The sequence below is a fragment of the Pyrgilauda ruficollis genome, unplaced genomic scaffold (assembly GCF_017590135.1).
Source record: "Pyrgilauda ruficollis isolate IOZ18807 unplaced genomic scaffold, ASM1759013v1 scaffold1, whole genome shotgun sequence".
NCBI lineage: Eukaryota > Metazoa > Chordata > Aves > Passeriformes > Passeridae > Pyrgilauda > Pyrgilauda ruficollis.
In genome coordinates, this window is record NW_024508100.1 from 11,390,454 (window position 1) to 11,462,542 (window position 72,089).

Sequence of the window (72,089 nt, forward strand, 5' to 3'; positions counted from 1 at the left end):
TTTAGTTTTAGTATATGCATAGTTCAATTTTCTATCCCCATCCCTCTCATGTACACTCTTCCAGAGAAAAGTATCTTTTATGTTGACCTATTGTGTGTCAATAAACAGTCCTAGAAGGTTTTATATCACACCCAGACAGGGTGTCAGTTGAACAACATTTAAGCTTGATTTGCTATAACTGTCTTGGAAAACAAAGACACTTCAATTAGGTCACATAATTCTTAGACAGCCCTTTGCTTGCTGGTGGGTGCTTTTCTTTCTTGTTGTTTCTTTAAAGCAAACAAAACCTTTCACCCATCTGATTCAAGTCAAGCAAGTCAAATAGAATAAGCTCAAGGGTTACAGAGGAGCAGGGCTGTACTTATGGTCTGACAGGGTGGAGATCAGTGTTTATAGCTAGAAAGATTGGGAAAATCCTGTGACAGCTACCTTGAACATATCAGCCTGAGGAATGATAGACATTGCTTAGGAGTTATTTTCTTCTTATTTTTCCATATTTTTATGGAGTTGAGCCAGTTTCTAATTAAGATTCTTAGTCATATATCTCCATCCAATAATTTATAAGTTCCTTCTTGACAATAACAATGTGTGTTATTTATCTAACTGTACATCACTGCACATATTGCAGATGATATGAATTTTTAAGATTACTTTATCTAAGAAGAATTAAAAAGCAATTTATTCTTAATGTTCACCAGTCTACAAGTACATATAAAGCAAACAATGTTTTTATGCATACTCTGTAATTTGTTACATTCCTTTTCTTTCATTATTGCAGTACCTACTATTATTTATTCAACAGCACTTTTCCATTATATTTCAGAAATTTGTTCTGAAGTGCCAAAGAAAGCTAATAGTAGTTATTTTAAGCTTTGATGACATTTTTACCATTCATTTTTATTTTACTTTATTATTTTCTTGGTGCCATGAAAGAGCCATGGCATGAGCACATACAGAAGAAGGGTGGCCAGGGAAGCAGTGCTCTTATTCAGACCAGGATGCAGATTTAGACTCACACGTGTTAGCTGGAAGCTTGCAAATATTTCTCACTGTTTCTTGGCTTAACTGGTGGGAAATCTCTGGAGATTAGTGTTTCCTATGAAGTGACTGCCAGTTTGGGCTGAAATCCTGTTAGTATGATTCTTCTCACATGATTACTGTCACGTTCAAAGTAGTGAAGGGAAGCACAGATCCTTTCCAGTCATAGCCATGGAGATACATTAGTTCAACAACTCCTTGCTGACATTTGGAACAGTTGTGGGGGAGGTTCCATTTGCCCAACCTCTAATTTAGGCTAAAAGAAATCAATTGGAAATATACTTGATCTCTAGAAATAGGGAAATTGATATGCTATACATTTTTTCCTCCTACCCCATTATGTGTGGAAAAAGAAAGAAAGAATAACTCTTAGTAATTTTAGATGGTAAAGGCAATATTCTATTTGCTACCTTTTGGGACAATTAGACATCACTCGTCTTTCTGAGCAAATGGTGGCTGCCTAAGTGCAAAATGTGATTGCCATATTGCAGACTGCACAGCTGGGAACAGAATGGGCAGAAAGATTAATGAGATTTAGAGCTTGTTTATACTACATAACTACTCCAACTCACATTCTATAATAAAATAAAGAGGTGTTGAAAGACTAAAGCTAGTTCTTTCTGCCTGAAGTGTCCTGAGGTTCATATAGCACTTCAGTTGAGAACAAAACCAAATGTTACTAAACAGAATCAGAGGCTGTTGACAATGCCTGTATTTTTCTATTCTACATATATTTTATCATTTATATTTCCCCCCATTCTGTTACAAATTTTCAATTCCCTTTTACTGTAAGTAAATTAGAGAGGTGATTTCTCTTTCACAGCCCATGACACTATAACAGCTGCTTCAGTTTTATAGGTCCATGTCCCTGAAGAGACTTGAGCTTTATGTGACTTTAACAGTAGTGTTGGGATAGCATGAGACAACACTCTATCACTAGGATCACACTGACTTTTCCTTTAGGAAATATAACCAAAGACCTGTCTGGTGTACTTATAGTTGCCTTATTATATATATATATATATTTTTTTTTTTAATGAGATGACTAACCTTATAGTTTAAACTTCAACTGAATTGTTTAAAATTATTTAGGCCTTTGTTTTCTTTTCACAAATAATATTTGTATATTATATATATAAGTATTAAAATCCTTTTAAAGCAAAAAATATTCTTTAACAGCTCTTATGAGGTATTTTAAAATATGCACTTTCAAAAATCTCCTCTTACTTTAAGAAGCTCTTATTTTTAAGTACAAGTGTAAGGAAGTCTTGACTCCTGATTAAATATTTACATGTGTCTGGCCAGACAGTAATATTTTATAATAGCTTTTAAGTGTTGCTTATTAAATTGCAATTCAGCAATCAAAGATTTTTGCACTAGACCTGTAGGTATTAATGGAAACAAATCATAAATTCATAATAAATGAAATCTATTGTATATACATGGCACTTTCAAGTAGACTAGAGAGAGGTAGAGGGTCTCATAGGAGAGAGTCTTGGACTTTGACTTATTTATGTTTCAAGTCCAAACTGAAATGCAAAATGAAGCAAATATTCTCGACTCTGTGCAGATCCTTCAGAGTGGGTAATTGCATCAGCAAAGCATATAAATCTTAGCACAAGAGTTAGACATAGGAAAAATTACTTACTGCAGCTAGCACAATTTTTATCTCTTTTAGCAATATATTTTTAGTTTAGAATTGAAAAAGCACATCAACAGTTTTTCCTCAGTGAATTCATGTTGTGATAAGTATGAAATAATCACAGTGTCTCTCCTTTTCCTTAGAGATAATCATATGGCATCAGCTCAGAGCTAAAAGCATTTATCTTTAAATCTATAAAAGGTTCAGAAACAATACATTTAATGTATGCATTAGCTCTCAAGTCTGCATCATCCCTTAGTGGGAACTTGCTTTCCAATGACTTAATGTTATTTCTTAATTCCCTTCTGAGTGAATGTAAATTGCAGAAACCAAGCACTCAGGGCACTTTCCACTGCACCTTGCAATGACCAGGTCCCTAAAGAACCATTGCCATAGCACTAAACTGAGGATGACACTGGTGAAAATTCTTGCACATTCCTGGCATTCACTCTTTGGGTGCCATGACAGATTGCTCAGGGGAACACTGCTTTAGAATGAGCCATCAATCAGTGTGACTGCTTCTCAGTCTCTCATTTTATTGGTGAGTTAAGGAAGTATATGGTGCAATGACAGATGTATTATTGTGTATATTTCTTTTTCATGACAATCAGTTAATGTATATGACAAACAAGGCCCTTTGGAAACTATTGAACCAAGAGTTGTCAGAAGAGCTATTGTTGAACTTTAGTGGTGTACACATATGTGCATATATACATACCTGCAGAAATAACATCTTTTTCCTCTTAAAAATTGTTGATCCGTGGGGCTGTTGCATAGGTATATTCAGAGTTGTGTTTATCTAATGGAATATGAGTTTTCAGTGTTCCTTGCCTATGACCCAGGATTTTTTTTCCTTGCTGATGTATCAGCAGGAGTATCGTCCCAGTTTTATCCATGAGTAAGACAGCTGTCATGTATGTGGCTGAACATTAAATGTGAGAGAAAAAAACAGCTTGACCTTTATAATCACATAGAGTTTGTTTGGTCAAGTAATCAAAGAAAGTATGAAAATGTCCATGTAAACAGAAACAAGGCACTACAGGGTTTTTTTTGTTTTTTTACATTCATAAGAAATTTTATACTTTTAAATAGTGTAATTGAATATGTTATACATTTGTTTGTAGTTGTATTTATTGTTGAAAAAATGGTGAATGTTTATGTAAAACAACTTCAATTATTAAAGTTGTTATGGATATTCTCTAATGCTTTTATCACTGAAATAAAAAATTAAACATTTATTGCAGTGAAACTTAACTGGAAAGAAATAAAGTAATTCCTTCTAGGAATAGCATTCCATTCCTTGAATTCCTGTAGTGATTAGTATTGTTTAAACAGTTGATCAAGCACAGAGACAAATGGGATTAAAATGCCCAACACATAACCAGGAACGTGTATTGCTTATTTTAAAATACAAAGTTCAGGGATGATGACTTACGTGAAGTTCCTAATAGCTCAATACTGCAATTCTCAAAACAGGTTTTATCAAGAGGAAGGGTTAAGAGAGTTGCATGCTCCAATGAGCCATCTTGATGTATACTTTACCTGCATCATTATTTTTTCTACAAATGACTGACTGAGAGAGTCCTACAAAAAGCCTTCACTGTTAATGATGAGAAAAAGTCTAAACTCTCTCCCAATACCTAAATATGTTCTTAAACTGTTATTCAGTGGTGATAATAATGAGACAATGTTACTTTAGGGAATGACAGCTTATTTTCATGTCTTCTTAAATGTATGTAAGTGATAACAAGACAACACCATCCCCAGGAACTTTGACTGAGAAAATGATTTGGTTTTGTGCTTTCCTGTTTCTTTTTTCCCTACTTGGTTGCTTTCTCATTCTTTCATGTAGAATGGTGTGATGATTCTGTGACTGGAAGTGATGTCAGAAGGTTGCTTTGGTTCAACCTCTAGCTCAAAGCAGGGTCAATTATGAGATCAAACAGAAGTTGATCCATCTGGTTCACGAGAACTCTCAAGGGTCAAGATGACACAAACTCTGGGAAACCTTCTCTGCTGGACTGTCCTTATGGGGAAAATGCTTTCACTGATACTGAGTCAGAACTTCTTGTTACAGCTTGTTATCCTGCTCCTGCCAGACACACCATGAAGTTTCTGGCTAGGTCTTTTAAGTAATCTCCTCAAAGGTATTTAAAGGCAGCTATTAGACCCCCATTAAGGTTTCCAAGACAAAAAAAGAGAAGGAAAATGTGATCTTCATAATCTGTTGATTTTATGCTCAATCCATAATTAAAATAACACAGCTATATAAAATTCATGGAAAGTAAAATTTTCTTTAGCCATTTGATTAATGATTTCATTCATCGCTGCTATGACAAGAGGAAACATTCTGAACATACTTCACATTCTTATTTTTGCTAAGATTACTTAAGAGGGACTCCAACAATCATGTAGGAATACTGGAGAGCATAAGAATTAGACATTAAAAAGAACTGTTTAGGGTAGCCCAGTGGGTCACAACTGAGAGTGCTGTGATGCAGTATACAAAGGAAAAATTTAGGCTGACAATTAGTCAACTTCTTGAATAATTTAAATCTAGTCCAGATACATCAGACAAAAGCATCCTGTAGGCCTACAGGAAAAAGAGCATGACTGAATAAAGGGTTTTGAATCTCTTTTTTATAATTTTACTACCATCCCGAGATATATGGACATATTCAGTTGTGGTGAAGTTATCAAAATACAAGTGTTAAAAAAGTAGTTCGCAACAGAAGAAATAGTTAAATGTCCTAAATATCCTTTGTACCATGGAGGCTTTCTTAAGTACTGAAAAATTGATCTGGAGAATTCTGAAATCTTGTGTAGGCTAGTTACTTGTACAGACTCTTGACAGTGTTTTTTTCAATTTGCCTCTGGCAGTAAAAACTTGTCACTTGGGTAAATTTGCATAGTGTTTAATCAAATTCATTATTTCAGTAAGTAGAGTGGATAAAATATATTTTAAAAATAGAAGGGGAAACCAAATACTATTATTTCAGAAAAAGCTATTTTTTGTTTGAAGATACTTCAAACATTAGTGTTGAAGTAAAACAATATGTTATTACTTACAAGCTTACTGTTTGCAGGCTGTGGGTTTTTATCATTCAGTTCCTGGGTGCATTGCCAAATACAGGTGAACGCTTGTATTTTTTTTTCCCCCACACTGGGACCTGAATTTTGTTAAGTTGACATGAATTCTGTAGATCTGAATAGCTTTTAGACCAAGCCCTAGAAAATCTAAGAAATAGATCTTGATATTGTGGGATTTCTTTTCTATTTAGGTATTAGAATAGATAGCCACTAAAACATTTTTTCTCTATGGCGTACCTAAAAAAGGCAATGATTCAGTCATTGGTGTTTTACTGATAATGGAAACTATCCTATATGATTATGTATTATTCATATGTATTATGAATTTTGTGTTGATTTTAAAAAGAACAGAGAAAAAGCAAAGGGTACCAACATTTATAGTATATTGGAAATTTTAATGGGATAAATCTACAGTGTTGAAAGAAAACATATTTATTATAAGCACAAGAGAATCTATTCTTTCGTTAATTGAATAATTATCTACTTTCACATAAACATGTAAGAAATCAATTTAATAAATTAATACAAGTACTAGTAATGCTTACTCAAAAGGTCTTCACTCTTCACAATACATGTGATTAGCTCCTTCTTGGGAAAGCTTTCTTTTCTAGACTGATCAATGCACTCTACAGGTATAGGTCCATCTAGGTCCTTCTGCATGCAAAGCCTTTTATACTACACTTTGGTTGTTGAGAAACTGAGAAAAGTGTATCTCATGTCACTTGACAACAGTGCACCCTTTCACTTTCTGGCCAGTTTGGGGAGTCAAGTGAGTGAAAGAATTTTTGTGAGAAGAGAAAAAATATGCTAAAGGATACAAGAGGTTGGAAAAGAAGTGGTGGAAAGATAAAAATGGAAATACTTTTTTCTATTATATTCTTACCTCCTCAAAATATTCTGAGATTCTTTGCTGTTATTAAACCTTATCCTTGGTGAGTAACAATTTCTTCATGTTTGTGAAGTCACGTCCATGTTAACACCCTCCATCACCTTTTTCTAAGGTCATCACTGAGAAAGACAGAAAGAGAAGCTTGAGAAACAAACATGTTTTATATAAAAACAATGTTCTGGAGGGCTAATGCAGAGAAAGGGAAGATATCATTTGTGCAAGTCTTTTTGCAAAATGGAATTTTAGGATTCATTAGGGATACCAGGAAGAAATGCCATTTTGTTACTCCAACAAATCTTTCTCTCATCAGATTTCACCAACTTTCTATTTTGCTTTATATCTTCTGGAATGTATAATATAATAATATATTTTTAAAAGAATATATTATTATATTCTGAAGTTCTCTTTTACACTTAAAATTCTTTCTGTGCTTATTGGACATAGTTTGAAAAATCAGTCTACAGCATTCCAAACAGTAATTCCAAGCATTACAAAGAAAAAAGGTTATTTCAGAGGTTCTTTTAATTATGCTCTTTAGTCAACCCATATATTTAATGCAGTGTTTGTTGTTTCATTTTTTGGACTTGCTTTAAGGATGATTTCTAAACAAAATAAATTAAAGGACATATAATGTCAGAGCAAGTGTGTTCATGCAATCCACAGAATTTAGAAATTAAAGCTGTCTTTCATTTCTCCTGTATAAAAGGATAACAATATACATTTAGTATAGTCATATTTCTCCAATGTTTTATTTAGTTCTGGTGTTCAGACTTCAAAAGGCTGTTGCAGATTTGGAAATACTTCAGAAAATCCTTAAAGAAAATCTTTTGTCTTCTCTGAAGATGTCTAACATTAAAACCCAGAAATTGATAAAAGTACCTTTTACCCCAAAATGATTGATGAGAGATATTGATATAGAGAATATTCTGTGCTAATTTACTTCAGTCCATCTACAAGGTCATAGTATGGTTTAAATTGTATAGTTGCTATTTTTTCCCCTCAGAATCGTCTGACTCATTGTGCAGGCTAAGTAGTGCTCACTGCACATACACAGGAAAATTTTGCTTTATCCATATTGCGGCTTTGCAATATGATTATTACACATACTGTTCAAATTCTGTACTCAGAGTTTAATTAACAGCCATTAATGGCTAACAGCTACTTCTGTTTAACTCATCACAACAATGTATGAGTACTTGACAAAGTTACTTGAATTTTACAACCCTGTAAAATCAGAGTTGGATGGTACAACCCCCTTTTCAATACATGAATGAAGCTCCAAATATATATTAGGATTCAAGTTAACCAGTGACATGTTTCAAGATGTTAGTATTCACATATAACATCATATGTTCAAATTACTACTCTTACTGTCTTTGACTGTGCTGGAAAATATTGAGCATTTCTTCATTTGGGTGACAGAGTTTCAGAAAATGAGGAGAGTACAATTAACAAGAATTTCTGAAACAATTCCTCCCTTGGAGATATCGAAAACTCAGCTGGACGTGGTTCTGAGTAAGTTGCTCTAGATGACCTCAGTTAAGAAGGACAGATAGATTAGAGGATCTCCAGAGATTCCTGCCAATCCCCATATTTTGTGATTCTATAATTCATCTAGTCATTAGTCTCTCCTTTCAACTCTCAGACCCTTACCTCATCTAGTGATACACCATAATCCAGCAAACTCTTACAGTGTGAAGCAAGCAGCCAGAATTTTTACCAAGTGAAACATCATTAATTTTCTTACAGTCTTTTTCAGGAAAGCCTTGAATTTTCCTTAAAATTTTGATCTAAAGTCAAACATAGGTTAGGCAAAAGGGGTAACTTTTGGCAAGGACAGAAGTAAACATAAGCAGGCTCTTATGAGTGAAAAAGATAATGTTGCCTTAAAGGTACCAGAGTTCCAGCACTCTGCATAAAAATAAGGTTTGAGAGCATTTATATGAGGACAAAATTTCTGTCCATAGAGACCCTTTAATGAAGAAGCACAGTGAGATCCAGTAGAGAGAAACTGGAAGATGAAAAAAGCCCAGGGTGGAGATAAAGTGGACATTTCAGTAAATGTAACTTTTAAAAGATATGTTTGCATTTTCTTATATTTAAAGTCAAGTTTAGATGTTTAAATACATATGCTCTAAACTGACCAGAGACTTCATGAAGTGAAAGTAGTGGCCTGAGCTATGTATGTGATCAGATTAAATTACTGTCATGGTATTGCCTGGCCTTAAATTCTATGATTATGGAGATGTCTCTCCAGAGAATTTCCAAGTCATGACTTAAACCTGCAATTAATACCACTTAAAGGAAAACTGTTAGATTAAGTTTGATTTCCTTAACACTCATGAGAAATAAGAGGTTAAACACTGACAGCAGCACCCCTCTTAAGAAAAAGTCCCAGGCATGACCTCAGGTTCTTGGACAACCTCCAAATACCACTCAGAGAAGATAACCCTGACTATTGCTGTTTGTTTCAACTTTCTGAAGTTCTACTCAGTTTATATTAGCTAGAAGTTTAGTCTTGTTATAGATAATTCAGGATGATGAGTTAAATATTGGTATGATGGGATAACATTTGTCACCAGTGTAGTTTTTTCCCATCCTGAGTATCTGTAATTTCTTCTAAAATAAAATAAATGAAAAAGGCAGTTTTAGGTGAAAAAGGCTGGGATTTTGTGTTGCATCAGCATAGATGCTGTTTGCCAGGGTAAGTATCTACTTAGTGATTTGTTTTTGTTCCTTGATTTTCCTTTTGCTGTGATATTATTGTCCACAAACCAATGATTAAGTAAACTAATTCTGAGTGTACTCTTACTCTACCTTTACTGTACATCTGAAGAATATTTATTTTGAATAAAATTGTCTGCACTTAGTTTCTCTTTAGGAGAGACAAAACCCAGGAAGGCAAATCAATCACAGAAACACTTTTCATCCTAGTGAGGAACACTATCCAAACTTTGTCATCAGAAGGGCAGGGACTGGACTAGGATGTACAGGTAATCTGCTGCAGCCCAGTTGCATCCCAGCCCCAATAAGCATGCTGTACACACTTGAACAAGAGCAAGTCTTTCTGTATTAGCTAAATTTGAGTGTTATCCAGAAAGATCCATAGATTTTCTTAGTGGCAAGGACATCCTGATCAATCACCATGATGGATGGACATGTCATGCACATGCCATTGCCTTAGGGTGGAATCCTTTACATCCATTAGTCCTCTCATGTTTGTTACAACTATCTGATAATTTTTAAACATGGATACTATTATTAAAAGACTTAATAAGGATGTTAGAAATAAGAGAATGAAGGACAGAATGAAAGTCTCATCCAGCAGTTCCATAAACTTGCTGTTCTTGGTTTTAGTTGAAATAAAATTGACTTGCATTTTGATATTCAAGATGCTATTATTATTTTTGTTAATATCCAAACTAATTTTTATGACTAGCAGGTTAAGATATATTTAAATTTGTTTGATTTTTTTTATTCTTGGTTCATGGAGGTTCTTATTAGTCTTATTTCAATTCTTGTCTAGTGTCTGAAGGTCTGAATCCTGTTTCTGGTGATTTATGACAAACTGTGATCTTTGTAGACACTCCTTTAAGAAAAAAAAGTACTAAATAAAAGGGGGAAGAAAACATGTTCCTGGATGAGTGGTATTTCTGAAGGTGTTAGGAATATCTGACTGCAAATCCTAACTGTTCCTCAATATGAAAGAACAGACTCCAGCTATTTATGTTGTTATGTCAGTTTGTTCCATATATATAGTCATAATTTGATGCATGTACTATGGAGTCATATAAATGACTAGATCTTAAGTTAAAACCACTAATATTGAGCACATTTTGGGGACTGTGTTTTCAGATCAATTCATGTGCCTCACATGAACATTTAACAAGTGCTTTTTCATTTCCTCAAGTTTCATCACACTTGCCATCCTCTGCATTCCTCAGATCGCTCCTCTGCAAGATTTCTTATTGGTTACACCATCATTTACTATATTAAAATTTCATTTTCAGTAAACTCCTTGAAGAGCATATGTACATATTCCTTTGTTCTAGAAACAGGACATGCTGGAAATGCAGACTCCATAATCTGGGATGATATGTGCAGAAAAAATTACCAGGAAAAAGGTATTTTAGTGCTGAAGAGGAGAACTGCTAAGAGTGCAATTTTTTTTGGGCACATATTTCTCAAGTGGATAACAGACTAAGCACCATTAAACTTGCAGAAATTTTAGGCATTCACACTATTTTTTATTTTTGATATTCTACCCCATAGGCAAGACCATTTAATATTTTTTTCATCTGCTGTCTTGCAGGACAGTTCTGCAGGACACCTACATTCACATTTAGGTCCAAATATTAGACATGTTTATTTACTATTAGCCACATTTTCTTCCCACTATATTATGTCTTTATAGATCCTTGTTGTTTTTCTGAGACAGTTTCCATGAAAGAATCAGATTTGTCTTTCCTTTCATTGCAATAACTTTAAAACATAATTTTTATATATAGCCACAGTTTTTCAGATACTTAGTGTACTAGATGGATCACAGTCTTTGTTGTCTACTTGATAAACAAATAGTAAGAATAAACTCAGCTAGCTTTGCAAGAAATACGACTCTGCTGGGCAGCATAAGAGAGTTGGATCCCATGGGTCTAAAAAGACCAAAGCTGGCCAACATTATTACCTTGGCCAAGATAGTCAACCTGATAATTTTAGTGAAATCTGTGCATTCATCATCATCATCATTTGTGCATCATCAAGAGAATATTTTTCCAAGAAACATGGACAATTTTTTTTTAAAATCATAACCAAGCTCTATGCAATATGTGGATAAATGGCCTTTTTGACATATTTTTCTCTAAATATTTTTATTGGTTTATAATTTAAATTTCAAGGCAGAGTTGAAGAGAGATAAGGGAACGTGAAATTTAAAGCTAAATAGAAAGTGTGAAAATCTAGACTAGCATTCCCAGAATCTAAGCATTAGTTAAAAAACTAGTAAAGTAGGACAATTGTTTTAATTTAGCACAAAAGCTGATCACTGAGTACATCAGAGATCTTTTAAAAAGCTTTTAATTTTCTACTGCTGTTCATCACTGAAATTTCCTCATTATGTACCCCGTGTTCTTAGACTGAAATTTCTGATTTTGTCCTCCACTGCTACTTTCTGAGTTATTTTCTTTCACTTCCTGTTTCTTCTCATTATGTTCCATGGTCTTTAATTAATTTCTATATCTGATATTATACAGCTGCAGGGTATTCCTCTCTTTTATGCTTTTAGTTGCATTTAATACAATATTAATCTGCATCATCCATATCTTACTCTATCTTTGTTGCTTGGTAGCTTGTTTACCCCTGAGAATATATTAACTAATCTGACAACTATTTCCTTCTGACATTAGGCATGCTGATGTATTTTTCCCTTTTCAATCTCAATTTATTTTTAATTATAAACCTTAATTAGATCATGGTTCCTACCGCTTAGGTACTTTTTCATTTGCTGCATCTCTAATTGCATTCTGTTTTAGTGAAATTGAGTGATTTTTTTTACTCTTTTGGCTTCTTTAAAAAATATTACCTCATAAAGCTCAGAATAGTCTCAAAAGAGAGACTAGTAAATCATGGTTTTGCTGATTAGGTATTTTGTTTTAGCCTCAAAATGTATTATATTAAAATATATGTGTCTCAAGAATAACCTGATCACAGCTCTTCATCCAAACGCTCTGCCAGCTCTGATGTGGAATAAGGCATTTGGACGTTGCTCTTGCCACAAGAATCAGATGTGGGATTGTATGCTTGTTAAATTAGAAATAGAGCAGATGAGAAAAGGAACTTCAGCATCTCTTTATTTGTTGGCTCCCTCTTGGCTAAATAATGCATGCTATTATGAGGTGCTGTAGCATGTCCAAAGAAGGCCAATGAAGCTGGCCAAGACTCTGGAGCATATCTGATAAGGAACAGCTGAGGGACGTGGGATTGTTTAGCCTGGAATAAAGGAGGCTCAGAGGAGGCCTTTCCACTCCACTGCTGCACGAAAGGAGGTTGCAGCCAGGCATAGGTCAGCCTCTTCTCCCAGGTAACTTGTAACAGGACAGTAGGAAACGGTCTCAAGTTGCTCCAGGAGAGGTTTAGATTGGATGTTAGAAAACAATTCTTCAATAAAAGGGTCGTGAAACACTGGAAAATGGCTGCCCAGGGAAATTGTTGAACTGCCAAGGTAGGAATATGTGGTATTCACATGCCCTCTGAACAGAGAGAAATTGTGAGACAAGCAGAGAAGAAGGAAAAACATAATTCTTATCTCGCTTGCTGTGCTAAAGTAGAATGCAATGTTGAGATTGTTTACCCGAAGTGAGGATGTTTTGTTCTCTCGGCCTATCAGGGCTAAGAGTGTGTCTGTGTCGGGACTGTCTGCAGACAGTCACGGGACAGTCATGAGAGGGAGCCAGAGGACGAGTGCAGTTCTGTGAAGTTGTGAGCAATAATAAAGAATACTTTATTATTCTGTACTATGTACGTTGCAAGGCAGATTCACTTTAGATGCAATGTACATAGTATAGAATAATAAAGTAATTCTTTAGCCTTCTGATGAGATGGAGTCCTCCTCGTCATTCTCTCCCCTTCGTCGGGGATCACCCGTGCAGTAATAGAATACAGCTAGAAAGCCAAGCTGGGAGCCCTGTCCAGCTGATGACAGCAGTGGATATGTTAGCATTAGTAGGCTGCAAGCCTTGGCAGCAGAAAGCAGAACCTTGAAGAAGGAATGCAGAAGTTAGCGATGTGCTTGGCGCGATGTGCTTGGTAAGCAGAACTTATGTAAGATAACACATCCCTGCGCTAGCCTGTACAAGGCTTTGGATTAGCCAGTGTTACATAAATGTTATAGTTCTATTTTTAGTAGCTGCTGAAAAGCTCTATAAGCTTGGCTTTGTGAATTGACAAACTCCTTCATGTGTGCAAATCATGGAGTCCACGCCTCCTTCATCAGTCACTGTCACACCATCTCTGGAGGCATATAACAATATGTAGATGTGGCACTGAAGGACATAGTATAGTGGTGGATTTGGCAGTGCTAGGTTAATGGTTGGACCAGATCTTCCAGGTCTTTTCTAATCTACACTATTCTATGATTCTTTGATTCATTTCTTCATCATGGCTAGTGTCCAAAGCTGTGCAGGCTGTGTGATTGCAGTGGTAAGGGACCATACTTGGCTTGTGTTGGCTATAGGTCACGTCCAGCTGCTGAAACCAGAGCAGAGAACGGCAGAGGTCTCTGTGAAGAGACACAGACAGTTCCAGCTGGCTCCAACCACCTACAACAGATCCATCACAGGGCACGCCTCGCCTCATCAGCCAGCCCAGTGGTGCCTCTGGGGTAACATGTTTAAGAAAATCCAACAAAGCATGGCAGGGAGGAGTGAGGAACACGGTGTGAGGAACAACCCTATGAGCAGAGGTCAGAAGGAGGAGGAGAGGAACAGAGATTGTTCTGCAGCCCACAAAAATATGGAGCAGGTTTCCCCACTGCAGTCCAAGACCCTATGCTAGAGCAGGAGGATATTTCCTGAGGGACTGTGTCTCATGGGAGACACCCCATGATAGAGCAGGGAAAAAGAGCAAGGAGGAGGACCAGTAGAAAGAAAAAAAATTACAGGCTAACTGATGCCTTCCATTTCCATCTTCCTTGTGCTGTTTGGGGCAGGAAGGGAGGTGGAATCAGGCGTGTATTTGAGTCTTGGCAATGGAATGAGTGACGGAAATGCATTTTAGGTTTTCTCTTGTTTCCCACTACCAAATCTATTTGAATTAGCAATAAATTAAAATAATTTTCCCAGGTTGAGTCTGTTTTACTTGTGACTATAATATATGAGTGAGCTCTTTATCCTGTTCCATGAGCTTTTCCACCTTGTGTTCTCCCCCTGTCCTTTTGAGGAGTGGGGCTGAGAGAGCAGCTAGGTGGGTATCTGCCAAGGCCAGCCCATTTCTGCATATCTGTTCTCACCTAGAGACTGAAGATCATTGTATTTGCGTTAAAGTATATACTGGAAAATAGGAATCAAACCCATAATAAATGTTTCTGATCCATTCCTGTCATTACCCTCAGTTTAATCCTTTGCGTATGTATTGAAAGGACCAATCTTTGTATAATACCCTTTATTAGTGAGAATCACAACTCTACTGGGTTTAATTTTACTGAAACCATTTTGTATAGTAAAACTTAGCTTATACGAATAAATAATAACAATAAAATTACACATCACCATCACATCTGGGAAAACAGAGTTTTAATTCAGAGTTCTTCAGGCAGAAAAATAGAGACAGTTTACAGAGACACATTGAAAAATGACTTTCTGAAAATACATGGTTGAGACTATGGTCTATGGTATTTGAGAAAATAGGGTTTATATGAAGTAATTAAAAATATTTTAATAGGGTAAGTGTAGAGAAATACATTTCTCAATACATTGAGAAATGCACAGCCCAGCATTTTCAGACTTTGTGATATAAATTCTTACCACTGCCCTCCAGTTTAAAATACATTTTCCTTGGGGCTGCAATGGTGGAAAGGAATGAATACACAGTTTGCTAATCTTGTAGAATATTTTGAACATCTTCTGGAGATTTAAAGTGTTCAAGATATTCCATCTTTTCCATCATCTCTGTTTTCTTCAGTTCTTTATTGAAAGAATAAGTGCTAGAAGGTGCTGTACAATATTCTTCACCTGAATATCTCATTCTGTTTCGTCTCTTTCTGTTTTTTCTCATTCTGTTTTGACTGTTTTCTTTCTCTGTTTTATTTTCTGATTTTTTTAACAAGTATTTTACAATTTTAACAAAAAGGTTTATATTTGAAGATTGCTCTATTTGATTATTGTACTTTACAGTGATGCAGTTGATGGCTTGAAGCATTTGTGATGAAACAAATTTGCACACTTGAGACTGTAGAAACAACACAAGGAGATTAGTCCTCTGAATAACAGTACTAAAATTATTTTAGAAGGGTTATGAGTATCACCCAGCTAAAACCAATCTTACCTTCCCTGTTTTTTTTTAGCTGTTACCTCAGGCTACACAATAGATAAAATCTTGTTAGTACATGGATGAGCCTATTATAAAGCTATACTGTGTTGAGTCACCTATTATAAAATGTATGTACATAAAACTATTTGACAGATTGAAAATGCTTTTATGAAAAAAATAATGGTAAGAAAACAGTCTGATATTTTATTACTGAAATAAAATTGGCCAGAAGGATTTCAACAATTAAAACATTAATGTCTGAAGTAATTCTGTTAAGCAGATCAGAAGAATGGATTCATGATCCCTTTTAATTAGTGGTTTCTTATTGCAAGTTGTATAGGCTTTTGTTCAAGTAATTTTAAATTCATATCTCTCTCTTTGTTCTTGCAGATTTGTTTTAAAAAGACTATGTAATAGGGACTTTGGATTTCTGCACTATTCAGATACTTGTGACAATTTTGTCTTAGGAAAGGGTAGCTCATTATACGAGTACAAAATCTGCCTCTGCCAGGCTATTTTCAAAGAAAAGGAAATCCTGAATGGCTCCCTGAAACAGATTTGGAGGAGTGGGTCACTGTCCATGAAATGAGTGTTCCAAGTCTGAACATCTGGCAGGACTGTGGTTGGATTACCCTCTTGCTTTAGGGAAAGGAACTAATGGTCAATTACAAGAATACACGTTAAGATAAAATCCTCTTAGTAACCAGTGTCACTGAAAGTAATTGTCTGACTTGTAAACCATTCTTTGCTGGCTTAGAGTTATGAACTCAGATTTTCCTGTTAAATGAATTTAAATCAGCACAGCCAGACAGGTCACAACTAGTCTAAAGTGTAAAAAAGAGGCTGACATAGTCCCCTGAGTCCAGCCTGTGAGTCATGACAATGGACACATATTTTAAAGTCCTTATATAGCCTGTGGTCCTCCTATTTCAAAATAGTGTCGTTTTGTAAATCACATTTTATCTGAGAATGCAAAAAACACAAAGCTTGGCCACAACATACATTCAGATCACTCTCGTAGTTCTACTGAGTCAGTTGTACTGGACATACAGAAGTCCAAGTTTACATGGAAATACAATGGCAAAACTTAAATCGACAGCTGATCTCCTAAATTTTTGCATCTCATTCTTTCCTTGAGTTATGCTTTCTTATCTCCCACCAGATGCATGCTTATCAGACAAAACTGTTCTGCACCATATCATGGAACTTCCATTTTAATTTACTCTGACTTAGGCAATGCACCAACAAAGGTATTAAAGTAAGCAGTCTGTGCTAATGGAAATCTTACTTCAGCATGTAACATCACTGAATGGTGATGGAACAAAAAGAAGAAAACAAACATATTTTGGAAAACCTGCAGGTGTTTTAAGCCTGTCTTTAAAATTCTCTCCCTTGAGCCTGTATATGTTTGAAAGCTGACTGCTCTGTATGGGAATTATTCCAGTGTTTTCATGTCTCAATATTTTAGTGGTTTAACACTATCAATTGACATGATATGATAGATTGTTAGATTCTATTAAGTACTTAATATATACTTTCAAATTGCCTCAGTACTGCTGTAATGACTCCTCCCACTTAAAAACCTGAAAGGGAATTAAGTGACTGTAATGATATTGAAGTAAATGCTAGGATGTGAGTTCCTGTCGAGTAAAAACACAAAAAGAAGAAAGAAAACCCCAGAAGTTTTGAACTAAAACTGAAGTGCTGCAATACTTGTTAGAGGTAGACTTTTTTGGCTATTATAGTAGAAACTGCAGAACTGACAATAGACAGCAGATGTTCATCCTTCGGTTATCCTGGCCTCAATTTTGTAGGTTAAGTAGATATGTTTCTTTATTTTATTAAATGTGTTTTCTATTTTTTCAAGAAAAGATGCCTTTTACAAGCAACCATGTCTTCACTAAGTCCAATTCATATCATTCTACTAATGTTTAAATAAACCAAACTCCAGTGTTTGTAAATGTGCCCATTAGTGGAGACAATGTAAAGGAGAATTGGTTATGGTTTATAGAATCTATGTAATTTAACTCTGTATTTGCACATGAAAGTCTTGCTATAGTAATTAATGCAGTCATATCACAAACAATGTGTTTACAGGGTGATGATTAAAGTCATCCTATTAAATAATGTTTCTAGAAAATGCACAAGTTTGGACTATTTTGGAGAAGAAGCAATAATAATATATTTTAAATTCTACAAAGCTTAGGATGACAGAATATTGCTTGTTACAAATGAAATTATAGTAAAGGGTTATATTTTGAATAACTGTATAATCTGCCTAGCAGTGTAATCTGTATAAAACAGAATTTTTCCTCTATCATAAATCCATATGGTTCCCCCATTTTAATCTGAAATATGGATATTAGCACCAGCTGAGAATCTGAAAGATTTAATATTAGAAAGCAAGGGTTGTTAGAAAATATGTGATTATTTCTGCACTAGGAACTTGGGGTTTATCTTTTCTGAATTCCTTTCTATCTTGCTAGCAAGTTACTGATTCTCAACACTGCAATGTCTGATAGTTACATTTTGTGAATTTTGTGTTTCATACACAAATTTTCCTGTGTCTGAATACATCCATGAGCAGCATTAGGAATTCTGTCAGGGGGTAATTTTGTTTTTTGTGCTGTGAAGTTAGAACTGAAATAGAATGATTTTTACCCAAAATGGCTACAGATTTATATATTCTTATGTTGTGGTTTAAAACTAGCTGGAAATTAAGCTTAAAACAGCTGCTCCCCTTCTTCCTGGTCACTCTGGTAAGACAGGGACAAAAAGGCAGAGATAAGGGTTGAGATAACAATTTACTGTAAAAAACAGCACTAAGGGAAACATACAGTGACAGCAAAAGTGGTAATGGCAACAGTGCATAAAAGAGGGTTATTACATGCAAAAAAAAAAAAAAAAAGAAAGAAAGAAAGAAAGAAAGAAAAAGGAAAGTTGAACATGGGTCAGCAGTACCCTGGCAGCCAGGAGGGCCAGCCCTGTCCTGGGGGCATCAGGCACAGCATGGCCAGCGGGGCAAGGGAGGGGATTGTCCTGCTCTGCTCTGAGCTGGGGCAGCCTCACCTCCAGTGCTGGGGCAGTTTTGGGCAGCACAATACAAAGAAAAAAAGCTAGTAGAGAGTATCCAAAAGAGGACAAGCATGGAGGGCAAGAATTATGAGGAGCAGCTAAAGTCACTTGGTTTGTTCAGCCTGGAGAAGAGAAGGCTGGGGGTGCCTTCATCACAGCTCACAGCTTTCTCAAGTGGTCAGTGCAGGGGCAGGCACTGATCTCCTCTTTCTGGCAACCAGTGACAGGACATGAGAAAATAAAATGAAGTTATGTCAGGGGAGGTTCATCTTTGTCATTAGGAAAGAGCTCTTCATTGAGAGGATGGTCAATCCTTGGAATGAGAACCGCAGAGACATGGACACAGCGCCAGTCTGGGTTCAGGGAATGTCAGGGTGACACTCCTTGTCATTTGGTTTAGTTTTAGGTGCTCCCGTGAGGAGCAGAGATTTGAACTCGGTGATCTTTATGGACCCCTTCCAGTTTGAGATATCTTATGATTTTTTATGGTAATTATTTTGAAAAAAATGTGAGAGACTTCCTCTCCCTTTCCCTTGGTTTAAGACACTGCTGTATTAGATATCTCTGACACTACTGAACTTTCAGGTAGATGAATTGTGTACTAGAAGGCCATGGTAATTATACATATTATAACCCTACTTATAACTGGAACTCAAGGCAGCAGCTTTGTGACATCTAGTCTAACCCAGTCATTATGAGTCTAAAAGAAAATTAATCAGGTTCTTAAGGACTGGACAGCATTTAAAACAAGATAAAAGAAATTAGTGAAAAATAACTTTAATTCTTTTGCCAAGTTAAATCAGATTCCTTAAGAGAAAATTTCAGTGCAGTAATCATATCTGAGCTGCTAGGAACTTGCATGATCACTCAACTTGCATGGTTTTGTCTCTAAAAGAAAAATACATGTACGGTTTAAGTAGGTGTATTTTGGTCATGTTGGCAAAAATTTTCCTTCTTTGAAAATGTGTTACTTTGCAGAAAAATAAATGACAATGGGAAAGCCTCAGGATTTTCGTTATTCTTTGTGTTTAGTTGTTTTCTGCTCACAAGAATGCTGAAAGAAAAGGTTTAAGCTGTTACTACTGTAAAATCCATAGAGTTAGAGGGAGAGACTCCTAATTTGCCATATAGTAAGAACAGAATCAGCAAGCATCATGACCATGTTAGATTTTTGCTCATATGAGTCACAGTTTTTTATAACCCTTCTTTCCAATGGATAATTTGTCACATTTTTTCTGACTTTGTATCTTTGCCACTTCTCCAAAATCCATTATCCATAAAATAGCATTCTCTAGACCACTGCCATAAATAACTAAATGCAGGCACATGAGGGTACCTTTAAAAAGCATGAAAGAGAAAAAAAGCACCTTTCTTTTTTGTTAAATCATTATTTCTAATTTCTATTGTGATCTCATTCAGGGATGTCCAATCAGGAAACCATCTGAACAAATAATAGAATGATAATACCTTTACTATAAACTCAGATCTGAGCTGGATATTTTTACAGCCATGTAGAAAAAAGCTGAATCTCTCTTATACCCAGCGTGCCTGCAATTGCTTTTCGGCCTGTTTCTTGGATTGTCAGAAACACATGAATGTGTCAGCCACTGATTGAGGTGACAGTTCTGTGGACAGATGGGGAAGGAACTGTCCAAGGCTTGGTTTTGTTTCTTTTATACCATGTATAAACACAAACCCATTTGGAGTACAACACAGAGGAAGATGTATTAGAGTTGGTCAGTGGTCTTTCTGTTACAACAAAATGTAAAAAAAAGAAAAAAAAATCCTCATTTTCTAATTCCTAGTGAAAATTTTTAAGCCTAAGAGATACAAGAGGTTTTCTAGTTCCTGTAAAATCATGAAACTTCCTATGGAGGTCCCCAATGACATGAGTCAGATTATTTTTTGCATGAGTTCAGGTCATGAATAAATGCCATTTCACTCAACAGATTAATTAGAAGAAATTGGTGGCTGAGACAGAACAAAATATACAGAAATATGATTACTTTGTTTTTCATATTTTGTTTTGGTTTTTTTGTACTTTCTTCCTGTCTAATTTCACTGTGGCAATAGTGATTTTCCTGCTTCTTAAGAGGATCTCAAGTGATACTTTCATGTCAGATGACACGGAGTTTTTGAATTCCCTGAGTACAATAAGCTTAACAAGAAAGAAATTGTACTTGTATTACTCATCTGCCTACCTGAAACACAGGATTTTATTTATGTCACTCTTATAAAAGTGAACAGTTATTTAAAAAATAGACTGTGTTTACAGCTTTCAGCAAATATGAAAATAAAAATAAATAAAAGAATTACCAAATGTTAGGATGACACATGTATATATATAATAGACACACATTTAAATGAGTAGAAATATTTGCAGCGTAAATATCTTTGAGAGGCACTGCTGGAAAATCATAAGAATTATTGGAAACATATTATGTCCAAGCTAACTTTCAAATTCCATATAGGAAACTTTAGAAGAAAGAGGTAGTGAAGAAACAGTTGCTACATTGTTTATCAGAAGCAAATTAACATGTATTTTTCAGTCATCAGGTTTGTAGAAGCTGCTTCTGCTGATAGGACATCAGTTATAATGTGCTACTACAGAAAACCTTGATCTATTCTGTGCAGTCTGATCATCTTATTCCACAGACTGAAATTAATTATATTCTTTCCATGAGAATACATCTACTGGCAAAATGACCTCCACTTCCTGAAACCTGCCTTGGCAACATGAATTTCTTTCTCCTGGTAAATAGGAATGTGGACATAAAATGTGAATGGTATTTCTGTATTACTGATTTTGTCTGTGCTTTGGTTCTCAACTCCAATTGGCATGACAGTTAAAATTAACAGGACAAGGGCAACTGTCAAGGATGAGGCTGGCTGTAAGCAGAGGGGCTTCTGTGGCTTTGTTTGCCTGTCATTTCAGCTGCTATGTCAGCTTAAATACCATCAGTTAAAAAACACAGAGCATAGCTTAAGGAGTAATGGGGTGGGGGGCACATTTGAGCAATGATCAAACAAGAATAAAATCCAGAGAGACCACACTCTCGGGACACTGTGGCACAAGAGTCTTTCACAAAATGTCACTGCAGGCTGATTAAACAAATGCTGCTTTCAAGGCAAAGCTGATCACCCTACAGTTTATTGGAAAAGTTCACATGCACTCATGTTGTCATTCTGAAGTACTATGGATAAGTGAAAAATATTACAGTGTTGTGGTAAAATGGAATATTGCATGAAGGTTAAAAATTTTCTGTACCTAGTATACCAGTATTTCACATTTTGCTAGATTTGCATTCTGTTGACATGATTTAAAAGCCTTTCAAAATGGCTCTTTGCCCAGACACAGCTTGAAAGTCCAAATTCTCCCACAAAAGCAGGTGAAATTCATTTTTCCACATGTACAGTTCCATTCATAAATCTTTGTTCAGTATAGTTCAATTTTTTCCATTAATAATTGTCTTTGCCTAAAAAGTTATATGATACTCATTTACCAAAGTTTTTTTTTTTCTATAATTCTAACTCACCTTTTTTCTTTCTAATTTATTTTATATTTATACATTCTTATAACAAAATAAAAAAAATAAAACACAGTAAAAATAATTGTAAAAGAAACTGGAGTAAGAATAGTGTAACCTTTTTTCTGGAAATAGAGAAGCTTCATGGGCACTATTGTACATTATAGATCCTAAGTTCACACTCCTTAATCAAGTGACTGTCCGGAAAGTAATTGATTAAGGGTTGCAGAAATTGGCTGAAGTCCCTTGATTTCAGTTATGAAGAGAACAAAGGTCCATTTGTATCTGAGGGAAAGGAGTGGGACAAGGAGTGTAACCAGGAAAAAAGAGGGTAGGGTTGAGCTTTTCAAATAGCTGCAGAAGTCAAGACAGGTGCAAAAGCAAGCTGTATGCCAAAGAGAGGAATGAATGGTTAATGATTAAGGGGTTAAATCAGATAAATCCCAAACTGAAAGGTATGAAATGTATTAGTACTTAGTTATGCAGAAAAACACCCATATAGGGAAGGCATGGAAAGACAGAGGCTATAAGCAGCCAGTAAAAAACTCCTGAACATCCCACTAACAATAACCCCAGACACAGGTGACAATCAAAACAGAAACATGATCAAATACAGAAAGAACTCTTAAAGCCATCTTTCTCTCCTGTGAAAATGACATAATGACAGTGCAGGGGAGTAATCCTCTGTTTCTGGGCCAATGAATCTTAGCAGATCCTAAATAGGATGTGTAAAGACAGGTCGTGCAGATATTTTTGGGGGGGAAATGACAGCAATGGGAGTGGGGTTGACATTCTTATAATCTTTTCCCCTCCTAAATAACGAAAAGAAGTTATTGTAATGAAACTATTCAGCTGAATCGAAGTCCAAGAAGGGATTAAAAATTTGAGCTAGATAGGGCATGGATTGCATAACCAAAGAGAGATCTGAACCCACCACAGCTGCAGAAGGAGAGCTGGAATAGCAATTGATTTAGTGAATTGCCCATTTAACTCATCTGCATGCCCAGTGCAGCCCATCCCTGCCACAAGGGCATGGCTGGAAATGCTGTCCTCTGGTGTCTGGTACCACTTCCCTGGATGTCTTACATAACTTCTACATGCATAGTTCTGAATTACTTACTAAGCCTATTTTGTGGGGCTTGGACTAGACAGCTCAGATTTTCAGTTCCTGGAATTCAGATTGTGGCTGTAAACCTTGTCAGGCTGAAGACATTTTAATGTAAATTACTGCATTCAACAGGAATGCATTAGCCACGGAATGATTATATTAAATGAGATTGCAACAATGCCACAGCTGTGATTTTAAACAAAAGCTGAAGTAATTGTGGTTGTTTTGTCCAGACCTTAATGAAATTAGCAGGTTATAGAAGTGCTTTTCACGTGCCTGGGCTGAAAAGCATTATATTTATCTTTTAAGGTAAGAAAGAAAAACAGAGCTACATATTTTCAGATCCTCAAGGAAGTACTAGTGTAAACAGTGTCTTTATGAGATTTTCTCAGCTGTGGGGTCTTATAGGATGTATTCTGCCTCTTTTAAAGATAAGAGAAAATTAGAAGTGGGGAAAGGAGGTGAAGCCTATTTTACTTAGGAACAACAATGTATATTCTGGAGTATAACAATTCATTAGTTGGTGTTCATTGTGTTAGACATTTTTAATCACTTTACCTCATTCTCACATTTCAAAAGAAAAAGCAAAACTATCTAGTGCCCCTTCTGAATTTGTAGTTACAGTATCCTTTCCCATGTGGTAGGTCAACAGGACTATATTGCCTTGTTTTGCGTGTCAGGGTCCCATTAACCTAATGTAATAGTTGGCACAGATTTCTGAGCAAGTTTCGTCTATGAAGTCAGGAGGAGAATCTGAGTGGAATATAATACTCTGCTAAAACAATAATACTCTCATAATCTAACCCTCATTAACTTGTCAAGCCCAGTGACAGTCTTTAATAGCATTCATTCTTTTTATGTTTTATTCTAAGTGATTTCTTTGTAGCCATTTGAAAACCTAAAATAAGATTGTTACTCTATCTGCATTTAATAGGGAACCATTCTACCCTTTTTTTTTCTTTTTTTTTCTTCTTCTTCTTCTTTTTTTTTTTTTTTTTTTGAAACTGGAAAGCACTTATGTTTATTTGCAAGGCAGCTTGCCACCGATCTCTTTAAGAAATGGATGGAAGTACATACATTTCATTTATGTTTATTTTTTATCTTGAGTAAATGTTAAAATGCTACAAAGGGTGTTACAGGAATACTGTTAGAAATTTTTTTCCATTGTCTTATGCTTTTGTCACCAAAAGGCATTTTGGGAATTGAGGGAAAGGATTGGATTTCCATGGCATGGCTGGGCCACCTGACATTGTCAGTTAGCAGAATTTATTAGAGAGAAGAAAAATATAGATATGGGGGGGGACTTTGTGCCGTCCTGTGTTCCTTGTCCCCTTCCCCTTGTCACAATGTGCACCCCCTGCTCTCTGGCCTGGTGTGGCTCATGCTAAGGCAGCTCTCATCCCCCAGAGCAGGGCTGGATCCAGCACAACGCCCTTCCCTGAGTTCAGCCAGTACTTGTAGCTCACCATGACTTCAGAGTAGGTTGGGAAGATCAACATCTGACAAGAGTAAGCTCTGAATTCCTCATAGAACTCTCCCGTGTCAGGTTCCCTGAGGGCTGATATCCATAGCACGATGAGAATTTAATTCACCTTCTGACTGATTCACCACACATCAAGTGTTCATACCTTTGTTCGTACCTTTAAAATCTGGAATGAAGACTTGTCAACGATTCTAAAAAGAAAAAAAGGTATCAAAAAAGGTTGTAACTTCACTTGGAAAGAAATTAGGAGCATCAAACATTCTACAGCTTAGCTACTGTTTCAGTTTTGAAAATGGTGTGAAAATACCACAATTTTGTTCCTTAAACTTGATTCTTTTGTACATTTAGTTGCATACCTCAAAACATAAATGCTTTTCCAAACTGATATTGCATTAGTTTCTTTTTCATTAGGTCTCTGTAAACACTTTCTACCCATGTGGGTCCCCCAAAACATAGCAATGAAAAAGTAATATACAATTCCTAATGATTTTCTGAAATACTGCACAGGTGCAAGCTGCAGCTGTTATGAGTAAACTAGATTTTGCTAAACTAATTCAAATCCCATTGGGGAAATAGAAGAACCACTGCATTCCCATAAAAAGAAAAATGTTTTCATTGTAGGATAATGAAGTTTCCATGTACATTCTACCTAGTCAAAAGGTGCTTTACAAAGAAAATTAAAGTTATCTTATAAAAGCTGATGAAATATATAATCTCTTAGATTCCCACTTTGTTAAAAGTAAAATGGTATTAGTTATCCTCTTTAAAAATCCTCACTAGCTTTTCCAAGATTGAATGAAATGGCTAAGATTATGTTACAGATACTCTAATAGGTCTGAATAGATCTGAAATGAAAACAATAAGGCATTATCTGGACATATTTAAAATATACAACTTTTCATATGAACAGGTAAATTACAGTGAAAATTGCATTTCTCTGCACATTTCTAAATGTGTGTTTACATCTGTTCATATGCTATATGCACTATTTTGTGTTACCAGGCTATTCAATAAGGAAATTGTCTGAAAGATTAGGGTGTTGTTTTTATTTTAAAACCCATATTGTGTACAATGATAGAGATTTCATGGAAGAAACATACACACCTTCATCTCCAGATCAACTGGCTAGTGGTGGATGGAGTTCAAGGAGTGGGTTTCTCATTTTTGCCTCTCAGCACCTTCCCAGGCTCGAGGTAGCACTGACCCATGTGAGGTATGGAGCCCTCAGCTGAGGTGTGGATGTGTAACTGAGAGAGGATTTGTGTTCTCTGTGTTGATTGGCACAAGATTAATTTCGAATCTCAAAGTGCATTTGCAGAGAAGTGAAAAGGTCTGAATAAGTTTCTGTACTAACATGTAAAATACAAATCTCAGAATAACAAAACATTTTTCACTAGAAAAGAAGCTGTTTTGAGGCAAAACTTTCCTTCTCAAATTAAAATGTTAAGCTGGTCTGAAAATCTGGGATTCCTGAAGCACAGTTTAGGTCTGGGACCACTGCTAAAAATCACTATCAGTGCTTGGGCACTGGTAACAGGATACACCCTCAATAAACATCTGCAGGGCTGCCTTGATTGACATCAGCCAAGGAACTGGGGGCTGCAGTATAAATCCTGTTGTGCAAACTGGGAACCTGGCAGCAGATTCCTGGTTTGTACACTGCCATGCTGCTGCTCCTGAGCCTTTCCACAGACATCTTGTTATGGGAGAGAACATCTTGGAAAGAACATCTCAGAAACCATTTCATTGCTAGCCTTAGGGAGAGCCCATTCAAAGCAGAGCAAATTACTCTAATAATCTATTAGCTTACTGGTTGTTAAGGGCTTATTTATACATTCCATAGGGAAATTTCAGCTTCCTATTTTGTACGTATATCTTTTAAAAACTAAGAATCATTGCAGACTTTGGATTTGCACTAGGAAGAAAGCCTAAATTAATATTTTAGTTTCCTAATGATGCTTGCAGGAATTAAGAACTCCCCCTTTTTTTGGTGTTTTTTTTTTTTTTTTCCAGCTAATATCCAGGATCAGAAGTGGATTACTTATCTGATTTTGTCTTGATACTGCTTTACACTCTTTATGCTTATTTTTAAACTCAGTGAATTAATTTATTAATTTAAAATCAGAGTTTCCTCTGTTAGGACAGATTGATTTTTGTAGAAACATGAATGAACTGCTATTAGAGATTTTAAAAGTAGGATGTAAACTACCAAGCCATGTATAACACTTACCTATTTTGCTGTTGTAATATTTCCATTGCAAAATCTGATTAGGATCTGATTGGACACTGTAAAAATGATGTATTTTAAGTAATCTTAAAACAGATTCTAGGACAAAAAAAGATAAAAACTTTTTTTTTTTTTTTTTTTTTTTTTTTACTTCTTCAATGCCTGCAATATTTTGTAACTTTATTTTTGGACATAACCCATATTTTGCAGAAAATGGGTTTGAAATGGGGTTTAGACTCTGTGAGAATTCTTGCCTCTGTGAATCAAACTGGAGAAGATTCATTCCATCCTGATTTGAAAAAGCACTCCACTTTGCTTAATAAGCAGAGCTGTCAGTCGTTTCTGTCATTCTGGGCAGTCATATCACCTCCAACTTTCCGGGGAAGATGAGTCTAAGGCAACACTCTGAAAATCTGTGGAAAGAATTGATGTGCTGGTTGCAGCTCAGGCGTTCAATTTTCATGTTAAACACCTGCAGCCTTTTGAATTTTGAGGTACATTGTGTTTCATATCTCCAAATTCATTCCCATGTACATTTTGTCATGTTTCTAGCCAAGAGAAGACAAATTGGTGTATTTCTGAGGCTGTATCTGTCTGAAAGGCATGTCCTAGCCAGTCAGATTTTGGAAGGAGTTACTAACAAATGCTTGTGTGTGAAAGGCTAATAGAAAGGCAAACTGTTAGCAGTAATAATTCCTTTATGAAAAATTATTACATTACATATGTTTCAACATGTAAACCGTGAACAGAGCTAGCAATGGGGCCCATTAGCCTTAGTGTGTTTATTTGCTTACTGTAAACTAAATATCCTCAGAAATATCTGCTGGAATGAGTCAGTAATTTACAAAGTGGAAATCTTGCAGAAGTGCTTCAGTAGATCTTTATGATTGTGCACATGTGTCTTTAGGAACAGCATATTTTCTGCATGCTTTTAAGAATCAGGAGAATAGATTAAGGATATCAAAGCAAAACACAGACCCCCTGCAACAGATCATTTTAAATTCTGAACAGTTTGGAGAGCATGCAACCACTACAGCCACCCCATATTTATTTGGATAATTATGCCATATAGAATGTGTTGCTTTTCACCCCATCCTGTAAAACTCGGAAGTTTACAGTCTAGTGTGGAGTAGCAGCATTAGAATGCTAGAGATGGACCAGTTCCAGCACTTATTGAATCATTAGCCTTGGGCAGAAAAAATTTGAGATATCCATACAGAAAAAAATTTATTCAAATAATATATGAGGTTTGACTTAGACTAGGGAATTATAATTGTCAAGATTGACAGGTGATACTGCCTTCCTTCACATCTCTGTGACTTTCCTTTATACATCATGTCAATCATTCCCCTTCTAAATTTATTTAAATAATGTGTTATACTTCTTCAGAGATATTAACCCATTAGTATCTACTGCCCTGCTAGTGTCTAATCAGAGCAGAAAATGAATTCTCCATAGGAATTACGTCAGCAGTCATAATACAAAAGACCACATGAATAAAATTAAGAATCCTTAACAAAGTTTATTTAATGAAAAATATGATTCTGAAAATAACAGAGGGGTCAAATTGGCTGCTTGCCTAATAATGTTATGGAAGTGAAATTAAAGTAGAAGTGAAATTAAAAACGAAGTGAAAAGGTAAACTCAATACACAAAAATGTTAAGCAGAATCATTTTCCAACCAATAAAAATACATCTTTCAAGTGTAGAATATTAATAATGAAATATTCTATGCTAAAATATCTATAAAATAGTATATATTAAGATCATTAGGCCAATGGAAGTCTTAGGAAAGAGAAGTCACTCACTAGATGGAGAAGATTAAGATGTTTTGAGAAAGAAGAAAGCCAAAGAGTTTAGGAACACTTCTACATTTGGAAAGAATTAATATGTCTATTGTTTAGGTGGATATATATCGTCTATTTATAACTCAAAAAAAGATGTTAAGTAACATCTGGAGGTGATAAACATTTGAAATCATCAAGCTGGGAGAGTTGCGCAAAAAAGAGCTGGTTAATGACATCTCTGGTTTGATAGTGTTGATTTGTAATAAATCTCAGGGACTGCAGAAAAAAGTCCAGAAGACTGCAGGACAGTTCATGTTGTGCCAATACTCAGAAATACAAGTATGAGGAGTATGATATTTATAAGCCCAGAGCACTTATCTTTAATTATGAAAAGTTGGATATATGTTCACTGTTGGGACATAAAGGAGAGCAATTCATGTTAACATAAATATGTAGGAAATATATATTGTTCAACAAATATAATTTTATTGTTTAGTTTAATTAGAGATTATAACAATGATCATCACAATTATGGTAGTGTGTAGGAATTATAGACATGCAAGCTGAATCCTATTTTATTGAGGAAAGATGGAGAATAAATATCAAACAGATAATAAATGCTCCACCCAGACCTTTTGGTGATCCAGAGGTTTGGATGCTCATGGAATAAAACTCTCTTCACAAACACAGCATCTGACCAGTGAAAGCCAACAGATAGGAATGGAGAGAGGAAAAAAGAAAAGAAAAAATGCTCACTTAATAACTGGGTGGTGGCAATACCTGCTCCCTGTTGCCTGGAATAAAACACAAAACTTTTCTAAACAGTGTCAGAATGATAATACATAAGCAAATCTTTTCCTGAAAGCCTTCAAGGTGTACAATATGGCAATGTGTACACATGATACAATATTTCTACAATTTTATAAGGTTATCTGATTAGTACATCCAACAAATATTGTCCAATTAGAAGGGCAGTTGGTTGGGCAATTTTCCGCCATTTCTGCCCCATTGAAGCCCTCCCTGCCCTGATCTTTTAGCCCTACACTTTCTTGTGTCTGTGATATATGGTGCAAAACAAGGTGTCCTTGCCAGACTAATGGCAATACTAGGAATTTATTAGTAAGGATTTGTTCAACTATGGAAGAGGGCAGAAAACATACTAGAAGTTATAACGATGTAACAACAGTCTACAAAGTTTCAAATATATAAAATATATATAAAAGGCTTAAAATCTTTATGGATCACCAACCACCCTGTGTTGGTGGGATCCCTAATGGAAGAATGCTGACAGATGGTTTTGCATAAGCATCATTGTGGTAAGAATAACTTTCTGGTAATCCTTGCCCTCAGGGAAAACAGTACTAATAGTAATATAATGTTTATAAATTAGAAAAAATAATTAAAACATATATTTTAAAAATATTTTTTCTCTCTCCATATCTGGCTAGAGAGAAAGCAGAATACTATGCAGAATCCTTTTCCTGACTTCTGTAAAAAGTTGCTCACTGTGTTCTCTTCCTCTCATTATCCATTTTTCTACAGTGATCTCAGAAATATTATGGGTTGTGTAATTTGCAAACCCATAATATGTGTGAGAGTGACTTTCACACACAAAGGGACATGAAAAGCTTGAAAAGCTGTTTCACCTCATGATTTGCGTCTGCCTTTCATTGATTTCAGCTACCTGTCATGCTCAGCTCTTATCTTTGACATTACTAAACTCTGCTGTGTTCAAAGTTGTAAATTATAATAAAACTCTTCTATTCATCATTTCAGTGCCATGTGCATAACAATTATTCTAACTGCACAATAAATGTCAGACCAAATTGTTCAGGGCCTTTTTTTGTATATTTAAGTGCTACTGAGGAAACGCTGAAAGAATTTAAGGAAATTTCTTAGAAGCTGAATTATTTTCTGACTTCATTACATACCGCTAAAGATTTTCAGGGGTATATTAATTTTTCTTTCTCACTATAAAGCTGAAAATCTGTCTGGGATTTAAAACTTTTTCTTTCCACTTTATTGGAACCCAAGTCAGTTCAAATAGTTTTTATTTAACATTGTTTTTTTGAAGCTGCATGCCACTTCCAGAATATCTGATCTAACAAGTTTAAGAAGTGATTGGAATCCTTTGAACATTATTTTAAAGTGATAATTATGTATTGGAACAAACCTTTACTCAGAAGTCTCCCACAAATGGCAAGAGATAAAAATCTAGATGGTAAATGATCAGTTGTGATGCAACAGATTGATAGTACAGAGTTTCAAATCTCCATGAAAAGCCCAGTGTTAACATATTTGTTAATAATCAGTGAATATTCACAATGTAGCTTTGAAGTTACAGAAATTATTTCATGAATAGTCAAATCCAGAAAAAGCCACAAGAAAATATTAGAGTATCATGTGACTGGTAATGTGGTAGCATAATGTCAAATATAACTAAACTAATACTAATTAATCCTCAGTAGAGTGGATTATTTGAATTTCCCACTCACATTACATGTGTAATTCACCAATTCAGGAATGATTCCTGGGAGTTTCTAGTCATCCTGACTCTGGGGCACAATCTCAGAAGCTCACAAAATTGGGATGTCTTAATGAAAAGCAGAAGATTCAATCTGTTTAAGAAAATAGCAGTGGGGTAGGTAAGGTGACGTCTGCAAACTGGTGTTGGACCCTATTTCAGAAAGCATTAATGATTAGAGACATGGTAAGTCTGAAACAGCCTAGCAGGTCCCAGCTTTCTATAGAGTATTTTTTCTAGGGGAAAAAAATATCTCAAGGAATATGTCTAGTCCTTTTGGAGCCCATTTTATTCATTGAAATCTATAAATACAAATTTTTTTTCCTGTAGTTTTTAAAAGCTAGAATTTTATATCCTTCTAAAAAAGAAAAATTGTTTTTGGCATTAAAACCACAAAGACAGCAACAATTTTGTTTTGTTTCTAGGTCAATTCATTTAAGTAGATTTGGAAAGTGTTGTTACTCTTATAGCTACCAAATAACAAAGGTCTACTTGCTCTTTAAACAAGCAAAACATTATTTGGGACTTGGGGAACCAAGTGAAGATTGGAAGAACAATGAAGATGTGCTTATGGATGCTTGAGATTAATGGTTTTACATCAGAAAAACCTAAATTTTTTTTTTGCTGTAACCAGTTTTGTTTATATTTTTTTCTGAAGTGAAATTTGTGAAATTTCTTCCTGTAAAGTTCATAATGGCACTTACTGCTACTGTTATATATATATATATATATATATATATAGTACATAAAAAATGCAGAGTTCTACTTTTCTGCCTGCTTGTGATGCAGACCATGTACAATGCCAGGTGCTGAAGCACCAGTTGCCAAACCCCTTGGATCTCGTTATGACTTTTTTCATATGAGCACACTCAGGAACTAACAATATAATTTAGATCGGTCAATCTTTTAAAAGTTTGTGTCCTTGAGATGTGTGCCAAAATTCCCTTAGAACTTCTCAAACTGGAGAAATGTCTTTAGTTTTCTGTACAAATTGGATTTGTATATTCAAATTCAGAAAACATAATAGAAATACAGTCTGCTCCATTTAATTTAAAGAACACTAATAAATATATGTGTTTTAAATCAAATGAGGATGCTGTTAATTTTGGTGAGTGAGAAAAAAAACTGGCAGAGACATCTGATTAATCTATTTTTGATCTGATAGAAAAGGGCTCTGACTTCTACCAACATACTTGAATAATTAGGCTAATTACTAACACTGAAGCTTTTATGACTATACAAAAGCCTGGTTTTTGATCACTGAAAGCTCCTAAAAGGATCTGTTTAAATATTGCAGTCTAGGGTCACTAGTATTTCTTTTACAAAATTCAAGGTCTGGCTAAAAGACACTGGCTCTGTCACCTCCTTGGTCTTCTCTGGAATTGCTGCAGGACGGATTGTGGTCACAGTCTATTACCATAAAGAATTCTCAATTAATATCTTCATTTATTGTGAAGAACATAATAGACTGACACTACAGGATATGCCTACATTAGGATTAGGAGTGTGTTTTTTTAAAAGAATCCACTGGCTGTCACCAGTCACTCTGCTTTTGTTCAGGCTAGGGAACAACAATCTTCTTTTATGAGCTTGATGTAAACTTGCTTTCTCATGATAAAAGCCATGCGTAGTGCCTTCCAGGGATGCTAAACCAGAAGTTTGGCCTAAATCTAAAGTTCAGAGGTACTTGTGCTGTTGTGGGTTTAATTTTGTACTTGTAAAATGTCAACATGAAATATTTTTGGATGTGAAATGTCTTGGAGGTTACTTTTAATATTTTTTCTTTTAAGTGAAAGATCCAATTTTCAATGAAGAAAGAAGGATGCCAACAATTCTTGCTTAAAGCCACTTTAATTAGGTAATACTGAGCTTATGTGTTTCACCTTACCAGAAATTAAATTTAACATTTGAATTAAACTTGAAGATAAGAATTCAAGTAGAGATGCAGTGAGCACTATAAAAGGTTAAAACTTGGCTCCACGACACTAGTGGATGCATGAGACTGGGAATAAGAAAATGGGAAACATGGAAGCATATAGAAGCCTCTAGCAATAATTTTCCATCAAATTTATAATATCCAGTTTAAAAAAAAAAAAAAAAAAAAAAAAAAAAAACCCAACAACCTAATTTCTTGTAATCTATATAACTTTAACTGAGGGATTGGAAGCAAAAATGGTTGTTGAGAAAAAAAAAACAAAAAAAAACAACAACCTAATCTCTTATAATCTATATAACTTTAACTAAGGGATTGGAAGCAAAAATGGTTGTTGAGAATTGAAATGTCATTCCACTTACCAGCTGAGACTCAGCTAGCAGCTCCTTCAAATGGTCTGAGACAGATGAAGTATTTAAGAGGATGTTGAAATTCAACATATTTCCTATATCCAAAATTAAACATGTCTTACTGTAGGTAAATAGATTAACAACTGCCCAAAAGCACAGAAAGGTCTGTCAAAAAATGGCAGCTTTATCAGGAGCTCCATGGGGATTTGGGATGGGTTTTCTGATTTATTTGAAAACTGAAAATAGAAAAGAAATTATCTAGAAAATACAAAAGTGACAAAACTTGCTTTAATCTTCCCCCATTGAAATCAATAAGTTGTTTCTTTGGTTTATTTTTCATGCAACTTCAGGGAGAAAATATATGATTGTCACAATTTTCTATTTTAAAGAGTCTTTTAGAAATGCACCGGTGTGCGGAGGACTAAGATAAGACTTCTCCAGAAGCTAAATCCTGTTCATTTATTCAGTCTGTTAACATTGAAATGGAATTTAACTGATTCATGGGCTTTGTGTTGATCATTTGCCGGCATCTGCCATAATTTCAGTGTGCTTTTAGATGTCAAGATTGCTTAGTGAACAATGCAAGTGCAGCAAAATGGCAGTCATTGAATGAATTTTCCCAGATAAATAATTTAATCAGATTTATTATATTTCAACAGAGAAAGTCAACCTAATATTTTCCCTGTACTACAGAAATAATACTCTGTTTTAATCACTGTTTTGTTTTGTTTGTTTTTTTTTTTAACCTTATAATAGAGTGAAAGTCTCCTTCAATTTAACTATTAATTCTTTCTGGGCACATCCTAAAAGTTCAAGATTTATGAATATTACCAAGATTAATGAAAGCATTCCCATTTAGAGTAGAAATGCACATTCCTTATTTCCTCCCCACCCTTTTATCAGGCAGAAACTAGCAGTATTTACTTATGTTCTAGTGTAGTTCTTAAAAGAATAACTTGAAGGAAAGAAGAGGGAATTGTGTTTACAGCACGACTAATTATTCACTTTCCTGACTCTAGGTAAAAGGAGTATAATATGTGACACAGCAGATTCTGCTCTTGCCATTGGAAATATAAATTAACTCTCCTGACTCTAGGAGATTTGTGTGTAGAATTGAACTGGTGTAACTGAGATCAGAGCCTGTTCCAAAGATCTTGAATAATTCCTATAAGGCAAATGCCTTTAGCTGTCAATCTTTCAAACTGACCTGTCAGTGTCACATAATAATTAAACAGCAGCTGGCATTAGTGCAAATTTATAATTGCTATAATCCTTATTGCTGACATGTCAATATTTAACTTGCATTAACCTTTCCTTTGAGGCTTACAAATAGTGCATCTCTGGCTTGCTCAGTCTAATTTTTCATGTCACTGCCTTGCAAGGTACAAAGATTTATAATGTCATTTGGTGATGGATACAGACCACTCCTTTACTTAGCCTTGTAAGATGCACTAACTCTACAACACTGGTTCATTTATTTTGTTTCTACCCTGCCTGATAACTACTTTTTAACCATTTAAACAATTAATAACATGAAGGTCAGGTCTCCAATATTTAGTGTAACAATGTCATTCTTGTGAATTTTTGGCTGCTTCTTTGAAAGGGTGAGACCATCCTTACTATATAATGCAGGCTCAGTTTCTAGAACATTTTCAGTTTGGAGTGTAGTTAATCAACAGCTTTAAACTTCAGGAGAAATGTCACAAATTTTGAAATATTTATGAAAAGTCAAAATTAAATCACTATTTTAGTAGTCCACCTTGAGAGAACAAATTTGAAGATTCTGGCCAGAGTGTTTTTTTTTGGTTCATGGACAGTCTAGTTGACAAACCAAAAAGATGAAAAGAACTTGTGTACACTCTTACTCTGAATTGTTGCCTACTTTATGCTATGTTTGAAAGTAATAAATTGTATGTAATTTTTTTTCAGAATATAAACCCCCCCCTTTTTTTTTTTTTTTTTTTTTGCATTATTCTCTATACAATGAGGATTTTTATTCAGCTACTTATCATATGAAAGCTTATAAAAACAATTATCATTAGATGCAGCATTACATTTGGGCTCCTGATATTTGCAGTGATCACAAAATTAAATGAGAATTGGCCCCCAAACCCTTCTTATTGCTCTTCTGTTCATCACACCAAACTAAAGCTTGTTCTAGGAAGCTAACCCATATTTCCATTTCCAAAGATCTCATGGTTATCTTGTCTTCCACTCTTTAGGGTTCTGAGAATTATTTAACAAGTACCTGTTAAATAATCTTTATATTCCTTACAGCAGTGATAATGCTATGGACTAGTATAACTGTTCAGCATATCCTAAATATTGTCATCAAAAATTCTCATAGCAAAGTGAAGCAACAGACTCTTTATTACCATCTGAGTGATTTCTCTTCAACTTTATCATCTGATATTTCCATTATGTGCCCAGTAATGGCAAATTATAGGTCAAGACCCTTCCTTGAAAGGATGAATTAAAATTCTACATGGTGTAAACACTATTTCATGATTTTTTGAAGTTAAAAATAACCTACACTCATGTTTATAAGTGAACAATCTAACTTGTCACTTACTGTTACATTTCTGAGGGTTCTGGACTCCTAACTCCGTGGGGAATCTCTGCTCATGTTTTCCAGATCAAGTTTTAAACTGTATGTGTGTAGGGAATTGATAAATGCCAGGCATCATGGGTAGCAGGCACAATACATGATACTTAATTCAATTGATTAAGAGGAAATGAGAAATGTAAGCATGGAATAAGTGCATTAGACCAGACTCTATATGAACAACAACTCCTTTTGTGTCTGAATATTCTATAAAAGCTCTGAATTGTCTTCAAAAATAAGTAGTTTCTAAAAAGAAAATGTTTGCACCTTCTGGAGAATCCATATGTTCTACAAGTTCCATGAATGAATTTAATTAATGTTACAGTTACTCAACACATACTGTAATATGATATAATCAGCTGTGATTTGCTGTGGCACAGAAATTGCATAGATATGTTTGATTTTAAAAACGGCCCTTGCCAAATGTTCTTGTTTTACAAACATGCAAGGTATTTTGAAGTTCCAGAAAGGTTTAAGATGCAGGCTGTCAACTTTGTTTAGTTATTATGATTACTCCTTAAAAGGCTTCAAATTGATCTGGGAACATTAATCTAAAATGAATTTCCTGGATTTAAGAACTAAAATATTTTTAGGAGAAGTAGAACCCATTTTTTTTAACACGTAAATCCCTTCTAATACTATTTTTTAAAATTGTTTTAGATACATAATAAGTTGCTATAACTCTTTTCCATACTATATCCATTTTAATTCCCTTATACTAAATGAACACATATTTGGATTTTTCATTCATTTTTCCACTCGATTTTTTCAGTATTTCTTTTTTTTTTTTTTTTATCGGATCTTATTTTTACTTAAATTAGTTTACTGCATATCACCTGGATATCTCTATTCCTAATAAATTATGTTGATCTCTTGTAAAATTTCCTTTATCTTTCAATATCGATATTATGATCTTGATATTTTGATGCTTTGATTTCAGATTTTTTCCTTATTTTCCTTTTTTTTTTTTTTTCCATCCCAAGTGATGTTTACAACTCCAGGCAGATGACATAAGTGATTGGAGAAGAAATTAAAAGATGGCACACATTTGAGATAAAGGGTCAAAAGTTGTCTCATCTATACAACATGACACACTGTTTGAAAGAAAATTACCAAAACCCCTTTCTTGCCAAGTTTATAATTTCCAAATTATTTTCCCTTAGAAATTGGTCAATATGTGGGGAAAAAAAAAAAAAGTAAATATCATTAGATAAATGTATGCAGTGCTTTTCAAAAATAATGGTGAAATGAAATTGTATAGATTTTATGGTAGAATTTCTCTCTCCTTTTACTAGGCCAGGTTGCTCAGAGCCCCATCCATCCTGGCCTTGAACACTTCCAGGGATGGGACATCCCCAGTTTCTCTGTGCAACTTGTGCCAGTGCCTCACAGGGAAGAATTTCTTCCTAATATCTAATCTAAATCCACCCTCTTTGAGTTTAAAGCCATGATCCCTTGCCCTATTCCATACCACTGCAGAGTGCCATGCACTAACAGCATGATACCCCCCTCCCTTTAAGAGCGCTGTGTTTTAGAGGAGTATGCAGAGCCAGCCCCCCTTGTGTGTTTTTTTATTTTTATAGTTGTACATTTTTCATGGGGTGGGCAGCATCTCAGTCTTGGTTCAGGCTACTTTTCATAGCCTAATCAGTAAGAAATGCTTTGGAGAAGTACAAATTACAGGTCCACATCTCTAGAAGGAAAATGCTGCCTGGAAGATAGTTCTCCTTCTTTATCCATATGTATATTGTGAAAAAGATAATTTCCTCTTTTACTACATATAGACTCCTGGAAGTGGATGCTGCTTTGAATTTTCAGTGGGTGAAAATTTGGGTAAAAAGTTCAGACTAATTTCTCTGCAGCTACATTTTTTTTTTTCTGTGCGTAGACAGTTAACTTTTTATTGTGCAGCATTTAGATTGCATGCTGAGTCTCCTTCTGGATAACTAATTTTAGATGCTAAAATGTTAAATAATACCAGTAAAAGATAAAATTAAAAATTCCATTAATTTCAAGGTCTTGAGAAGAATAGTTAACTGGAAAATATTTGCAGTGATTAGTTTATATTGATTAATATTTTATGAGGTTTCTGATAGTTAAAATTAATAATACCAACCAGATGGGGTAGAATTATTGTGTCAGCCTTTTGATTTAGATTGCATGCTGAGTCTCCTTCTGGATAACTAATTTTAGATGCTAAAATGTTAAATAATACCAGTAAAAGATAAAATTAAAAATTCCATTAATTTCAAGGTCTTGAGAAGAATAGTTAACTGGAAAATATTTGCAGTGATTAGTTTATATTGATTAATATTTTATGAGGTTTCTGATAGTTAAAATTAATAATACCAACCAGATGGGGTAGAGTTATTGTGTCAGCCTTTTGTGTTTGATTTCTGTCCATTGAAGAAAGATTTATGCACAAAATTTTCGCTATTGTTTCTTGTCTCTTCACTGTACTAGATCACTGTTGTACTTTTTCACTGATTGCTGTACTCTTTAGCCCGTAAAGGACAATTCCAATCATCTGTGCTGTGCTTGACTGCAAAATGAGCATCTGTTTAAAAAAGATCTTTATGTTTTCAATATCATACATTTTACCAGCCAAAACCAACCAAGCCTGAAGAAGTGGATTATTGTTGTGACATCAACTCTCAATAGTCCTGACTGTACTTATGTGAAAAAAAAAAAAAAAATCACCAGTGCCAGAGCTGTATTTCAAGATATTAGATTACAAAAATCTTTCAGGAAAAGTAGAGGGAAATCTCATAATTGTGGACAAAGGATATGAAAACATCTCTGGATAAAGTTCAAGAGAATATATGGTTTAGTTCTTTCCACGAGGGTGAAGTAAGGAAATGAGCCATCTTGTTGAATTTAATGTTCTGTGACTATATATTTTATACTATCTAATGTGATGAATTTATTCTCTAACTGTCAAAATCTTAGGTGTACCATGTATTCATGCAGATGCTTGCAACATAAAATATTATTGTCCCTGCCAGCCCTTTTTTTCTAATTTGGATAGCAGTTCAACTTCAGCAGGAAAGCAGGTAAACACGTGGCTCAAATTGTGAATACTACCAGGCAGAAGACAATTGGCTGTATGTGCTTGGGAAGAGTGCAGCTGCAGCTGGTATGGGTTGGCTGCACATTTTTATGATACCTGGACTAAACAAAAGCATCACATTCTCAACCTATGAATTGGAAAAAAAAAAAAAAAATTAAGAGAGATGGTCAGTCATGTGTTATGCTTCCTTACCAGGACGGTCGAGACTGTGAAAACTGGGAGTGTAAGGTCCTGGAAAGGGGAGGTGCTTCACAGAAGGGAGATTCCCAAAAGGAAGAAGTGGTTTTGGGGAAAATATTAAGGGGAAAGGAGGGAGAGAGAAAGAAGGGAGAAGAGAGGAAGGGCAGGGAGGGAAAAAAATTACAGGAAGTAGAAGGTGAAGATTGAGGCTGGAGAATAAAGCTGGGAAGTGGGGGAAGGTCCCAGAGATGTGCGGACTCAAATGCTGGTGATTCCCAAGTATGGAGTGTACCAGTATAGCAATTCTGCTCAGCTTCCCTGGGTGAGCATCCATCTCTCATCTGTGGAAAGCCACAGAACCCAGTGTGGTGGGGGAAGACAGCGAGCAGTATGCTAGTAACTGAGTCAGGTGTAGGGAATATTTCAGGTTTTTAAATTCTGTTATGCAAATCCACTATGGGATAACTTAATCTCACCTTCTTTTATTCAGATTTGGGAATAATTCAAATTGTTCTTACTAGAAAGTTATGTTTGCCTTACTATAAATTGTGTCTGACTTTGACTTTCCTTCTTTAAATGTTTAGTGTGTTCTTAATGCTTAAAGTTATACTGTACTTTAAAATATTTTAAGAATTGCCTTGGTGTCATGAAAGAAAAAGTGTATATTTTTCAGCTGTGAAAACAAAATCCTTTGATATGTACTTATTTGCTCTCATATAGTTACACAGGATTGTGATTTTCATAAATTTCACCAGTTATTACTGTATTCAAGATTGTGCTCATCCAGATGCTATATCTTCTTCAGTCTGTATTTACATCTGACATATAACTGTATTTTTATATTTAACTTTGTCTATATGGCTTACTATATATCCTATTATTTCTCAGACAGAAAAGGTCAGTGTAGTCCAAAATTAATTAATTAAATTATTTATTTTTGAAGCCTTGTTTCAGAATCAAGAGGAGAAGACACAATATTGGATCTGAAATAGCCTGTGACACTCAAGTTTTTGATCTTCCTTTCCCTGGAAAGGATTAAGACCTGTGTATAGATACCTGAATAGGAAACGACCTCATTATTTTTTCATATTTTGTCTCATATAATTATGTCCTTCTTCAGACACACTTTTGATCTATGTTACCATGCATAAATCATATCCGAGTTCGCAGAGCAACCTGACCTTGGGAAAATTGGGCTCTTTCAGGTACAAACTCTATTTCAGAAAGTCAATACAGGTTTGTAGAGATCTAGTTGCAAAAAAGGTTGGAAATAGGAAGACATTGTTTCTTTTGCAAAGTTTCATATTAAATTAATTTCTGAAGTCTAAGCATACCTAATTTTGTACTGGTAAAATGAGCTACTAGCAAAACCTTTCAACAAATACAAGACCTCAGTAATAAAATCTACTCATCTCTGAGTCTCAAAAAATTAGCGGTAAATTCCTCATCTGCATTAAACTGTTTGTGAGGCTATCCTATTTCCTCTCAGTCCCCAAAGAACTGCACAAGACAGGGAGCAGAGAAGCAAATACAGCTTCCTGTAAAGCCTCTTGAGCATTTATTGCAGAAACCTTGATTAGCAAATCTGTAGGGAAAAAGCTAAATCAGAAGCATTTGATGTTGATTTGATGATCACAGTTTGTCTAAGCATGATAATTTATCATGTACTAAACCATTCTCTTGTATACCTGAAAGCATTTGAACTAAATAACAAATTTCTCTTTTGGATACCCACATGTGAAAGAAAGGACTTGTATGAGCTGAGTATTTTCCACTGAATCATAAGGATTAATTTGGGTACTGGTGAGATGAGGTGCCATGGAAACTGAATATCTTCTAAGTCCATTCAGGGGACTCAGTCCCCTTTTTTTGCACGGTATGAATGTTTAATTCCAAATGGCAGTGGTCACTGATGAATGTTTATTCCCTACATTTCCCTGACTTAGTGCAACCAAGCTGGCAAGCATACAGTATGGGAGACAATGCTCTTAGCATTTGTGTCTCATTTAGACTCTCACAAGAGTTCTTGTGATAAGAATAGCTAGTTTCAGGTTTTTTGGTATCTATCTCTTCACTTACTGCTGTGCCCATATCATGTCTTAGAATCTATGTGGAGAGTACTGAGGTTGGTAGGTCACCATCTCCAACTTTAGAACATTGCAATATTTTTCCACAATATACTCATGCTATGAATTGAACTGATCCAAGACTCATTACAAATATTGGATATTTACATTCAATTAAAAAATCATGATATATTTACTGACTGCATAATGACAACAAAATATTTTTTTTCATCCATAGAAAATTAAATCCTCTCATGTATCTGTAAGAAGATTTCCAGTAAATATGAGAACTAAACCCATGAGAGGGACATTAGTAAATCTTCATTTAATACTTTGGAAAGTTCTCATCACCCTTATTCAAGAAAAGTTAACTCTAATGGTCTTAGAAAAAAACAAACCTAAAATGATCAAGAGGAGAAAAGTTCTACTGTGAGAAAGGGGAAGAATAAAGGATGTGTTAAGTAATGTTACCTATATCAAAGGTGGGAGGTCTAGGATTCTTTAGGAGTTCTGCCAGTGTGAATATGCGAACAAAGAGCCTTGAAACAGCTTCAACTCATTAAGGATGAAAAATAACAAAGGTGTAACTAGGCTGTAAGAGAAAAATTAATTCTTTGTAACTTTAGGGCTCTAACTTGGATCCTCTGCGTCACCACTTACTAGGTAACTTATATTCTCAGTGGAAAGTTCTTAGAATCCCACATGAACTGGACAATTTCCACAGAGAGGATATTTCTGTTTCACAGCTGAAAATTCATAAAGGTATTTGTGGGCCTGAATCTTATTCATGAGGGGTCTGTATTCTGATAATTTTATAATCAGCAAATCAGACCTAAACATGAATTAGGGAAATAATTACCTTCATGGCTCTGTGACTTCATAATAAAAAAAAAAAGGTAATGAGAAGAAAATATTGATACAAGATCCTAGCTGAAAATATTGTTTTCTTTAAACACGTGCGCAAAAATATGATTGACAATCTGGAGAAAATAAAGATTAGTGCTGAAAAGAACCAAGAATTTACTGGTAACTACAGCTAAAAAAAAGCAAAATCTTAATTGAATTATCTCTCCTACAATCATAGGTACAGAACTGATGGAGAAAAAAGAGTGGTAAAAACAATTAATCTTTTGACTGTGTGGGAATACTTGTGCTACCTGGATAGTTGAGGGATGCATACGATACATAAATAAGGTACATACAAATACAAATACATTGAGATAAAATTTTGAACACAAGATTAATGAAAGCACAATTAGAAACAACCAAACACTTAAAAAGTTAAAGAGAAAACAGGTTTATAAAAGTGATGAGAAAGTCTTTTAGAAACGTTTTTAGGATTTTCTGTGAGATACGAGAATAAAGCTATTTGTTGATTTGATTGCCATGCCAGGGTAACTATGTTTCTGCCAAAAGAGAGGTTTTTAATTTTCTTCACTCTGTAACCTTTTAAAATTGCATGAGTTCAATAGCAACTAGTTTGGAACATCCATCATACTCACTGCAGCTGCTCCAATGTCCCTGAGTATATGGGTGCTGAAATGGGAAAGAAATTAACAGTTCATTTGTGAAAAGTGTGCTTTCTTCCCTAAGTACCTGATGAGACTTCTCCCTCCATGTGTCTCTTGCAGATAAATCAGCATTCATACTTCACTGCACAAAACCTGCATAAAATTACAAAAGTATACAGTAAAATATCTTGAAACAATGAACAGAAGTATAGAAAATTATTTTGAGTCCCTGAAACAAAGGAAAAGTGAACAGTCAACATTATACAAATTATATATGTATTTCAATGACAGACAGGTCAATAAATTATATATATATAATAAAGTTTTCCTATATATCATATTCAAGTAAGAAATTAAACATCAAACATTAGAAAATTAATAATTAACATTAAAATAGTAATCACAGAATCTTTGCCACAGTTGAGTCATTCCAATTCAACTTATGCAGTATTTAAAAGAAAGATAAATAGTATACAGCTCAAAATACTGGTCACCTGCTGATGTTTAAGTACTTGTACTGTACATGGAGCATTCAGCTCCATCCTTATACTAAAATCCCATTTCATCTTTTCAGTTTGTCTGGCCTTTTTGTAGCTCCTAAAGACACTTGGTAGAAACAAGTCCAGAAAATAGTGCAGTAGATACAAATTATTCACAACAACATGGATAAGTAATTTGTGGTTCCTCATGTGTTCTGTATTTTGTCTGTGGCTGTCTAATGCATGTAGTCTTTTAATTAGGGAGACAAATTTTTATTAGCTTGTTCACTTTTGAAAGTTACTCCAGTGAAGGGACTTTAGCTTCAAGTGCCTGATTTGTGCATGAGAAATGTATCACAGACAACATTATCAAGAAGTATTCTCATTTACCAAATATTTGGCATGCCTGACCTGACTCTGACACTGACGGTGACCTGACCTGTGCACACCACACACATGCTTTGTGTAGCACACAGCTTAGCATGGGCTTCATATAGTGGTGATGGTAGTGTACCCCCAACCACCTTAATGTGGCACAGAGGAGAGAAGGAGGAGGTGGTTTCAGAGAGCTTTTAGAGGAAGGCATAGACAGCCCAGGGAAGGGTGTTATGACAGAGCCAGAAGGATCCAGGGATCCAGTCTACTCAACAGCACTGGCTGACTTCTGTCTCTGGGTAGACAGGTCTCCACTGTCTCTGGCCAGGGTGTCTTGGTAGTCTGGAAAGACAGAAGAATGCAGTTTGAATGATGAGACACACAAGGTTTCCATATCTGCATCCCTTAGTCCTTGCACTGATGGGAGCATGACATTAAAGTGTACAGTGACTGGGCTAGTCATAGCAGTGGCAACATGCTTCTGACTACTGCAGCTATACTCCACAGCAGCTCTTTCCAGGTGTTGCGCACTGGGCTGCTTGAATCTCTTGAGTATCTACCTCTGGTGTTTCTCAGGAGAGCGACTCTGCCACTGTGGGGAACAGCAATAAGAACAATAACACTTTCCACAGCAATGCCCTCAGGGGGGCAGGCGCTCTTATGTCATCTTCCAGCGTGTAATGTATTCAGAATAAAATCATGTCTCGCAAGAGATAACTCCAGGCATGCTGGAACAGATCAGCGTTAGATACAAGAAAAGCTGTAATTGTAGTCAAAATTGGTGTTGCATTGAATTCAGTGGGAAAACTATTTTATTGCATGGCACCGCACTATATTGTGATTGCTGAGAGTTCTACAGATGCACACAAAAAAAAGTGTTACCTCAGAAATGGTATGCTGGCATCAATCATCTTCGGAGCTTTTGTATAACTTCAGGTTTTCTAGGGTTTTTTGGGAGCCAGGGGCCATACTTCCTCAAGTCTTATGAAAGTAAACTTCAGCTGTAGAGAGATAAAGTATGATTTTCTAAATGTCACCTAGAGAGCTGTGTGTCTTAATGTGTGGAAACATTAGGTTGCAAATTATGGAAAAGTTCATGATTTTATTGAAGATTTAGATGTTTTACTTTTCTCCCATGGTACTCAGGCCTCAGTAAATCCTTAATTTAATTACTTCCTGTTTAATAATTGATGTTTCAGCTGCAAGTCCTTTATATTCATATTTTACAAAATTATTTGTATAAGAGTTTCCATACATAAAGATCCCAACTGAGTCAGTGTTTTGGTCAAATTCCTTGTTACTTTACTGGTGTATTATAAAACAAAGGCTTAGGTGGGGAGGAGAAAATTTGCTTGAAGTTTACCTCCATAAGGACTGACTAAGACACAAAATAGTGTTAGGTTATTAATACTGCAGATTTTTTGTACTAGAGATTGCAAAATCTTTACTATCAAGCAGGCAATCAATGAAGAATCAGAAAGCAAAACGTATAAGCCTCTATTTCTTGATATTCCCTAGAGTCACCAGTATTAAAAAATGTTTTCCATGTTCCTGGAAATCTCTAATAAGTGATTTATAAGCGAAAAATTGTCATTAAAAAGAAGATAGTAGAAGATTTTTCTTATCTATGTCAATCAAAATTAAGAAACATATCAATTCTTATGAAGGATCCCAGCAAAACATACTCCTGATTACCAACATTAAATATACTTACTAATGACTTTTATGGTTCTCAGTTTTGCTCACCCTTATTACTCATCTTGCCATCATCAAGTAGTAGTTTTTATCTGCTGTAAGGCCCCAAAAAACTTGCTCAATGAGGATTTGAAACGGCTTACAGTTGTTCATGTATTCTAAGTTAGACACACTAGAGAAATACTGAAAAGATATTCTCTAGAGGTCAAAATAACGAAAAATAGACTTTACTGGAAACTTTAGAAAACTTTAGAGAATCAGAGAACTTTGGCAAAAGATTTCGTGCAACAGTCAATCAACATAAAACGCTTCCCAGAGCATTAACTTAGCCCATTCAACTTAGCAAACTCTAAGTCCACTAGATTGTAAATTTTAAAAAAAAATCAGAGGAAAAAGGAATTAGAGGAGGAAGAAAGATAGAAAAACAGCAAAGTTTTAGAAAAAGACACATATAGATCCCAATTAATGGGTTCCAGCAGTGTTCAGCCGATAGAAACTCCAAGAGGAGGAAGGTTCAAGACATGCGCTCACCTCATGTTTGGCCTTAAATACCCCTTGGACTCCCTGGGCCATTCCCCCAGGTGGGATTCTGGTCATTTGGCCACTCTGGGTCTGGGCTAGGGCTCCTGTGTTCTTGGGATTGGCAGCCAATGCCAGGCTGGTATACGGCCTCTAGGGAAGCAGAGTGAAGGGCTGGGCCTCACTTCACCACTTCCTCTCCCAACACAGATCCCAAAATATCTCAAGACATCAATCTTTCCAGCCTCTCACATCTTCATGGATTAGAATGCTATAATGAGTTTTTATGTGCCTTGTTTTTTAATGCTGGATTTTGGATTTTTAAATTTTCCTGGAGTCTCATGGGAGCAACATGAGAAATATTTTTGCCACAGTCATCAAATAATATTTAGGAGCAAGGACTGCACCTCTTGAAGGTACATTTAAAGTTTTTTAGTTCAGGACTTTCTAAATTTACTTGAATAATCAATGCCAGCACCTTGGAGAGCTTCATAAATTTAGCAGAGATTTATTTTCAATTTTGCAAGACGGTAGAAGAATTCTTTCCAGGATCATGCTACAAACTGACAGATACCCTCCAACTATTACAAAAATTAAACAATATTTATTATGCAAAAATCCTGAAACCCAAACAAAACACAACATCCCACCCCAATGTAAAAAACCCCCACAAACTTGATATTGTTCCAAGTGTCTGGAGAGGAAAATAAATGTGATGCGTGTGATGCATGTGATGCATGTTCCAAAAGGAAGTAACCTCTTCACTCACTCCTACCTGAGCCCAAACACCTTTTGCAGTTCTCTAAAGTGGATGAATACTGGAATTAGAACATGGACAGCTTTGGATATGACATGGACAGACTTTGGACTTGACTCTTTTCTGTATAGACAGAAAAGCAGAATTGCTTAAATAATTACCTAAAACGTCCAGAGTGACCCACATCTGTAAAGAGAATTTATTTGAATTTGTTTGATAGCAATAGCATAGAAATGATGATGATGATGGTGGTGATGATGATGATGATGATGATGATAATTACTATTAACAAGTAAAAAACCCCAACACACTGAGATATTTCTGTTGAAAAAACCCTTTGAATATCTTATACTATAATGTATTCTTATACTGTGTGAACGAAATACATGCAAGTAACACCAAGATGACAACAACCCATGGCTGAAGTGCAGAGAGTAGATTTATTCCATTATGTCTCTGGCTGGAGGATTCCAAAACACTAACTGAGACACATACACTGCAAAGTTCATTTTGGCAGGGGCAAACGTGGTGGGGCCTGATCCCTGCATTACATATCAAAGGGCCTGAAGCACAGGCAATCTTTCACCAACTGGTGTTTTACAACCTTCAAACCCTCTTACCTCCCTTTCCCCTTTTATAAGGAGGCTGCAGTCTGTGGAAAAGCCTCCTAAGTCTTTCACAATATCCTGTTATCTACTCTGAGAAAATTCAATTTATTTTTAAGCAGATGAAAACAACCCAAAGCAAACACAAATATGTGAATTCTCACACAATGAATATTTTCTAACATCTCCCAGGTCCAAGATTGGTCTTTGAGTGAAAACAATTGTAAAACCAACTTATTTTTCTCTCTCCTCACCATTCTTATGTTTTTCAACCCTTTTTTTTCCCCACATATACCATTTTAGGGAAAGGATAATCTGCCTGTGGTACTGACATTGATAATTGTTTCATTAGTTACACAGGGAAGGTTTAGAGCTCATAGTCAGTGGTGTGTTCATTTAATCAGGTGTTAAGTGAGTGGTTAACCATAAAGTTCAAACAAGGATCACAGCAAATCCTGCTATTGGTGCTCGAAGGCACATCTGTGTTTTCATCAGGAGGTTTAAAACTGATGCCTTAGAGGCAGAAAATGAAGGTATGGCAGGGAAAGATCAATTTAATTTTCTAACTGAACACTATGGGTATTTTCAGGTTTGTAAACAACTTCTGAATTATTATCTCCAGTGACCATGGGTAGGGTATGGCCAGAGTGCTGCGCTCAAATAACCAGTGTTTGGCCAGTTGCATCACTTCCTTTCTTTTCTGCAGCTAATGAACCCTCCTTGGTTCTGTATCTTTGGCTGACAGAAATCAGTGTCTCTTTATCAACTTCAGTTATTCCATGGCTCATCATAGAACTCTTTGGACCTAATTTCTTTGAATATAGAATGATGAAATGTTGTTTATTTGGAGGGGAGGAAAAAAGGATTCTTAATGGAGAGCTTATGGCTTCCTTTGGCTCCCATCCCCATCGCTAATTTATCTGAACCCCAAACATAAACAAGTAAGGGCAACACAGTGAGTCACTGGCACTACTTCTGACTCAAATAATGATTTTGAATTATTGTAGTCTTCTGCTTCCTCTGACTGTATACATTTGCTTATTAGAAAAGACTGAGAAATTTGAAAATACCATAAGATGCTGTTAAACATCAATGCTTCTAATGATAATTACTGTTAGAAATATGCGTCTATACATAAAAGAAGCAAACTAGATACATGTAAAACAGCAAAAAAGACAATCTCAACAGTCTAGCTTTTATCAGGTTAGCCAAGAAATACAAAGTTGGATAAAAAAAAAAAGGGAAACAAAGACTTGGCAAAAGCTGTACCAGTATTAGCACAGCATTAAAATAGCTGAGTTAATTTTTTTTTTGCTCATGTCTCCTTCAAGACCTGTTTGCCCAAATTTATATTAATTCTAAAATGGAGATTTTATTTTGCCTGATAGTAAAATATCCCTGCTGAAACCCAATAACTATGATATTTCTTGATGAAAAGGGCATTAATATTCACAGTAGAATGTGATTGGTCATATTTGCTTCACACTGCCTTTCTGGAAGTGTATTGGGCCTCCTGAGACATGCCAGAAATCCAAAAGAAATATTTTATTACTATAAAGATAGTGGTGAGATACATGGCCATTTAATAATATTCACTTCAAATGAGTATTTACTCCTGGAAATAAAAGTTTTCCTGTCTTTATTAAATTACATTTAATTTAATTTAATACAGGTTTAAGAGTATTGCACTACTATGAAATCTGGTGATTGTGATGCCTTTTTCAACCTAGAAATGAAACTTGAGTTAATTTTGTACAGTAGGATATAAAAGTGGATCTTTATTGGAACTCCTGGGGCAGTTATGGATGAATGTCCACAAAAGCCTACCCACACAGTATGAATACATTTTTTTATAGGTTTTAGGAAACTATCATAATTGATAAAAGGCACCAATGAGGAGGACAAGTGATGATGCAATTCCCTCCCAGGCCATTCCCCTCCTCTGGAGCCCTCCTTCAGCATTAGCTGTACTTTGTCCGTGAGAATGGATGTCAAAGTGTTGTTCTCAGCCTTGGTTCCCAGGGAGAACAAAGATAGGATAGGGGCCTTGTACTTCCTGGGCCTTGGAGCTCTGGAATTTGTTTTTCCTTCCTGCCTAGGAAAGGGCATGGAAAACTACTCAGAAAACTAACTACAAATACAATAATAAGCTACAGAGCTTCAAATATATATGTAAATGATGCAGAGAATATATAAAAGAAAAAAAGGTAAAAACCAATAGATGTCAATTCTATACTTTACATAAGCAACACCATATTCAAGTAAACTTTAATTTCAATGATTATATAAAAAATAATTTATAAGATAATATACTAGATTTCATTGTGTTTTTTATCTTGAAAATTATATTGATTCTTCCCCCTCCCTTGGGAAAACGGGATACTTCAGAGACAGAGACAAAACAGAAATCAGTCTCCTCCTAGATTAGGCTATTTTGAAAGGCACAGAGAAAATGAGACAGGCAGGATTTGTGTGCACTCTATTACTTCATATACAGCAGCCACTTTCTAACAATGGCAACCTGAAACATAAAGAACTGTCACTTTAATTCAGCATAGAAAGAACAACAAATAGGAGATCATAATGTCTGTTCTGTCAGACATTTCACTCATTTTATGGTCAATAGGTGATACGAAGATCAGTTCTTTTCTACTTGTTGTATTTCATCTTAAAATATCATCAGACTTTTCCCAGGAATGGATACAAATAGAAAATCTCAAAAACATCCAGTTTGTAGTTGACTCCATCAATGACCAACTGCAATAGGCAGAGGCACTAATGTTTGCTTTCTCAGTGCACAGATATATTGATAGCTGTAATAAGCAGCAGATACATTCAAGTATCAAGACCTTAAAAATAGAATGTGAAAACAAATGTCATTTTTCTGCTTTAAATTACATTTCAATAATTTTGGGGATTATGCACATTGACAAGATTAAGACTGCAGATAGCCCTTGGTTACTTAATTTCATTTCTGGATATATGAATGTTTGTTTCAGAACCATGCAGAAAACACTGAATGTGAAAAAATGAGAGCTCTCCTTTTCTGAATCTGATTACCTCTCTGTACTGTACAGGAAAATGATGCATTGGCACAGATTTAACGTTAGATTTCATTTGTGTTTATTGCTCAGACATCAGGCTGAAGAGATGAGAGAGAGAAACTGATTAAGATAGCTCACTCTGAAGATAAAACTAATTGTTAAATTGGGGTTGGATTCAGGTCAAGGGTGGTGACTGTAGTAAATAAAGAGGTAGAATTGGACTGCAGTTAGAAACAGTCTGAGTAATTAAAAAGGAACAGAAAGGTCTTCTGGAGTGACTGAAGAGCTCAGAGTGAATAAAAAGGGCACACAGGCTAGCAGTCACCAATTGCACACAGAATCACATAATCCAGTATACTGTGGTACATGTGTGTATGTACAGGCTGTTTATTTCAATCCGTTTTCTAGGCTACTTTGGTTTCAGTTTTGGACAAGCAGCTAAAGTTTGAAACACCTATCTTTATTAAAGTTCCAAAATCTATTTCTATTGAGACTTGAATTTCCAATGAAGGAACTGCAGAAAAAAAAGAGAAAATGAGGGGAAAAGCTGCTGTATTTTCAAAGGTAACATTTAGCAAAATTTTTCAACTTGAAAAAGAAACCAGAACTCAGTAGTTTTATAAAGACTAAAAAGGATTTAAACACAGAAAGAATGGAGTATTCCATCTATTGACTTTTCCTATTTAAAGCACAACTCTTCAATCTGTATTTGAATCTAGCTTTGAAGGTTTCAACAGAATTTAAAATACTTTGTACTTCTGTTTTCCCCCCACCCTTTCAATTTTTTTTCTCTCTTCTTCCTTTTCTTTTGGCTTCATTTTGGTGCTTCACAGTCTTTTCATGTCATGTTACTGTTGCTGTGGAGCAATATTTACACACAAAGTGCTGTTTATGTGTAAAGTATGCTGTATAGGGTACTGGCAGAAGTGTGGATTATCTGTCTGAAATGGGAAGACTTCTTCAACGCTTCATTCCCACAGATGAGGTTCTTTCCTTTTAGCACCTTACAGAACATCCGTCTTTGTCAAAACCTATTTACTATAAATGAGCTCAGGCATATTTCTTCAGTGATTCAAGTCCTAGTTTATTACTCCTCATTACTTGATGTTCCACCCAATTTAATCACATCTGCATACTGAGAAATTGTCCTTAGACTCATTATTCTAGTTGTGCTGTGATATACTTGATAAAACTGAGCTCTTAGCTATTTCTTTCTATTATATAAAGGAATTTGTCACTGTATATGTAAACTATATTTTTGATGCCAGATCTAACACCATACCTTTGACATCATTATATTTTTATTTGAAATTTATGAAAGCAAGATATTAAGAGGGGTGTCTGCAGTGGAATGCTAGTAAAAGTTGCCGGAGTGCAATAGCTGTAGTTAATTCTTGGTCTATTTTCCCAGTTATTCATTCTGCTATTTCAAGACAGAATTATTTGAAAACAACCATTTGTTAGTGCCCATCTCCAGACATCTTTCCTGTAATGAAATCTTTTGACTAATGGGAATGAAGTCTGGTGGCTATAATTAGTGACAACTACTAGTTTATATTCTTGACAGTCACAGATTTTTGCAGTGTGATCTGGAGACATTAAGTACATCAACTCATCTATAGGTAAAATGTAACAGCAGCACAATACCTGGTGTTAAAAGACCTAGTGTACTTTCCTCATGTTAAAACACTTTGGTTTCTGTAAGAGGAGCCAAATCTTAAAGACTTGTAGCTGATTATTTACTATTCTTTAGAAAATTCTTTATTATTATTTACTACTATTCTTTAGAAAATTCATGCCTGAATCTAAACTGCCACTGAAAACAGTCACTATAATTGGCAGCCATGCGTTTCACCAGGATAGTTTTTCATCAGCATGCAACAGCAAGAACTTCTTGGGATACTGTCATAGTTGTTCATTTGTTATCTGTGGAGTAATAAATCTTTGTTACCAATTTTTTTTTTCCCATACAATGTATAAAATGAAGGTTAAACTAAAACTAGAATTATATAAATGAATGTCCATACTAAAAATATATCTAAGTTTAAATTTAAGATTTCTTTTTCTTTCAGTTTTCAGTTAAACAATTGACTTAGGTTGCATGTGACAAGGTCTGGATATCCATTCAAGTTTGCAAGAAAAATTTTTAGGTTCAGTTCAATGCTTATGTTCAGTTATGATTTTCATTGACCTCTAAATGGATTGATATTTAGAGTTTTATTCAATAACAGCAGTAATAAATAGATTTATTGTCTTTTCACTGCAAAGAAAAGCTACTTCCTCATTCAAAAATTTGTGGTAATACAAAGAGTACCTAAAAAAGAAATTTTCTGAATTTGTAAATACTGATTTTTTTTCAGTATTTAAAAAAAATATTTTAGTGTTTCATGGTTCCAAAAGGAAAAGTAACAAGACATAAAATATAGGACACTTACTGCAAGATTTTTATTGTTCCAGAAAGAAATGAATAATCCATCTCTCAGATTTCTGTAATAAAAAAGCAGTAGTTAATGTATTGATTAATATTCTTCCTGCAATGAGAAATTCCAGAACTTGATCATCATTCTGTCATTGTTTCTTCATTGGAAATAAATTCAAGCCATCTGAGAGCATCTGATCGCAGACTAGGATTGGATTTTAATTTTTCCCCCCTCAACCTACTTTTCTAACTAGTAAATAATCAATTACATGCTGCCATCATGGTTAAAAAAAAGCCAGCACATTCTAGAAGCTTCATTAAAATTTTCCCATAAACCTGGAAATTTTGTGAGATGAAACATATACTCAGTGGTATGGTAAGGAAATGAAAAATCACTGATGTGACATCATCTTTGCCTATAATGAGAAGACTTGCCAAAAAAAAAAAAAAAAAAAAAAAAAAAAAAAAAAAAAAAAAAAAAAAAAAAAAAAAAAAAAAAAAAAAAAAAAAAAAACAAAAAACAAAAACCAATCCTCGTTGGTGGAGAGAAATCCACAGGAATGAATATTGGACTCAGGAGCTCAGAGGAGCAATCGCAATTTTTCTTTAAAAAAAAAAAAAAAAAAAAAAAAAAAAAAAAGGAAAAAAAGGAAAAAAAAAGAAGAAAGATAAAAAGAAAAAGCACAACCAGAACACTAAAGTCTGTGAGTGTGCACATTCACAGAGCTGTGCCAGCAACTTTGCTGGTCTGATTCCTGTCTTTTATATCTGACTTAATGGTCTTTTAAATCTGACCTAATGTCTCTTAAAAGACATTAAAATGAGTGATTCTTATAAGAGCTTATTGGTTTTTTATATCAGAATGTTTCTGAAAAGATACTCTATTGGTATAATTTGTCAGTCATTAATAAAACACATTCTAATTACAACAATCACTGTTCAGGTTTATCTTTTACAATAATAGTTCCAAACCTCTTAACCTGGTACTTAGGAATATGCAAACCATTCTGTAACAAGTGTTCATTGGATATACCTGAAATACTGGATAGAGATGATATTCATTATAATATATATTGATTCTCTGATCAGCAGCATATTACTCTTATTCTTGTCTTATAAAAATACAGGAAATGAATCAAAGCATGAGTATCCTCTGAGCTATTTATTTATTCTCTTTTATTTACTTTGTATAGTATATTTTCATTATTGATATTTGGCAATAAGTCAAAAGATTCAATCAATGTTTACCTTAATATCTATTTAAGTTTTGCTCTGTATAGAAAATGGCTGATGATATATTAAGCACATGATTTTTTTTCAATGGATTTCTAATCAATATGGCAGTAGCAGAGACTAGCTGGTAGAATTCAGTGACTATATCATCATGTTTGAGACACAGCAATTCATTTTCTGCACAAGAATGTTTATTGTGTCTTCCCTTTCTTTTGGCTGAATTGAACAAAGATAATATAAAAAACTACAAGATACACAGACAACTCTAACTAATATTATGAACACCTCAGACATGTTTCAAAAATGGTTTCTGTTCAGTATAGCCTTGCCTATGCTTATCTCTTTCATCAAAACCTGAAAGAAATTGAAAGACAGACTAATTAAAGAGAAACATTCAGAGACTTGAGAGTATGGATTGAAAGACTAATTACAAGTTTTTCAATACTCCCCTTTGTTTCTGTTTTTCATTTGTACTTTTCCTTCAGAAAAAGTCAGTTTCTACTAGAATTAGCTAATAATGTCTAGTTTCTCATCCTACATTATATTTTTTTTTCAATGTCTTTGAGGTTTTAACATCCTGTTAAGCAAAAAACAAAGCGAGGGAAATATGATCATGTAAATTTGATGGAAAAGCCATGTTCTACTGCTCAGTTTTATAAATTATGCACAAATATTGACTTACGTATGCTGTAAGACCTCCTAGAATAGGGCCCCAGCATGTGCATCTGTTGAAAGATCCTGCCAAAAAAAGTGTGTTTCAGCCTCCAACATGTAAAATATGCATATTCAATTACAAAAAATCATGACATCATTTCAAAAAGGTTTCAGTAACTTGCTGCTGTCCCCAGGAAGCAATAACTTGCGTGCCAACAACTCATGTAAGTTTTATGTATCTATTTAACTTAAACAACAACACCAAAAATAAATTAACATTACTGCATGGCATTTCTCATAACACACAATACACTGGAATGCCCTCCAAATAAGGTTCTTAAATATAACAGTGTCTATGCAAATATCTTTTTACTTCATGCCCCATTTTGAGAGTAGGACTGACAACAAAAAGCTCACAGGTTCAAAATGCGCTTTTTTTCCCAGATGTTTTTCTTTTGGATGCTATCATGTACTTGACAGTATTTTTCTCCAACTTCCTGAAAAGAACAAAAACCATAACCCTGAATATTTATGAAAAGCAATGCACAGTTCGAAGCACCACCTTTGGCATTTTCTTTCCATGCCAACATTGAAGTTATATTTTGGGATTGAGCAAATGTTCAATGCATAAAAAACCATAAAAATGGTTTAAAAATTGAATAAAAATATGAACTTTCCTTCATGGACAAAAACAATATCTTGTACTCACATTTGCTTTTATTCTCAGTTCCTCTGTTCCATTCCTGCATGTCCCAAAGTCCCCACTAAATGACTAGCAATAGAATAAAAAACTCTACCTCATACCTAAAATAAATATAGATAGGCTGACCTAACCACAGGCATACTTTTAATGAACACAATTTTGAGTGTTTTATACAGCTGTAATCTAAGATTAGAAACATATGGTTCTGGCGGTAAATTAGCACTATGAAGATATATGGCAGTGAAAATTTCATGACATTTTCAGAACACATAAAGTACCCTGGGCTTAGATAAATTCAGACCTAACTCATTTCGAAACATGAAGGTTGTAGCCTTGTCAAAACAAGTCGGAATAATGATAACACTATAATGATTTATTGAAGTTCTTATGAGGAATAATAAGGAGAGTTTTAAATTATCATCTGTGTTAGGGTTTCATCTGCATGGGAATCATATAGAATTATGTTTGAGAACAATAAACCCTCAACAAAAAGGCCAGATTATTGCTGGGATAGAAAGACAAAATCCTGTGAAACTATTTAATTTCATTTCAATAGATTTTTCCTCTCTGTGAATATTTATTATGGGGACAAAAAACAATGGATTTGGAAGGCAGCTTTTTGTTCAGAGCTCCATCTGCCTGAGTGCAGATCTGCATCTGTGGCTGCAGAGCACTGCACCAGCACAGGAAGGACATTGCTTTGAGCCATTGCACTCCAATTAGACTTAGAAGGTACTTAGTGTACATGTGCTTCAGAGAGCTTTTTTCAATTAAATTAGCATTTTTCAAAGAGCTGTATTTCTAGAAATACAGAGCATATAAAACAATCCAAAACCAATTTTGAACACATGTTTTCTAAAGTGAATACTTTCCAGGAAGCAGAACTTACAATAGCTGTAAACTGAAGATCATTTTTGTTTGAATGGTAATATCCATTTTGTCTTGATTTTTTTGTGCCTACATGCCAATGAATTTAGGGGCTAAGGAACTCTTTAAGGATCTCTGTGGCTAAAGCACTTTACTATTAAATTTAGATGGGAAAAACAAAGGGTAAAATGAAAAGAACCATAAACATCTAGTAAATCTTTGCTACCCACAAGTGAATGCCAGTATTTGTAGATAAAATTGGGTCCATTGGCGAGACTAGGCTTTGTTTAAATAAAGAAACATTCTGTGGAAGCTGTGAAATACCAAAAATTTAGATTTTTTTCTATCTTTCAAGCATTAAAAGCCTAATTTATTACTTGGTGGTAATAGTTACCTTTGAAGAGTTAAACAAGGCTTTTCCTTTCCTTTGCATAGGACTAAAAACAAAGAATGGCATCATACTAAAGGAGATGTGAAGACAGATTTCTTATAATCAAATGCAGATATTTTTCCTATGCTCTGTTTAGCCTAGTTCAATTGGAGATTTTTAAGCCTTCAAAAACAGATGAAGGAATTTTTATCAGCATGTTCAATTCTCAGCCTATCATCAGTGGATAAAAGAACAATATTTAGACTGCCCCCTACCCATCATTAGAATGAAATCTGATGAGTAGAAAATGTACAGGCAAGCTGAGAAAAAATCCAAACATATATGCATGGGAAATATTTCCTTCACCAAAAGATTTACTGAATAATTTTTAATGAAAGTTATGGTCCAAAACAAATGGAACCAAATTAAAAGTGGTTTATTTGACCCAGCTCTGAAGAACATTCATAGGGTAGGCTTTACAGGAAATTACTAAATCCTTTTTTATCCTAAATTTTCAAAACCAAAGTATTTGAAAATATTAAATAAGAGGTCAGTTTTTACCAAGCAGATGAAAATTTTTTGGAAGTAACACAGTTGACCATAAGTAAGCTAAATAATCTTGAAATCAATCAAATTTAGTAAGAAAATAATATGCATAAACAACAATAAAACTAAGAATTTTAATATTCTGGAAATAAAGACATGAAATATTGCATTTTTTTCAGTAATATCTCTCAGGATTTCTATCAGACAATGAGTGACAGTAGTATCTGAGGTACCATATTAGAAAGTGATATAAGGAAAGTTGGGGAAAAGAAGGAAGTTCATGAGGGGAAAGGACAAGATCAATCTGTCAAATCAAAACAATTCATCTAAAAATTGCAAGATATACTACAAATGTTTTTCCCTCACTATGATGAAGCCTGAAGAATATTATTAACTACATAGCAAATGAGCAGCCCATCTGGATGTAGTAGCAAAAATATGATGTAGAGTGGAAGTGTGATGCAAGCTGTAGGTACTATAGAAATCTTTTTACTATTTTTTTTTTCTATAGGCAGATGGCAAAAAAAATTCCAGTGAAATGAACTATAAATTACTTTGCTATTAGGATAGACTCCAACCAAGACATAAGAAGTCTGGATTCTTAATTAGATTAACCTACAAAATCCTTGGACTAATAATTACTGTTTTATTTTCCATCTCTCAAAGACAAATTACTTTCAGGAGCTTTGAAGAGTATGATCATCTTAATCCATCTGTCAGTAGCTTTTTAATAGGGAAGAAAATAAATTTCAGTTATTTCACTAACTAGTTAGGAACTGGAAGGAAACAGAAGTAGAAAAAAACCAAGTTATTCAAATTGAAAACACATACTGCTTTTTGTAAAAAAGCATTAATAATTTGTTATTACTACATAAACTTTTAAAGGACTATATGTAAGGTGTATATTCTTGAAGTCTGAGGTTTGGAAATCTGCATTCTTACTGGTTAACATTACTTTGAAAATTAAAAAATCCCCAAACATTATACTACTAAGATAGCTGCCAATTTAAAAAAATATTCCAAGATTTTTGAATAATAGCGTTCAAAAGCCTCATGAAAATTAATTCAAATTGCATCAATTAAGATGAAATAAAATAAATGGTCCCTTCATTCACTGTGAAGATAGAGTGAGTGAAGACCTGGGTAGCATCAGAATTACATAGGTCAATGTGATCATCCTGATTGCTGTATTCCTACATTTGAAAAAAAAACTCATAAGGGTAACTCCAAACCTTTCAAGTTTACTTGTGCAGAGACACCTCTTTTGGAAAGATGTCCCAGAATTCCACACATTTATATAACAACTTTCGAGGTCATAAGGTGCCATATTCACATTTTATCTCTTACTCTGATTATTTTTGAGGAATTATATTCTGGCAGAAAGTTTTACAGGGCTTAACAAGACCAATAGCCTCTTGAGGAATAGCATGACTCCAAGACTTGAAGATCCTGGCTTCATCCACATTCAGATTACCTAAAAAGTTGACCACTGAAAAGCATCACGGAAGGTATTATATAATCAGGAACTGCATCCTTTCAAAGTTAAAAAGAAAGGAAAATGTATAAAAGTAGATTGTGACTAGGAAGCAAGCATATTTTTAGCTTCTCTTCTATTCTTCTTTTGCTGTTATCAGGTTGACTTTCTGCAAGGTAATTCAGAACAAAATGCCACATTAGAGTAACCTCTGCTAAACACATCTAAGTTTATAACCAATGGAATTTAATTATCAATCACACACATCAAAGCAATAATTAAGAAATTTGGATCTATGATTGCACAGAGAAATGGTGTACAGTGAAGAGTAATTGCAAGATTAACTGGTACATATATTCCTTGAATTCAAGAATGTTGAATCTGCTAAGTCATGCACTGATCCCCTTTAGATGCTTATTTGTATGCAGCAAGATGCATGCAACTTCTATAATAGAGAAAAACAGACCTCACATGGAAATATTTTTAATTATGATGACTGCAGTCATTAACAATAGTATTGATTGAGAAGAAATACTGTCTTTCCCTAAGCCAGGTATTTTGTAAGATGTTTTACACAGTTACTTGTTTTTGTATTTAAAAAAACACATTACCATGGAACTGATTTCTTTCTACTCAAGAGGCTGAGCAGACAAGGCAGGAAGGCATAGTCCAAAGCACCTTACTATTGTAGAAAACTAAAACAACACCAAATTCTAAATTAAATCTACTTTTCTTTTTTTTTTTTTTTCTTTTTTTGAAAACCAGGAGACAAATCTGAATTGCAATTTTTTTTTTTAATTGTTTTATTTTCCCATCATTAGCATCAGAAGCAGGTTAGGACGCATACAAAACTCTAGGTCAGGGGCACAACTTCTAAAGGGAAGTCAGTGTTGGATGAACTTGCAACTCACCCTGTGAGTTGATAAAGATCTAGCTGTTTTTAAAATATAATTTAAAAATAAAACTTAAGTCGTTTACTAGAGAAAAAAGTTATTTTCAATGCCAAAAATTTATGATTTGCCTTGCTGTCCAAGACTCTTCCACCTTTTATGTCTGATGTACTATATCATGCCTACTTAAAAATACAGATTTTTACTTAATTGAATAACAATATTTTCCTTTTAATTTATATTTACAGGCATTATTATTTAAACCTTGCCTGCAGTTTGGAAAGAGGCAGTAATAAGAACTACTGTAAAGCCACATAAAATGATCCTGAGACCTCAAATAAAGGAAAAGTTGGGTGAATTTGAATATATGATCACTGATACTTGAACTTTCTCCAATTTCCTTCTTACTATATGAAGAAACATCATAGATGAATGTAAAAATATATAGCAGACAATATTGTCAACAACTTTGTTTTGACAAACTGTGCTTTCTTCATTGAACTATGCTTTGGCAGCTGCTGCCCCACTGGGTGGTCCCTATGCTATACTTTTAATAGTTTTTATGCTTTCAAATATAATTTCTTTTAAGCAATATTTTGTCTAATTTATATGGCCAGCCAAAGCAGAAGCTGCAAAGATAATATTTTTTAACTTCCTTTCTGATGAATAATAAATGTCACATAGGAATTAGAAAGTAGGATGTAGTTGCATGTGCCATCTGCTGTGTATGGGAACAGAAGAAAGATATTAGACTTTAAATTAGGGGTTTCTTTCCTAGAAACTCAAAGATGAAAGGAAACCACACTGATCACTTGGAAAGTAATATTACTCTCTATCAGTCATTAGAAATCTACCAGTGCTTAGAAAATCTCACAATATGACAAGATACTCTGGAGAGCTCTCTAAGGAATATCTACAAAGTGTATTTTAAATAAAAATTAATGTCATACAATCTTCTGATTATTTACTTTAATTTCTTTTCTGTTTCTTCTAGTTGCCTAAGGTCTGTGATAGCAGGATATGTGGAGAGAGTTCTGAGATAAAATACAAAACCTTGTGTGCTGAATTCCCATATTAGCTGACTATTTGCAAAAATAAGGAGAGCCACATAATTACATATATACATGTTTAAAAATTAACTTACCTTAAAAAAAAGAAAAAACCAAAAAACCAAAAACTACCCACATTTTGCCTCTGAAGTGGAAACTGTTAGTGTGCCCATTCCAGCTGCCCACTTGGCCTCAGCTGTCACTAAAGACCCAAATGCTGACCTAACCATAAGCAGCGTGGATTATGCTTGTCTGCAAGGTGGCACAGCCCTGAGACATGACTAGGGAGGAGGTGGCTGTCAGGGTGGTGTCCTCCAGGATGCGTGCAGCTGGGATGATGGAGGGATTTCTGACTATTTTTTATTTTACATCAATAAAATAAATACCAGGTTATGTTTTCTTCTGCTTTATAATTTTTTGTTTGATTGTTATTCACAGATTTTTAGTTTAAACTGTTGTCATATTTTTTAATTTAATGTCTGATGTTAGCATTTATTGTACATATAAGAAAAATAGGAGTGGAATAAATGGAATGATAAACAGGACAAGGGTACAATTGTTTTGAAAAAGTGGTAGAAATCAGCTTCAGAAGAGTTGGTCATACACAAAAAATGAAGTTTCTGGGGAAAACGCTTCATACAAGACTGTATTTTAATATTTACTGTTACCTAATATTATAGAGTCTTGAAAGGGCCAACCTGCCATCAAGGTATCTTTTTTGTAGAGCTTAAAGTTTCTTATAAAATAATTTTGGCTCAAATCAGAAAAAATTGCTCAAAGTAAAGAAATTATGAAATGAAATTAGCATTTGCTTATACACAGTATTTATAGTAAGCAGGTACCATCATAAAACCCAACACAGATAACATTTTACAAGAAGGCTTGTGAATAATGGAGAAAATGTAGAAATTTGACACTGTCCCTGAAAACTCTGTCAATGCTCTAAATGTGAACTTTTAACTTTCCTCTTTTTTATTTCTTTTAAATCAAAATTTCTGTGATTTTTTTTTGGCTCAAACACAGTTGACCTGGGACAACTTTAGTCCGTGAGATAACTGCAGGTAACTCATGTTCTGACTTTCACTTCTGTCCACATTCCCCTCTGAGATGAAACCTGTGTATGGTTCTGGGGGGAATGATTTCTCAAACAAAGAGACCCTAGGTTTTAAGGCTGCAAGGGCATCACGAAGAGCTCACAAGAGACCTGGACTGCTATGACACATGGAAATAACCTGCTGGCTTTAGAGTGACTCACCCTGGAAAGCAGGCACTTGAGCCACTCTGTGCCCTCCTCTATGGAGCAAGGGACCACATCCTGAGGAAGTTGTTAAAGCTATCTGTGTAGCTTTAATAGAAATCTAGTAGTATTCCCCCTTGTATTGGCATCTGCTACCATAAAATGGACCCAAGCAGAATTTATTAGAGATTAAATACCTGTGTCTGAAATAAAATTTCATCTTGTGACTTTTATCAGCTTCTTTATGCTAATTAGAATATCTTGAAATATTAAAAGAACATCAACCTCTGCTCCTTGCACGGTTTTCCAGTAAATATTGACTTACAGTCTGTTAATACTGAGTACAAGCAGATAAAAAAATTGCCTGAAGCTTCAGGAGGAATATCGTGGTTGAGGGGTTCCTCCCAGTTTCTCCATCAGCAGGAAGCCAGACTATGCAGGAAACAGGGCTGTGAGGATCACCAGAAACTGCTGTTGGAGCCTCTGAGCACATACACTAAGCAAGAAATACCTCAAACATCACAACCTTCCCTTTTTCAGCTTGCTTTTCCCAGCATAATCACAGAAAATAAAACTGGAAGTTTTACATTGTCTCCTCCTGCAGGGAGGATGAGAGAGTCTGACATGCATGGAATGGGAGTAGTAGAAAGACCACGTACACAAGACCGGGAGGGGAACAGCCTTCTGAGCAGCTGGCAACAAGGCCAGTGCTTCTCATCAGTGTCTAGAATAGGTAGGATGAGACAAATGCTGTCTGAAGGACATGCCTTTACAATGAATTTCTTAAGTTTACACATGACAAAATCTATTCCCAGAGCCTGAGAGGAAAAAAACTGATTTGAGAGATGGAAGTCTGACAGAATTATACTCATGTATTCTGTGCAGATCTATAAAAAATGCTTGGAAATTCACACATAATTGATCACTGCTTGTATTTTCTGAAGCTATAGCAGTCTTAGAGTCTTAGTCATTTTGTGTAATTAATTTGGCTAGCTGGCAAGCCAGCCCCCAGTCTTTTGTTTATTGTTAGTTATTCTCTAGAAAATAACACCTTAAAGAAATAGGACAATAGCATGGCTCATTTTTAGGCTTATTTTTTTCCCCTGAAACAAGGTATAAGAAACATTAATAGGTGAAGGATTGAAACACTCTACTCTGTAGTACTGTATGTGTACCTGGTGAAGGTAAGAAAAGGCATATTTTAATAGAAAAACAATGGTTTGTATCTCAGCATGCCATCCTCATGTTCTGTTGCTGTTCACTCACACACACTCCTCAGAATATCCTCAGAATATACTGAGTTCATCAGACATGGGTTGGGCTACATGGGGAGGGAAAAAAGTTGTGTTGAAATACATCATGTGCAGCAGGCTTCACACATACTTTTCACAAGTCTCCAGCTTCTACTGACATGGATCTAATTTTGACAAGATAGGTCAGTCTAGTTCAAAAGCTGGAACTCATTATGGCAATCCTTTACAGTAAATATGTGGGAAAAATTGACTATAATGGAATACAAATATTTTTGAGCAACTGTTAAATGCTGGGGTTGGGCCAAATGGACAGTTGGCCTGGGGCACCAGATTTTTCACAGGGACACGTATTGTTAATGAGCACTTAGTCCATCTATCTGTTACATTCAATCACTCATGGGTGCCTTCATTCTGCCTCCAGGATGTCTGAGCCAAGATGTCTTGCCCCAGCCTGGCAGCAGGAAGCCTTGATGTAGCCTCGAAGATGAGAGGAGGCAGCTGCAGATGAATGAATGCATGAAACTAGAGAGTGATGCAGACAGAAGAGGAATCTGCATGAAACCATCTTGTGGGTTTCGGTTGTTTTGTCTTGGTCAAATAACAGTCTGCCCTCTGTATGTGGAAGGATGTGGTCCCAAAAGGCTGCTTTGGATGTAAAAGGGCAAGGTGGCAGAAGGGTTTGTTCACAATGCATATTGAAAACTCTTATCTTGTTATTTTCTTTCTTCCTCCTTCCTTCTGCTCATCTACTTCTAGGCTTTTGCTTCATGACTCCCCTCAAAATTACTTACAATTTCTGTCTACTTTTAAAAAAAAATTAAAAACTTTATTTACTTTTATTAGTGCTCTCAGTTGAAGTGACGTAGTTTGCACAGATGTCGTCAGTTCTCAAAAACTAAATAAATTGTATTTGATTATCTACTCAGTCTTCTGATAACAAGCAATGTTTTTCAGTAAAAATTGAAGACAAAATATAAGCAACAACTCTGGGCCTTGCCTAGGTAGGACAGCTTCTTACACATTTTGATATTGTGTCCCTTACAGCAACATTCTACATGGAAAAGACTGGCAAACATTAAACCAAGCTCTCAATAAACCAGCAAGAACACAGCCAATTTAGAAACACTCAATATCATACAAATGACCCATTCTGACCTTCTGCAACTTTGTTTTCAATTGAAACAATCACCAGTTCAAGCATGCAATCGAGTGCCTCCTCCAGTTAAGCATTTCCTCAGGAGAAGAAAACACCAAACCCACAACAAAAACTCTCATTAAAAACTGCACATGTGTTCCTATATTTTAACTACCTAATACTACCTAATAACTACTTTATTATTATTCAGTCAAATTTTAAACACACCATCATGTGCAAAGAATCTGCAAGAGGCAACTTGAGATTCCAGGTGTTTGCCTGGATCCCCAAGAATAATTGTAGAGGTGAAAAACTGAGAGGACAACTGAGTTCCAAATAAAACCTGTGTGCACTGTATGGCATATAACAAGTAATAATTTGACTAATTTTTTAAGGATGAAAAAAGGATTTTTTTGCAATGCACAGTAATGACTAAATAATCACCAGCAGTGATTATCCTGTTTTTGTTCTCATATAGGAATAGTTTCCTCAATCAACTTGTTCTTTGACACAAATACAGAGCTCAATAAAGAAACTCTAATGGTCAATTTAAAACACTGATCATTTTGATCCATTACAGATTTCCGCTTGGGGTCCAAAGGAAATATCAAGTTTTTCAATTTTTTAGTTAGAGTGGTACAAAAATGCATTTTAGGTAAAAATCCCACAAGGAATTAAGCGAACCTCAAATTTTAGAAAAAGAAGTAATTCACTAGGATTCACTAGCATTGCCATAGACTAAATACATTGTGAAGCAGTGTTTTTAATCCGGGCTGCATGTTTGGCATGTGTGTCTCATTTGCAACATATACTAGGATGCTGGAAATGACTTGAGGATGTGAATTTCAATTACTATTGTATAAAACTTAGTAATCTCGTATATCTCGAGATTTAGTACCTTGTATACCTGTCTAGAGGAAATGATGGTCAGATATAGAATAAAGTTTAAAGAGCAACAGTTGTGATGCAACAGACGATATATGATTCTCCTCCCTCAATCTCTCTAGTTTCCTCATTTTCTCTCTGGAAATTGTTTGAGGTTTCTTTGACACAAAAAAAAAAAAAATCTTGGTATGCCTACCACTTTCTGCTAAAAATATCTTCATGGAGTAAAAGAAGTAAAATTAGATAATAAATTAAATTTATTATGATGCCTTTACCAAGGGAAATGACCCTATGGAAGGCTGTTGGCACGTTATCACAGGCTCTTTTGGTTATGCTCTGTTGAATATTTGTCCTGATTTCTCTCACATAAAAGCTAAGACTTCTGCCACAAGTCTTTGCACACTGAAATTCTTAAATGTCCTACTTGTATTGCCTTGCCACAATTCACTGTTTTATTCTGCTTTCTCCATACGATATGAGCTTTCTATCTTTCTATCCACATCAGCCATATTTATTGGATAATTTTTGACAAAGCATCCATTTTTATCTCTCTCTCCTTCCTTCCTTTGTTTACTAAGTTAGGCTATGCAGCTCAGTAAAAGTGCGAAGACCAAATTGTTTTCATTTGCTGGCTCCCAATTAAGCCTGCAGCTGCTGCACTTGAGAATAATAGCCATCCAGGAAGGCTCTGATAAAGGGAAATCAGGGAGAGAGGTAGACAGAAGGATCCTTACTGCAGCAGTCCTCATGGATGACCTGTTTTAAGGAATCATTGGGAGCTGGCATTGATCTATTGTGGAATAGAAAGCTGACTGGCTAATGAAGGCATTAGTGGCAGAACATGCAAGACAAAGGTTTGGTCTTCAGTGTTTTGACACAAGGTGCAGAAGCAATGAACCTTATGTTTCAGCTACACCTTTTGAGAGCTGTATTTTATTATCCTAGATGTATTGAGTAAAGTGAGGAAAGAGATGAATGACAAACCAAAAGTAATACCATTTTGAAGTAATATTTGTGTGAATACAATGCAGTAAAAATTGAATTAGCTGTGAGTCCCTGCTGAGTTGTATGAAATAGCTGTAAAAGCTAATTCTCATTGTAACACATAATGGTGTTATCGATTTACTGGCTACATGGCTAATGAGTGTAATTTTTCAGACTCCTTGAATACAGTAAATCCTGTTTACTCTTTTAGTGCAAACCTGCCTGCTGCCTGTAATCCAGTTTCCCTTTTATTGTATCTTCATTGTTCATTCAAATAGGCCTACTCACATTCCTTCACTGCTAGGACTTGATAACATATTCTGTGGGAGCACCTGCGTGACCTTTTTATTACATCTCTGTTATCCTTTGTGACAGTCCAGTGGGAAATTCAGGAGAAACTAACAGCTGAATGGCAGGGGAGAATTAACCCCTTCAGGGACTGTACTTCATGGAAGCGCTGTGACACTACATCATGATAGCATGAAGAATGGGTCAGGGTCAACTAGAAAGGTCATTATGAGGCTTTAAAGTCCTGAAACTGTAAGGAAAGAGCTTTGACAGAATGGGAGAAGTTCAAAGTAAAGCACAAAAAGGAATCAAGGACACTTTAAAATTTTTGGCACAAAATAAGACTCAAAGGCAAAGCGGCTTTAGATTTTGAAAGGGCATTTGCCTGCCTTGTGGTCATCCTCATGGAGAGTAAGGAGTCAAGATTTTTCCTGACACAAAGACTTTTCCTTTACTCTGATTGAGGGTAAATTTAATTTTGACCAGATTTTTGCTTTTATTCAGAGGGAGTTTAGAATCTTTGTAATTAGGAGGGGCATTAGTGAATTCCAAATTCCTTTTTAGACTCTATATATTTCCCTGTGATTCAACTACCATCCTACCATTTCCCAGGTCAAATATGTTTCAAAACCAATAAAGCAGAAATTCACTGTGTATTTATTCATATCTTTATGGTACCAGTATCTGGCTATCCTCTCCCATATACAGAAAAGGAACGATAACCAAAAATTGTGTTAAAATTTTACATGATTTTTAAAAATGTCAGGTGTCTTTCTTCCTTTATTATTTTTGTGCCTTTGTAGGAGTTTGTTGGAATCTGCCATGAGCTCTGGGCAGGAGAGGTCATGGCATCTCCTTTTCACTTTTTTCCAGGTTTATTTTGCAAAGGGATAAAGAGTGTTAGAAACTAGAATTTGTACCCAAAGGCATGACAATGTTTTATGTTTGAATAAACCTGTTTTATTCCAAATGTCTGTTTTATTCCGGCACATTGCTTCTTGCTGCCCTTCCTCAATGGTAGTGTCCTTCACCACAGTGCCCACACATCATATCTTGACATTTTTGATTCTACAAAATACTCAAGAAATGAAGAAAATAAAATACTTAGGACACGTCACATAGTTTCTTCCAACTGCTCCAAAACATCTGTAATGTTTAAAATTCAGATGCCCTCTGTCCCTTCAGCAATCACATCTCAGACTGAATGCCTTTTTTCCTTTATTCAAATATGCTTTGGTCCTTAAATACTATATTAAAATAATAGAAAATTAAGCACAGTTTTAATATCCTATTTCTGCTATCCATGACTAACCCAGCTTTTAAAAAAATTCATAAAATGTGTTTGGAACCAATAGAAAATTTTATAGAATAAACTAAATATTATTAAAAAATAGAATCTATTTCAGCATTTTAAGAAAACCTACTTAAATATTCCATTAAATTTTCTTGCATGCACTCTGTCCTCCCTTTTCCAGTCAGGTCATAGTATCAGTTTTAATTACCTTTCATGAGCATGTGAATACATTTTTAGCTGATGTCATTTTAAATTCCATGCATATTTTCTATAATATATACAATTACAGAGGAAATATGACAAGTTCTGTATTCCAAATTATCTAAAATCCAAAGGTCATATAGCTTATTGTTTGAAAGGCTTTTTCATTCTGAACTTCTGCAATGACATCCAAACTCCATTTCTATATTAGTGTATGATAATTACCAGTCACAATAATAATAATAATAATAATAATAATAATAATAGAAAAACATATGGGATCTTCTCAATTTATCTACTGTATGAAGTATCTCATTCTTGAAAAAGTATGAAGTATGAAGTATGAAGATGTAAGGTTCACTCTGCATGAAAGTCCCCAGAATTTTCATGCAGATATTGTGAGCACATGGATTTAACCATTTCCTTTCTCTTGCCAAAGTAGCACAGTAAGGAGACTATTTCCTTACTTTAAGAAGTTGGTGTAACAAGATAACAGTAAAACACAGTGTCCAAGTACAAATCTCCTAACAGAAGATACTGAATGCTCCATCAATCAGTAAGGGGGTTTAGCTGTCAGAGAGGTCCCTCTGTGGACCTTTTGTTCTGCTTGGATTTTATTTCTGTCCATATTCCTCTCATCTATAACATTCCTACAGGCAACGACTCTTACAAATTTATCATTGAATAAAGCAACCATGAAGCTCTCTTCCAAGGGTATTAGTCAACTGAAATAAAAAATGAACTTCTGATCTGTTTAAGCCAAACCCTTCTTCTGGGGTTGTGAATATAAATTTTATGTACATACCATTACTGCAATAAATTGTCAACTTTGACTCTAGTCACAAGTGCACTAATAGATCTAGACTTATGATGTGTTTTTCCCTTAAAAGCTATTCACACTCTGGGCTTGCTTTGACACTAATTAAAGATTACAAAAATGTGTTTGATATCTGCTTCTGTCTGTCCAGATCATTAAAAATGCTAACAACAAAATAAATAAAAGACTAGAAAAATAATCTTGAAGTTCTTCATCAATTGTGGCCCTTCATGAGAGTACTTACAGTTATCTATGCAGATTAGAAGGTAATAATCATTAATAGGGTTTTTTGCTTACTTATGTCTTAATTTTCTGATTGGATAGAGCTGGGTATTTTTTCACAAGCAATACTTTTCTAGTTAAAAGGTTAAGCACAAAAGTATCAATTAATTTCAATACATCTGCTTTTAAATGAGGCTCTGGTTTTTGGTTTTTTTTGGTTTTTTGGTTTTTTTTGGTGTTTTTTTTTTTTTTGGAACACTGCCCCAAAGTTACCCTTGAATGACAAAAATCTTCCTTGCCCTGTGCTCAGGTGACAGCCCCTGGAGCCACAGGCTCTTGTGGCCTGAGCAGTGGGGTGAGCAGATGAGTGGCACCACTGCGAGAGATGATGGAGAACATTCCCTGAGGAGCTGGTGCTCCCTTCCTGTGCATGTTTGCGCTGCCCAGGGCAGGAGGGCCCCCACTGCCTTCTCCACTGTGCTCCAGAGCACATCCAGAACCCGTGGCTGAGCTTGGGCTGGCACCCAGATCTGTTTGGTATAGGACAAGTCTAGACTCAAGTGTATGACTTGGGTTAAAATACTGGGGTTTTTATATATCTATATATATATAAACCTATATAACCCCACTTTCTAAGACACTTTTACCTTGATCATCATAAGGGTATTCAAACATTAAAAACGTAAGTATCCAAAAAGGTTTCACACTGGTTTGAGCATTCCATGACAAAATACATTCACATTAGAAGTCATACTTATCTCTGAAACTACCAATTGTCCAATATTTTTAGAGAAAAAAAAAACCTCTCTTGAAAAAAGATGAATTTTAATTCTTTCAATCCTGACAACTACAGCTTGCTCTGTAGTTATAATTTAGCAGACAAGAAGCTAGAGGGTAATTTTTCCGTGATGTTTCCCTGATAAAAGTGAACAGTGAAGCCAGAAAATACACCAATTTATGCTTTATTAAAAAGCTGAAACACATAGTTTCAGCTCTGAAACCTGCTAAGAATCATCTCCTTGATGGGATTTCTGAATGTAAATAAAATACCATATCTACAATCACTGCCTAAGAAACAAGAAAAATTAGTACCAACAAGAGTTATTTTTGATTCATTTTTAAAATCATTAGAATAGTTAAAAATAACTTTAAAAACCCCAACCCAAAACCTAACCTAATTTAAAAACAGAGACTGATTTTGCTAAAACTTTGCTCACTTGATAGGAAAATTGATAGGAAAAAATCCCCAACTGATGGGGGGAAAAAGAGCAATAAATATTTGTTCATGCAGGTGAAAAGAAGAGAATAGAATGGATACTGATTTATAGGTAATTAAGTAAAGTAGTTTAAACACAATAAGACCAAGACAAATTCTAAATTGATAGAACTATTTGTGGATGGAAAGGGGATATTTTATCAGATACAGAGAGGCAAAAGAATGGAAATGTTTTTTTTTCTTACAAACTTTAGAAGTAGCAATTTCAAATATGAGTATCAAATGAAGGCAGAATATCTTTTCAGCTCACCAGTCACTAGGAAGGAACAAACCCTGTTAACACAAGGAGAAAGGAAATAAGGATGTCAAATACTTTACACTGGAATCTCACTGAAGAGGTAGCGGGGAATTTCATTTCTTCCTCAAGGTGGTTCATAATTTTTAAAATAATATATATGAGAAGCAAGTTGGTTACGCTGGCTTTTGATACAGATTTCTTTCATATTTTGAACGACATAACGTGTTTGAAATTGGTATTTTTGTTATCAGGATTTAGTACAAAAGATTTATAATATAGCAAATTTTCTCCAAATGAAATTACTATATGAGAGTAGTCATGCTTTGTGTTGTCCAGTCATGTAAGAGATGTGGAATGTAGGAATCCTTCTCAGCTAAGTGCCCAGCTCTTTCACAGATCCATAAAGAGAAAACGTTACCTAGAGAAAAGTAATTCATCATATCATCAAACAGGTGTCTATCCTCCCATTGATAGCTATTTACAGTTTGACTATATGTCTTTGAAAGTTAGAACATCCTGATCTATTTAGGTTAAAATAACTACTTCAGTGTTTTTGAAACAGGATTGTTTATTACTAAAAATTATACCATTAGTGGCTGTCATAAAGAACAGAAAAATAAATTAGAATTATTCACGAGTTATTAACATTTTTGTTTTTAATAAGAAATATTTATATATCGGCAACATTTAGTTGCATACCCTAAGAGTGAAAAGTTTAAAAGCCATTCTAAATTTTCTTTCACTAGATAATCTGAAAACAAATTAGAGTTATAAAGTGCAGAGCAATTGACCTTCTTAGATATTATATACAGCACTTATAAAGCTAATTGCATTTTAATTGGGTTTTAGTAAATGGACAGTTTTGCAATGAGATATTAGATTTTAAACACTTTTGGTTTTAATGAGTGTTAATTTTCCCGGTGATTTGCTTCAGCATAGAAGTATCATGACTGAATTAATTCTGCCTGAAGCTATTCTACATTTAAGGTCATAAATGTTGACAAGTAGTATAGATGATAAGGAAAAAATGATTTAAAAAAAACCAAAACCAAACCAAAACTAGGGAAGTTCAGCTCAAAAGGAGAAAAAAACCTGAATAAAAATTCCCAAGATATAATGGTTCTGCAAATGTTAGGAAAGGCATTTTGAGCTGCAAATGTTCACATATTTTGGAGTAAATTTTAGCAAGGTTTGACCTTTTTCTCTAATTATAGCCTCAACACAATACGGGATTAAACCTGAATGTTTGAGATAGAAACATTCTGTGAAAGAGACATTCTAGAAGATATTTTTCTTTTTTTCCTCAGGTTCCCTTCCCATTGTATGACAGTCTCTTAATCATATGCAGGACACACAAGTAGTTCTATTGAGATACCTTGAAAAAGGATATATTTTTCTAGCGGCATATAGATTTAGCATCACTATTTAGAAACATTCTTACTTCTTCTACTCAC